Source organism: Pistacia vera, unplaced genomic scaffold (assembly GCF_008641045.1).
Source record: "Pistacia vera cultivar Batoury unplaced genomic scaffold, PisVer_v2 Contig6, whole genome shotgun sequence".
Classification (NCBI taxonomy): Eukaryota; Viridiplantae; Streptophyta; class Magnoliopsida; order Sapindales; family Anacardiaceae; genus Pistacia; species Pistacia vera.
The window spans coordinates 790,990-863,078 of NW_022196445.1; the positions used below are offsets into that span (position 1 = coordinate 790,990).

The 72,089-nt window shown below is 36.9% G+C and overlaps 3 protein-coding genes, 1 long non-coding RNA gene and 2 pseudogenes across 4 annotated transcripts; 2 read left to right on the forward strand and 4 right to left on the reverse strand.

Moving 5' to 3' along the window:
- Positions 1–8,274: 8,274 nt before the first annotated feature.
- On the forward strand, positions 8,275–14,619 carry LOC116110230 (annotated as a pseudogene).
- Positions 14,620–17,553: 2,934 nt separating this feature from the next.
- LOC116110262 lies at positions 17,554–17,949 on the reverse strand. Its single transcript, XR_004124862.1, has 3 exons — positions 17,875–17,949; positions 17,685–17,774; positions 17,554–17,600 (listed from the first exon to the last, which is right to left on the reverse strand). It is a non-coding gene; the product is annotated as an uncharacterized LOC116110262 (long non-coding RNA).
- Positions 17,950–18,841: 892 nt separating this feature from the next.
- LOC116110232 (dol-P-Man:Man(6)GlcNAc(2)-PP-Dol alpha-1,2-mannosyltransferase-like) lies at positions 18,842–21,540 on the reverse strand. Its single transcript, XM_031396443.1, has 7 exons — positions 21,174–21,540; positions 20,831–20,918; positions 20,579–20,738; positions 20,248–20,465; positions 19,835–20,130; positions 19,032–19,110; positions 18,842–18,916 (listed from the first exon to the last, which is right to left on the reverse strand). Exons 1-7 carry the CDS (start codon positions 21,446–21,448, stop codon positions 18,842–18,844), a joined length of 1,191 nt encoding a protein of 396 aa, XP_031252303.1. The 5' UTR covers positions 21,449–21,540.
- A 468-nt stretch (positions 21,541–22,008) lies between these two features.
- LOC116110233 (protein AGENET DOMAIN (AGD)-CONTAINING P1-like) lies at positions 22,009–22,455 on the forward strand. The gene has a single exon (XM_031396444.1). The coding sequence runs from the start codon at positions 22,009–22,011 to the stop codon at positions 22,453–22,455; it is 447 nt and encodes a 148-aa protein (XP_031252304.1).
- A 1,671-nt stretch (positions 22,456–24,126) lies between these two features.
- Positions 24,127–29,971, reverse strand: LOC116110243 (phosphoenolpyruvate carboxylase-like). Its single transcript, XM_031396450.1, has 11 exons — positions 29,843–29,971; positions 29,325–29,527; positions 28,438–28,832; positions 28,191–28,275; positions 27,556–27,778; positions 27,291–27,394; positions 27,065–27,152; positions 26,823–26,977; positions 25,430–26,428; positions 24,951–25,337; positions 24,127–24,721 (listed from the first exon to the last, which is right to left on the reverse strand). The coding sequence occupies exons 2-11, from the start codon at positions 29,493–29,495 to the stop codon at positions 24,419–24,421; spliced, it is 2,910 nt and encodes a 969-aa protein (XP_031252310.1). The 5' UTR covers positions 29,496–29,527; positions 29,843–29,971; the 3' UTR covers positions 24,127–24,418.
- A 27,541-nt stretch (positions 29,972–57,512) lies between these two features.
- Positions 57,513–58,828, reverse strand: LOC116110234 (annotated as a pseudogene).
- Between the last annotated feature and the right edge of the window lie 13,261 nt (positions 58,829–72,089).

Consider the following 72,089-nt stretch of genomic DNA (forward strand, 5'->3'; position numbering starts at 1 on the left):
ATAGTTCAACTTTCCAACCAGTCTTCTATACCTCTCAGGATCTTCAAATAGTTCACCATCTTTGATAAGTTACGAATTAGGAAACATTGGCGTACTACATGGCTTAGCACTTAATTTTCCTGTCTCAGTTAATAAGTCAAGTACATATTTTCTTTGAGAGAGGAAGATGCCTTTCTTGCTCCTTGTTACCTCAACCCCTAAGAAATACTTCAACACTCCTAAATCTTTTGTATGAAACTGAGTGTGAAAAAATGACTTAAGTAATGAAATCCCTGTAGTGTCACTCCTAGTGATGATAATGTCATCAACATATACAACAAAAAGAATAATGCCAACTGCCGATTGTTTGTAAAAGACTGAGTGATCAAACTTGCTCTTTGTCATTCCGAACTTTGTAACTACCTCACTAAACTTCCCAAACCAAGCACGTGGACTCTGTTTCAAACCATACAATGATTTGCGAAGATGACAAACTTTCCCACACTCCTCATGAGCAACAAATCCATGTGGTTGCTCCATATAGACTTCTTCCTAAAGGTCACCATGTAAAAAGACATTTTTTATGTCCAACTGATGTAATGGCCAAGAATGAGTAGCCGCCATAGAGATAAATAAGCGAACAAAAGTCAATTTAGCCACAGGGGAAAAAGTGTCAGAATAATCCACTCCATAAGTTTGAGCATACCCTTTAGCTACAACACAAGCTTTAAGCCTAGCCACTGACCCATCAGGATTTACTTTAACAGCAAACACCCATTTGTATCCAATAGGCTTCTTTCTATAGGTAAGTCAACCAAGTTCCAAGTACCATTAACATCTAAAGCATTCATCTCTTCTATCATAGCATCACACCAACTAGGAGAGATAAGGCTTCATGGACAGTTGCAGGAAGGGAGACAGAGTCTAGTGATGCCACAAAAGAACAAGAAGAAGATGATAGGTGATCATAAGAAACAAATAAAGAGATAGGATAAGTACATTGACGTTTACCTTTCCGAAGAGCAATGGGAAGATCAAGATCACTCAAGGTTGGATCCAACGATGAAGAGTCTTGGGTAAGACATGAGTCTAAGTGTCTTCTTGACGAGGAACACAGGTATCGGGATCACTGGAGACTGGAGCTAACGACAAAGAGATTGGTACAGGAGGTTCCTATCGACGAGAATAGACAATGCGAAATGGAGGTAGTGGACGGACAAGGGGTGGTGCTAGAGGAGGAACAGTAGGTGGGGAAGACTCAAGTGTGGGAGTAGCCGATAGGGATGTGACAGTATAGATTAGTAAGTCATTGTCCTCCCCTTGACGTGTATAGGTAGACGAAGTGGGAAAAAAATGGGTGTTTTCTAAGAAAGTAACATCAGGTGACACCAGATATCTATTAAGACTAGGACAATAACATCGATATCCCTTCTGAAGACGAGAGTAACCTAGAAAAACACATTTAAGAGATTTGGGATCTAACTTGGCCACCTGGGGTCGAACATCACGAACAAAACAAGTACTACCAAATATCTTTGGGGCAATAGGAAACAAAGCTTAGATGGGAAGAGAACACTGTAAGGAGTGGAACCATTCAGAATAGAGGAAGGCATGCGGTTAATTAGAAAACAGGCCGTGGAAACTGCATCGGCCCAAAACTGTTTAGGAACTTGCATTTGAAATAATAGGGCTCGAGCGGTTTCAAGAAAGTGCCTATTTTCCCTCTCGGCTACTCCATTTTGGGACAGTGTGTCAACACAAGAGGATTGATGAAGAATGCCATGTTGGCTCATATAAGACTGAAAAGAACTCGAAAAATATTCTTTGGGATTATCGCTTCTTAATGTCTGGACAGAAGTATTAGATTGAGTTTTAACTTTAGCACAAAAGGCACAAAAATGAGAAAACAACTCAGAACGATTTTTCATTAAATAAAGCCAAGTTACACGAGAGTTGTCATCAACAAAGGTAACAAAATATTTAAATCCAGGTTTAGACATAATAGAACACGGACCCCAAACATCTGAATGAACTAATTCAAAAGGGACACTAGCCCGTTTATTGACTCTTGGACTTGAAGAAAGACGGTGGTGTTTGGCAAATTGACATGACTCACAATCTAACGAAGATAATTTATTAAACTGAGGACATAGTTTCTTTAACAATGGTAAAGAAGGATGTCCTAACCGACATAATCATGCATATCTGTAAGATTTTGCATGATTACTACAACACTCCCCCTCAGATGGAGCTAGATGTTAATCATGCCCAGCTTGTTACAAATATAATCATCCGAACCCCATTCAACGTTAGTGAAAACATCTCCTAGTTGCTCTCCAGTCTTCACATATCTGTAGAATTAAACCTTGCTGTATTTTCTCACGAATGAAATGACAGTCAATTTCATGTGCTTAGTTCGTTCATGAAATACGGGATTAGAAGCATATGAAGAGCGGCTTGGTTATCACACCACAATTTTGCTGACAAAGAGGTCATAAGACCAACTTCAGTCAAAAACTGAATATCCATATTACTTCACACACAGACTGTGCCTACATATGGATATGTATAGTATATATATATATATATAGTATGTAAAGATTGTGATGTTTTGTGACTTTATTATATTATGTAAAGATTTGTATATAAAGAAAAATTAGTTATGGGCCCATTATTTTATACTCATCTACATGTATATTTTCTTATATATTTTTCGTGAGTTTTACTGTTTATTTTACGAGTATACTAGCTAGAGAGAGAGAAAGTATTACATAGCAGCCACAGGGTTTTAAAGTACAAGGAAAGGAGAGAATGGTGTGCAAACTTCAAAGAGCCTATATGGGCTAAAACAGGCGCCTAGACAGTGGTACAAGAAGTTTGATGGGTTTATGTGTAGTAATGGTTTCCTCATATGCCAAGCAGACCATTGTTGTTATTTCAAGAAACTTGGTAACTCCTATATCATCCTATTATTATATGTAGATGACATGTTGATTGTAGGGGCTTGTAAATAGGAAATAGACAAGCTAAAAAGGCAATTGTCAAAGGAGTTTGCTATGAAGGATTTGGGAGCTACAAAACAAGTCCTTGGTATGAGAACTACCAGAGATAGAGCCAAAGGTTTCTTGAAGCTGTCACAAGAAGAGTATGTGAAGAAAGTACATAATAGGTTCAACATGGGTGGAGCAGAGCCAGTAAGTACACCTTTGGCTATTCATTTTAAGCTATCCAAAGATCAGTCACCTACAACAGAACATGAGCGAGACTACATGGCCAAGGTACCTTATGTATCAGCGATTGGCAGTCTTATATATGCCATGGTGTGTACAAGACCAAACATAACACATGCAGTAGGAGTTGTGAGTAGGTACATGAGCAATCCAAGAAAGCAACATTGGGAAGCAATAAAGTGGATTCTCATATATTTGAAAGGTATTACAGATTCAACACTATGCTTTAGGAAGTTAGACTTAGAGATACAAGGTTATGTGGATGTTGATATGGTTGGTGACATTGATACCCGCAAGAGTACCACAAGTTATGTCTTTACATTAGGTGATACAGCGGTCAATTGGGTTTCAAAGTTTCAAAAGATTGTTGCTCTTTCTACTACAGATGTAAAGTATGTTGTTGTGACAGAAGCTAGTAAGGAGCTAATATAGTTACAATGGTTCCGAGAAGAACTGGGTCAAAATTATGAGAAGAGCGCTTTGTATTGTGATAGTCAAAGTGCAATTCACTTGGCAAAGAACCCAGTCTACCATGCTAGGACAAAACATATAGAAGTTTGTTACCATTTTAGACGCTTAGTTTTGGAAGAAGGAGTTATAGCTCTCAAGAAGATTCAAGGGAATAAAAATCCAACTGATATGTTATGAAGGTGGTTACCATTAAGAAACTGAAGTTGTGTACAACTTCAGTTGGACTTCTCGCTTGAAGAAAGATGTTACAAACAGAGAACTGGTTGTAATTTTCTTATTTTGTATTGACAAATTATACATCAATATATAGGAAAATAAAGAACTAATCTAGGAAATAAATAATCTAATCTAGGAAATAAAAAATCTAACTTCCTATTTTACAGATTTGTTCCTATTATGTATTGATTACAATCCTAATATCCTATTATAGATTTATACACTCCTATTTTACAGATTTGTTCCTATTATGTATTGATTACAATCCTAATATCCTATTATAGATTTATACACTTAATCATGCAATATCTGTAAGATTTTGCATGATTATCTACAACAAAAGAAAAGTTGATGTCACTGCTGATGGAAGTGAAGAATTGAAGACATGTTGAATTAGTCTCCAAGTAGGAGATTGTTGAGATTGTGGAGTCAAATTAAATCCAAATTAGAGTTGGATTAGGATATGGATTTTCCTAATTTGTGTTTAAGTAGAATTGTTTTCTTTTAGGAATACAATTGGGAATAGGATTATAATTGTATTAGGAACTAAAATATAATTCCTATTAGGATATGGGATTTGAGTCCTATTAGGAATTTTGTCCCATGTATTACCTATAAAAAGGGGTTAAGTCCTAGAGTTAGATATCACAAATTGAATAGAAGGCAAAGCTACATTAGAGAGTGAGAGCCACCAAATAGGGTTTAGTGAGTGAGCCAATTTGTGAGGCTTGTGAGAGATTCTTATATTTTCTTTTCTTCTTCTTCATAGTGAAATTTCGCAGTGGCAAAGTGGACATAGCTCTCATACGGAGAGTGAACCACTATAAATCTTGTGTTTGTGTATGTGGTTATTTTGTGTCCTTTGTTCGCACTATTTTTCGCTTTTAGGGATTTAAGATTTGCTAGTATTCAATTAAATCCCCTCCAATAGAATCTTAGGTTTTGGGTTGATGTCTTCGGCTGCCTTCTGGTGACTACTTACAACGACTGGTGAGTGTTAACAGTAAGGTAGACTGGCGATGGAGTGGCGGTTGGCAAGTTCAGGGTTTTGGGTTCGTGTACAGTGTTAACGATAAGGGTTAAGGGTTGTTAACAACGACTTTTTTCAGCGAACAACGAGGTTTTTGGCAACTTCTAGTGACGGGTTGGTCTTCTAAGTTGTGACTTTTGAAGTCCTTAATCGTTGAGGCTATCAACGATAGGGCTTAAGTGTGCGATTGTTTGAACTTCTAGAGGTAGTCATCTTTATTTATACTTTCTTTGTTTTCGTTTACTGTAGGTTGTGTTGAAAAGAATTGTAATTTTGTTTTACTGTTTTAATTTACGATTTGGTTAATGGCAAGAAGATATGTGTGTTGCTTTCGTGTACCTTAGGGTTTATGGCGTAAAAGTATGTTTATCCTTTTAGTTTATAATAGAGTTTAATGCAAAGGAATATGTTTGTTTTGTGGTGATTTCATGATATTGTTTGTTTTAAAAAAAAAAAAAAGACTTTGTTTTGGTTTGTTAGGTCGAGGATAACAGTCACAAGTTTGGAAAGAAGGGTCCAACTCCTATTGAGATTGGTGTTATTCTTCAAGACTCTCATGGTAATGCTCAGTGCAAGAGCGTTATTGGAAGCAAGCTTCTGCGGTTGTTAGAGAAAGGAAGGACAAGTTGTTTGGTTGTTGTTGAGAGTAGGATCCAAAGTATTGCTCACTACTACAATAAAAGAAAGAAGCTTCTTCTGTCTGGAAGTAGTAAGCCTTCACCACTGTTGCGGAGTTGTAATTTCTATGACTTTACATGGTTTGCATGCGTATGATGTTTTTGGCTTTAAATATTGTGTGGTTGTTAGCTAAGTTTCTAGTTTATACAATGACAGTTATACGTTTTAACCTTTGTGTGTTTTTTTTGTTACTGTTTTCTCATAAAACAAGTTTGTTGTTGGGAGTGGAGTTAAAACTGTGCGTATATGTTATAGTGAGCAAGAGAATTATTGGTAATTGACATTCAAATTGCAACTGTTGTTTATAATATCTATGTAATTGTGGTAAGGTTGATGATTTAAAGCGTCATATTTTTCTACAGGTGGGTCAAGAAACTTATCAGAAAGAGACAATTCGTGTGTGACCGGAGAAGCTTGGCATCCTAATAATGTGGGTATCTCCTTCTTTATCTTTTGCAGTACCTTTTTTGAGCATTTGTAATATGTGCATGTATGTATAAATTAATTCTTTACATTCATGGTTTGAATGTGATCTTGTATGTTGTTGTTGCTGTATGTGACGCTTTCACTACTTCATAAAAATCTGACAGTGGAAAAATGTGAAAAAAAATTATGGGTTGTCAGCAATATAATTGTGAGATTTGTCAGATAGCGACTAGTTAGTCATCATTATAATACCCCGTATTTTTCTTTGTGGATTTTATTTAATTTTATATATGTGAATCTAGGGGGTAATGTGTAAGAATTGAAACCTTTTGGGCATGTTTAGTAAGAAATAAGACCTGGTGGGCTTGTTAAATAGTTTCGCTTGAGCACTTGTGCGAAATTGGAAGTATAAAAATCTTTCAGGGACATCATGAAATTGATTAAAGATTAGAGGTCTTACTAACATTATGTCAGGCAAGGGCACATGCAAAACAAACTAATGATGGGCAATGGTTTACTTGATTAAATTAGATGGAACTAAGACAAACTAACAAAAAATAAATAAATGATGAACAAAAACCAAGGTCAACCAAAGAAACATAATGGAGCAAAACAAACTAATACAACAAAAACCAAGCCTAAACCCAAACACAGACTACTTAGTTAATGACTAAATAGCAATATTACTAGATTAGTCTTCATTACTCATAAACATTTACAACTATATGCATATGCTACATGCAATGTTAGTAAAGTCGAATACAAGAAATTAACAACTATTAATTACTTTTGTTGATACCACAAATTTGCATAATCTATTACGTATGACAATCATCCATGATTCTGACCAGTTCAAAATACTATAAATATATATATGAAATTAAGAAAATTTGCCATTATTCTTTGTCTATGCATTTATCTTTTTTTGTAACCTATAAAGTTATCTTCATTTTTTTGTATACAACATGAAGTTGTTATCAATGCTTATTTTCATTTTATCAGGCTTTAAAAATTAAACTTTGCTCTCTTGTATTTTGCAAGATGAAACCACGAAAGTTCAATTTCAAATTTAATTTGTTTAGAATTGACTATGAGATACGGAATGTCAACCTCGACGAATTCAATAAAAAGTGCTGTTAAGGACATGAAGAAATGTGTGGCCAAGGAGAATGAGGAAGTGAACCTTTACCTTGCTGAGAAGTTTAGGGTAAAAGCCATGTTACCTATGTCAAGGGAGAAATACTTATTAAACAGTGATGATGATGTAACATTTATTTTGGAGCAATATGGGTTGAAAAAGGTGTTGGACATTCAGTTGTTTGTTGAAGCTTTGCCTGTAGAAACAATAAAACCATTACTAACTTTGCCAGAACCTAGCACAGGCTTTGGACCTTCTGATGAGCAACCAGAAGTTCCCCAAGAAAAGGGATTTTAGGATGAGTTCCATTCGAATGATGTTTCCAATGATGATGATGAGAATGTAGATGGTGGGGGTATGTATGTAGATGGTGATAGGGATGTATGTACATGTAGATGTAGAAATTGATAGGGAGGTACAAGGAGATGTAGATGGTGACAGTAATTTGTTTCATGAAGGTAATGTGGTTGGTGATAATGAGGGTCAAGATGGGGCTAAAAGTGGGGGCATTTTGTCTAATTTTGAGCGTAACAATGAAGAAATGGGTGAAAGTGGGATGAATATGTTGTCAATACACTGAGTAGGAATATGAAATGAAATGAGTTTAAGTATGGGGCCGATGGGAAGATTTATTTTAAGGTGGGGCAGGTTTTTGCAAGTGTGAACCATTTTAGAAAGGTTTTAAGGATTACATAATTCAAAGAGGCTTTGTTGTGAAGAAGGTGTACAATGAGAGGAAGAGGATAAAAGCAATTTGTAAACAGGAAGGGTGTCCATTCCACATTTACGCAGCATTAATGGTCAATAGGCAATATATCAAATTAGAATATACAAGCACACTCACTTGCCTCAAAGTCTACAACAATCCTAATGCCACTCCTTCATGGATTGCCAAAAAGATGGGTGACTTTATTAGGTCTCACAGAGGGAGTTATGTGCGGCCCATACATGATGAACTTGGAAAGGTTCATTATTTGGAGGCATCACAGCATAAGCGATATAGGGCTAGGAAAATTGCCATCAGTATGACCGTGAAAGAACATGCCGAGTCATTTGCATGGTTGTTCAAGTGCTACCACATTTTATGAGTCACCAATCCTGGGTCAATGACAAAGCTAAGGGTGATTAGAGAAACTATGCCACCAACTCCTAAGTTCAAAAGGTTTTTTCTTAGTTTTTTAGCGCAAAAAAAGGGATTTTTGGAGGGATGTCGACATTTCATTGGGATTGGTGGGTGCCATCTCAAAGGGTACTATGGTGGGGTTCTTCTATCTGTTGTCTCAATGGATGCTAACAGTGGGGTTTTCCCTTTGGCCATCTGCATTTGTGAGGTAAAGTATAATGACTTTGGGGGTTTTTCTAGAGCGTACTACATAATTTTCTTGGAGATGTTAATGATGTCACATTCATGAGTGACAAGTAGAAAGGTATATTAAATTCCTTAGAAATTCATTGGCCGCAAGCAAGCACTAGATATTGTGCTAAGCATGTGTATGCCAATTACAGAAAAATATTTTAGTGGTCTACTTAGGAAATTTTTTTGGGTTATGAGTAGAGGTGGAACATTTGGGCTAGGTTAGGTGAGTCAACCCTAACCCTCGCCTAACCCAGCCCGTAAAGATGCGGGTTACACCCAGCAGCAACCCCCGGGCGGGCCGGGTTACACAATGGCAACCCGCAACCTGACAGGTTGCTGTTTTGTCTCTTTTGCAAGAGACCCGCCAACCCGCCGGGTTGGCCGAAAAAAATAAAAATAAAAAATTTTATCTTATTTTATTTTTCAAATTACCCCTTTACCCTTGAAATATAGCCGTTGGAGGGGTCTTTTTCGTCACATCTTATGATTTTTGTGTGGATGAATGTGTAAAGCTAGTTAACTATTTTTTTGGAATGGAATTGCTTGTCCAAATTTGTACAGTGAAAATGGCATAAATCCTATTAAGCATATTTGTTCTCAAATACAAATGTTTCAATGCTCTCTTGGGTTTGTCCTATTTTAAACTCTCCTACTCTGCTGGGTTTGTCCTATCAATGTCATGCTCTTCTTATATCTACATTATAAAAAATAAAATAAAAAAGGCCTGGAAAGATTCTACAACTATAAATATTCTATAGTGTCTGTATTATAAGTTTGTAGAAATTCTAAGAGAAAGTTATTGTTTTAATCTATTTCAGGTCATAACCCTTGGAGATCATCAATGGCTAGCAGTACAAGAAGCATCAAAATTAAAGCCTAATGTTTATTTACCATCTTCGTCACCTAGGACAGATCAAATACAGGTCATATTTTTGCTCTATGTATATATTACTGATCATAGATTTATGATGGTGGCATGTAGGGAGATGGAGACTGAATTGCATTAGATATTTTTAAATGAGAATTATGACAATGATAATGAATTGACTTTGATATTTTTGAATGAGAGTTGTGACAATGACAGTGAAGTGATTTTAATTCCAATATTGTGTTCTCTCCATTTAAAACCTGTTTGTTTTTTTATCCAGATTGAAGATCTTTGAATTGTCTTCCCCCTTTTTTTGGGTTTTAATTCAACGGATTGAATTGTGATTCTTAAATTTGCACTCTTGCCAGGTTTAAATTGACAAAATTCATTATACAAATGTCAGTTTATTTTGCATCAAACAAAGGGACAAAATGGTAATTTCAGTTGCTTCAAAATTTTAAAATCCCAACGGTTACTGATTAATTTTTAGCATTAGAGACAAATTGGTAATTTAATCTTTACACATAGTTGGAGGTATATTAGGAATTACAAGGAATTACACAATTAAAAAGAGGTATATTGGTAATTCACTTTGTTGACATGACATATATTAATAAAAAAAAAGACTTATTTTCAGTCAAACAGTTAAGGGTGTTTCAGTCTTTACACTGAAAACCATTGTATTTAACGGAATTTACAAACGGAACATGACAATTGGGTAATAAATTGGTATTTAGAAACTTTTTGGGTGGGAAGTTATGAAGGCAAACCTTGGGTGGGAAAAAGTCGCTTTACTCTAATGTAATAACAAAACTTTTTCTGAAAGAAACAAAAATGTTCCCACGGTTAGTAGGTAAAGTACTAGTGAGGTGTTAGAATTTATATTGTTATGGGTTAATAATATTTATGAAATTATCTTTTTATTGTTTATTTTAACACCTAAAACTTAATTGTAGGCAGATTTTTGTTATTTTAGAAACTTCAAAAAGATTTTTGTTATTTTATCAACTTAGGGGAATTAATGTTGTTAACTAAAAAATAATAATAATCATAAGGGGATTAATTTTTTATTACTAAACTCCACATGGAAAAAAAAAAACTTATTGGACTTTAAAAAATATATATATATATTTTCATGGACTAAATGTTAGTACTCTCTAGGTTAGAAAAACTCATGTAAACATAACATGGAGTCTAGGAAAATCTTAGTCATCATAGAATAATGTTTATTCTATTTGTAGTATTGTATTGTAATATTCGTTTTCACATTGTGGTCAGGTTCTTATTCTTTTTTGAAAAAAGCCTGGTATTATCACATATTTAAATGTTTTTTTATTTGATTCCAGACATTTATTATGTATCTTTTGAGATGAATGATGCATGTGGCCTTGTGACCCAACCCACAAACAAAGTGATTTGCTTGCGTTACTATAACGCAAACTCATTGCTCAACTCAATATCACCCAAATTAACAATTTTAAATCATAATAATGTATTTAATACTTATTTTCTATGATTTTGTTGATGGATTTAGACAGCTTTATGACTGTACCATATTATGTAATTGAAAATTTTCTTTCTTATTTATTAGTCCTAATTAATAAGAGTTGAAAAGTGGTTCAACATTTAATTTGTTTTAAATGAGGAATTAAGGTTCAACCCTCTTCACCAATCAACTCTTTCCAATTAATATTTGTTTTATAAATGTAATTTAATAGAAATTTCAACATATATATAATATTAAAATTATCATAATAATCTTCATTAATTAGGAAGACAATAGTAACAAATTCTAAATTATTTGTAGTATTCATTCATACATCCATAACCATAACCATAGTGTGTGGTTAGGGTTAGCACACCACTACTAAACTAGTTGTTGATTTAACACCTCCAACCTTCTTTTTTTTTTTTTTTTTTACCGGGATTCCGGGTTATCTATGTATACCTCAACTAATCTCCTGAAACCTTATAATTATCGGTTGGAGTGTTCGAGCCAGTTTATACATACACCTCAACTAACCCTTGGACCTTAAACTACCGACCGGAGTGTTCGAGTCGCTTATACGCACCTCACTAATCCTCTGGATCTTAGATCTACCAGCCGGGTAAGAGCTCTAATGGTTATCCTCATTAGCACCGAGAGGGACTCGACCTCAAGACCTCTTGAGTAATACACCCAAGAGTTCTTATTGAACCACTTTGTCACCCCAAGTTAGTTTGCTCCACCTCTCTCACTCTCTCCATCATCAATTATTGAGAAACTCTCAAATTACACAAATAATTATGCAATTAATTTATCTTCGATAGGATATTTTTGTCTTTTGTTAAAATCATTAGCCTGCTAAAACCTCCGGTGTAGATGTTTTAAATCCATACCTTTGGGGTTCCATGTAATTACCCTAAAGAAATAATATTTACATATATAAAAGGAAAGCACGTCACCCAAACCCACTTGGAAAAAAGATTTATTTGTTGCATACTTGCATTTGCATTCTCTCTTCACCTTACTAAATTCTCTGACTCTCTCTGTTTATTAGAAAACAAAGAGAGTCGTCAGAGAAAACAAAAAAAATAAAAACCCTATTACCTTTTTTTCTCTGCAACAACCGAAACGATTCGATCTCCACTGGCTAACAGTAATCTCCCCCGACGAATCATCAAGGTTACGCTCGCTTTGTCACTATTTCGATCGCTTTCTCTATTTCTCAGATCCCTTTCCTTCAAAATAACCCATTCAATTTCGTCAATTGAAGCTTCTATATGAATGATTACTTGTTCTTTCAGTTTTATGCTCTAATTCCGGCCGATTCTCGCTCTTTTTTATTGGTTTGATTGTGTAATATAGGGAGTTTAATTGATTGAGATCTTTGCTGTCGATTGGACGGTGAAATTAGGTTTTTGTTGACATTTTTGTGTTGTGTTTTGAACTTGTTTTTTGTTGATCCAAACAGGAAACTCACGTCTCCTTAGTGAGCCAGGTGAATACTTGATTACCTCTTATTTTGAGTTCTGTGCGTTTAGGTTGGTTTGTTTGGGTTTCGGTGAGTTGATTTGTGGTTTTTGGATACAGCTCCCGGGATAAGTGCTTCACCGTCGGAGGATAATATGCGGTACTTCAATGTCATGATTCGTGCCCAACACAATCGCCATATGAAGGTAAATTGCCGAGTTTGTACATTGTTTTTAATGTCTTAGAATTCTTATGGTTGCTTCGGTTATGTAAGCTGGAATCCCCATTTGCGTTCCAGAGCTTTGTTCATGAAGACTGTCTATCATAGACTTGGATGATGACAATTGTTTGAGGAGTTGTGCTTTTAAGTTTCCTCTACTTTCAACATATCTTTCATGGCTTCATATAGATTTTACATACTCTGTGCAGTGCTTTTTGGCTGAGATGTGTGATGAAAGTGGTAGTAAATTTCACTTATTGCTTCTAGTCATTTATTTGGCTTGTGCTTGCACTTTTCATGTTTTTTTATAAAGTAAAGAGATCCAATACTTTTATTTTTATCTAGTAAGATAAATCAATTGAAAAAGTTCTGTTATTGAGGTATAGCATCTCCAGGTTGCATGTTTTTTTTTTGACCTTTAACTATTACTTTTGCTCTCTGTCCAATATGATGCATTGTTTTCATTTGTTTAGGAGGTGTTTTCAAGTTGGAACTGTTTTTGCCTGAAGAATATCCATGGCTGCTGCCCAGGTACTTAATTTCATGGGCTTCAATCTATACTTTCACTATCTTACTTTTTTGAAAGTTTCTATTTCTTATTGTATATGATTTTCTGATTCTCTTATTTTTATGTTATTCAATTTTTTGGTGTTGTGACAAAATGAGAAACTTGAGAATCGTCTGTGGGATGCCTTTTTGATGATTTTTAAACAACCGGAATCCTGTTTGACCAACACATCTTTGGCTGTAAACTTTTGATACAGCCAAAGAAGTTAATCTTGTGCTTGTCTTCGCATTTACATGGATGCCCAAGGTTGTGATCTAGGTTTTAGATGGACTCTGTCCAGTCTTAAGTTGTTGGTTTCAATATGTTTTGAAATTAATCCAATTTCATAATCGAGGACGCTGGTAGGTATATTGAAATTGGATCTTTTTCTAGTCTCTTCTTTGTTGTGGTGGTCTAAATTGGCTTGTTTTCTTAGGGCACTTGTTCTTTCTTTTTAAGGATTATTACCCTTATAGATTCCTCTATTATTACCATGTCATAGCCCTTGATTTTGTGTAGTTTGTAAGGTTTAATTTAGGGTTCATAATTTCAATTTTGTGTTTGCCCTAGACTGTCCACTTTTTTTTTTTTTCATAATATTTTCTTTGTAACAGTTTCGATTCCTCACCAGATATATCCTCCTAACATTGACAAGGTTGGTTGTAGCCTTTTGTGCTCTGACTCCTTGATTTAGCTAAAGACTGATGTTAATATGTCCTTACCAAATGAAATTTGTAATGTAGCTTGGAAGGATATGCCTTGATATTCTGAAAGACAGTGGAGTCCAGCTCTCCAGATTCGAACTGTACTTTTGGTATTTGTTCTGACTTTGTATTGAAATTTGCTATGTAGGAACCTTTTGTTCTGAATCTACACTGGTTGTTCAGTTTATATGGTGTTTTGAATGGGGAAAAACTCACCTTGGCATATTGCTAAAGCCTTCACAATATTTTATATTTTTATGTGTTTAACAACTTTTTGTTATATTTATATTTGCTCTTCTATTTATGTATATAGTTGACTGCCTTCACGATGTGTTGTAATTGTAATTTGAAGTTTATATGTCTTAAGATTAGAATAAACTTAGATTGTTATTTTTTGGCATTGTTATTCTGTTAGCATTCAAGCACTTCTGAGTGCCCCAAATCCCGACGATCCACTCTCTGAGAACATTGCAAAGCACTGGAAAACAAATGAGGCTGAAGCTGTTGAAACAGGTAATGTTGATACGTTTTTGTTGGTAGTTGAAGAAAGGTTTTGATTTGGAATTGGAACTTATATGATATTTTTGTTTGGATATTGCAGCAAAGGAATGGACACGTTTATATGCGAGTGGTGCATGACGAATGACATGGTGGAAAGATTTACTTATCTGAAATAACAATTGTGCAATGTATGCTATTCACTGTCTATTTAAAATGGCAAACTTGGAAGAATTGATGATGATGTTTGAACATTGAGAGTTTGATATTTTAAAAAGCTTCCAGTTACTCTGCCTGTTTCGTCTTTGAATTTGTATGAATAGATTATATATTTCTCCTCTTTAATTCTGAATTTAAGAATTATTTTCTACTATGTAGTTTTATTAAACACAAAAGGAATTGAATTTTGAAATTAAATTTCAGGTCACTCAAATTGGGATCGATGTGATTGTACTATAAGATTTCTTTTTTTATTTTGGTTGTGAATGTTAATCATTAATTTTATATCAATGTGACTCATAATGAAGCATTTTATTGTTTGTATTTTAAAGTAGGAAGACAATTATTGAAGTTCACTTTTAAGAAACAGTCAAAATGTCGAATCGCCAAAAGCAAATGAAACCAATAATTCTCACGTGAATTATTGACTAAATATCGGGCATGTTTGGTTTATTATTTTTATCTATATTCTTAATCCTATTTTCCAAATAATGTTTGGCACATTATTCTAGAAATATTATCTTATTTTTTTAATTACTTTTAGACCTCATAAAGTTATTAATTTCATCAAATACACCTTGAAAAAAAGTTTAAAAATTATTAAAAACACCCCTGTGACCCATACTTGCCAGATTTCGGCAACCACCGTTGGTGGTAGTCGGAATCTGTACAATAGCCCATCTGCCGACCAGAAATGATCGGAAGTTCATCGATCTGGCCTTTTTCGGCCAGATCCACCACGGATCTGGCCATGAGAAATGGCCATTATTGAGGTCAACGACGGCCAAATCTTGGCCATCGTTGACCGAAAACGACGGTCATGTCTTTGGCCAAAGATGGCAGTCATTTTGGCCTTTTCCGGTCGTCGCGGCCACAACAGACCGTATATCTAACCTTTTCCGGCCAAATCTGTGGTGGATCTGGCCGGAAAAGGCCATAACGATGCGTTACGACACAGATCCGACCGGTCTGTGTAGTAACACGATTTTCCGGCCAGAGTCCGGCGGTGGTGGCCGGAATTGGGCGCTATAGGTGGTGGGGGTGTTTTTGTCATTTTATATATTAGGGTATTTAATTAAATTAGCAAACCTAAGGGCTTTTTCATAAATTTTTAAATTTTACCTCGTAATACTCCCCTATCCAACTACCCAATATTATTCCCAAAATCCTATCCAAAATAATAAACCAAACGCACCCATCATTGTTTTAAACCCGACCCGGTAAGGCCACCGGGTCCTGGGTTAAACCGGCGGTGATCCAAAAATTTAAAATCTTACTCACTTGAAAATTTTAGTCAGTCCCTATAGGTTTGAAATCTAGAAAATACACCCCTGCAATCTGTTTGGGTTTTGACTTTTCCAGTCAAATTTTTGTTGATTCTAGTAGCCAAAATTCAATCCGACACCACCACCTAAACCACCACCTTCCACTCTTCAAAACCCCTCTTAACTTCGGAACTTGGTAGCACTCTGTCGTCGACTGTGACTTGTGTATACCATAGCGATTGAGTTGATTTTTTCGGCCAAATTCTGTCTTATTACGGCGGTGTCCAAAATTCAAACAAACACCACAGCATCCACTTTACAAAACCCCTCTAACCCCGAAACTTGATAGCCCCTCGTTCGTCATCCGTGGCTCACATATTTGGTTGAATTTTCTGACCAAATTTCAGCTTTTTCCGACGTCCAAAGTTAATCGGACACCACCCCTTAAACCACTAGCCTCCACTCTACAAAAGCCTCTAACTTCGACACCTGATGCCTCTCATTGTCGGCAATCAATTAGGATTTTGTGAATAGTGAAATGGTAACCAAACTAAAGAGGCTGTCGAGTCCTAGTTGGGTTAATTAAGAAAATATCAAGGTTCTAAAACCTGACCCAAGGGGTCGGGTCCTGGTTTGCTTGGTCCAACCGTTACAATTGGGATTCAGCAAGTTTGAAATCTTGCAAACACACTCCTAAAAAATACATAACAGTCCAGCGGTTTGAAATCTTGTAAATAACCTCTACGATCTGACCCTAATTGATTTTTCTGGCCAAATTCCAATTGATTATAAAGACCAAAATTCAATTTGACACCACCACCTGAACCACCGTCCTCTGCTACCACAAAACCTGTCTAACTCGGAAACTTGGTACCCCTCATTCGTCGGTCGTGACTCGCAAACACTGTCGCGATTAGGTTGATTTTTTTTCGGTCAATTCTAACCAATTCTAGCGTCCCAATTCAATCCGACACCACCACTTGAACCACTGGCCTCTACTCTACAAAACTCATCTAACCTCGACTTGGTAGCCCTCCGTTCGTCGACCATGACTTGCGTATTGGGTTGATTTTTCAGCTAAAGCCTAATTGATTCCACACGTCCAATAACACCGACCCACCCCTTAAACCACCAACCTCTGTTTACAAAACCCCTCTAACCCCGATACTTGTGACCCTCATTCGCCCACACGATCAGTTTAGGATTTAGTGAACATTAAAAATTGTAACTCAGATCAAGAGGACACCAGTCACGTGTCCAACCGGCCAGTCTAGTCTAGTTTCCAAAACACTGAAAATACTAACCTTAATTTTATAAAGACTATTTATTGATGAAATATAAATGATCTCATTAGGATTTATTTAGAAAGAATTTACCAAAATAGCGCGTAAAGTTTATTAAATAAACCTTAAGAGTCCTGGAGTGGTTTTACAATAAGAGGTTAAAAGCAGCGTTTGAAGTAGCTGATTAGAAAAAGAGTAGGAGAGCATCTGGTAAACGTCAATGAACTGTTCAATCAGTACACAATCACAAAAAAAAATACTTCTAATCTCATCACTAAGATTGATCAATATCCTCCAAGTTTTGCTTCCATTTTCCCGCTATAGTGGAATAACAAAAATGAGTACAAAAGATGATCATACCATCGAACGAGGGACATTGCGATTACATTTTATCACTGGGTATTCGTTTTAGCAGCTTATATTACCAAAAGTATTCCTCCGCTGCCACCTATGGGAATGAAAAATGATCGTATAAGGCAGGTGAGAGCTCCCTGTAGGTAAGGCAGTACTGCAATTGGCTGAAAGTGCATTATGTTAGTATAATCACAAGGAAAGAGACATGGGAATCTAAGGGACATACAGATGAAGATGGCTGATTTTACCTCCCATTTTGACAAGTCTGTACCACGATATGGGTAAGGACGACTAAGCTCCAGCTCAACAAGGAAAGTACACGCTTCAAGATCATGGAGCTGCAATTTAGATGGTGGGTTACTTCAGAAGAAAAAGGCCAGGTACTAACAGAAAAAAAAAAAAATCTTTTGAGTTATTCTAGAGATGAGTGGTAATTACATATTGCTCAGGCGATGCCTTGTTCTTATTGTTAAAATAGCTGTGCTAGCAGACGTCCCACCCAAGGTAGAATTGAATGGGAATGGAAGAAGCCCTCGGAATCCAATCAATCATCGAACTTCACCCACATAATCAGGAATGAAAAAGAAGAGGGTAGCGGTGCCACTCACCTCCAACACAAAACTACAGAACCTGTTGGTGCATCAGTTCAAAAATTAAGTTAATGTGTTCCTCTCTAAAATACTCAAACCATAATAAGTGGTTATCTCGCCTATCACACTACAAAAATTTATTGCCAGTTGATAAAATGAAGCTTTCACTTGTTCAATAACTTATGTATAGGGCTTAAAGCTGGCAAAATTTAGTGAAGCACCAGTGATTGGATAAATAACACTAGACTTCAAAGGAGAAATCTTGAAATAAAAAATCTAAGACACTCAGACAATGAAGCTCTTCAATGTTATTCACAATCAATAAAGTATCTATGCTGTCAAAAAGCTATTTATCATTCGGACTGAATATACTATTTGGTTATAGGCTATAAGGTTTTTGAAAAGTGTAAGCATTATACTTTAACATATAGGCTGGTTTCTAATAAGTTGGCATCTCAAGGCCACTCTCCCGCATTTTGAAGAAAATTTAAAATTTTTATTAACGAAATAATAGCATTTTTGTCAGTAATAAGTTTTTTTTCCCAAGTCATTATAAATGCAACTTTAGCAAACATGTCTACATCATAAAAACAAAGGCACAACAATCTGAACCAAAATAGTAGAAAGCATTTGTATCAGTAGTCTCAACTATCTTGAAGATTTTATGTACTTTTATATGGATAATTTTTCAAGGGTATACTATTGGGAAAGGGTGAATATCAGCACAATAATATAACCCCAGAACAGCCGTTACCTGTGCCTGCATCATCATGGTGCTCAAAATCTTGTACACCTCTATCGGAGCAGCATAACCATTAATCAGCGAAATGTACGAGAGTGGGAGGCACATAATATGAGACAAGAACCAAAGGCCTAAGAATTTTTGCCGACTGCACACCCAACCAACAAAAAACCATCAATCAAGTCCAGCGACATAGACGGACAGGTTATAGGAATATTAAAGGAGCCTACCGTGAACAGGAGAGAATATCAGCTGGATTATACTTGCTCGGAAGAGATCAGGAAAGCTATCAAGACAGCTGAAGCAGCAACACAAACAAGTGGGTATATTGGATAAAGGAACCTGCAATATGCTGCAGGTTAGAGAAAAAAAGGTTTGATAGAAATTAAGTTTTGAGGCAAACTTCTATAATCATGATTCGACCAATATTGAGAAAGGAAGGGTTTATGTCTTTATGATACCAAATGAGAACTCTCTGTCTGGAAACCATGCAATTATTATCACAACCTATGTGATCCAAGACTATCCAAATACTGCTATTCAATTTTAAAATATATTAAGATCATAAAACTATTTCTCACAATTTTTAAAAGTCATTTGATCCCAACCTTTAAAGTGATAAATTATTCAGTAATTAAAGGTCAGCATGGAAGCATATACCAAAAGGCATAACCTACGTGCTGCATGTTCTTGAATGTTTAAAGAGTACAATTAGTCAATATTTCTATAAGCATGATTAATGTCTCATAAACTAACTACTATCTCTTTTAAATTCAAATATTCTACATTGAACTACATATTTAAGTTAAATGGATAAATATGATAATAATTTCATATGTTAATATTTAAAGTTTTAAGATAGAAATTCAAAAATATTATGAAAAGGACACAAAGTTCATCTGATAATTCAAAGTAAAAGGAAACACAATATAGAATTGGAAAATCCATCAGCAACTATCCAGATTCATTTCATTCTCCAAAACGGTTTATAAGATAGTTATAAAATGAAAACAGCAATAAGAAAATAAGCAAGGACATTCTTGGACTACAATCAGATTGATCATACCTTTCTTCCTTGTGTGGTTGCAATGACATAAATGCCAACCAAATATAAAAAGGTGAGACCACAATCAACAGATCTGGGGCATACTTTTTCCTTGCAATCGGCAAAATTGCCAAGAAAAGCAAAGCAAGAATAAAACAAAAGTTAAAATTATTGAACCCATTCCTCAAATAATACAAAGGCCCTTCAGTTCCGTATAAATGGCTCTCACCACCTCCTACGACATTATATACCAACAAATTCAAAATAGATGATGTCCATTTTCCATAGTAGTGATAGTCAACATATACCGAAAGTGCCTGCAAAATTCAATTCTTTAGTGATACTCAATTAACGTGAATTGCAAGAAATAAGACTATGAATTCCAAATCAAGAAAAGCTATACATGTTAAAGCCTAGTGATCAAATTAACTTACAACAACGGCAACAGAGGTGACAGCACCAGCAAGAAATGCTTGCTTGAATCTTCTAATTAAAGAGTATAATACAACTGGCAGAAACGCCAAAATCGAGAACGGCCAGCCAAGCATTACTCCAACAGCTGACACTGCAACAGCCATAGCAGGTTTGTCTAGAAGAAATAATCCAGATGAAAGACTGATGGCATACATTGACAATGAGCTAGGTAGGAAACCTGGAATATTACGCAACATAGTGGAAAGTAGAGAAGTCAGATAAATGGAATATACAGTGTACAGGAACGCTTATTAATAGAATAATTAAGACCTAAACGACAGGCTCACTCACTAGTGCTAGCAAAGAAACAACCACTGGTTAAGCATAGCATCGCCAGAGCATAAGAAGCCAGACGCTTTCCATACTTCCTCGAAAGGGCTACCACCAGAACGGTATCTGCAGCAACAGAAAGGAGACCAAGAAAGAGCCTCACTGCATAGAATACTCTCACCTATAAGGATGAAAAATATGCAGCTATTAAAGAACAGTCTACAATCAAGAAATTGCAGAAGAAAGCTTCAGAATGCAAGAAAAAAATCTTACTTTCTCATCAGCAAACAACCAAGAAGCCGGTCGGCCCACTAATTCATGAAAAAGAAGGTATAAATATGACCGAAGTGCAAACTGAGAACTGCAGTGAACATATAAAAATGAAAAAATTCTCAATAAACTCTTCCAAAAGTTCAATCTTTAGCAACTATTAGAATGCAGTTGAGATTCCATTTCACAATCAACAATTGTTTTTCTTTATATCCATTCTAGGCGTTAAGCTCCTCGAATTTTTTAAAGTTAAAACTAAAATTTAGAGAAGAACCTAAAAAACATATATATAGAAAAAGAAAATCCTCCTATTCTGAAGAAATTAATATAATTGATTTTACATTACCTGTACTCCCACGTTTGGAAACCGGATTTGTAGAGCAAGTAGTGAAGCGGCTCCCAGTAATTGAAAACCTCGTCACAGTCGTGTATGATGTTTGATGTAGCGCTCATGTAGCGTAGCATACCTAGAGCCACCACCGGCAAGAACCACCTGAGTCCCTTGTCCTCGTCTCCGCCGCCGTCCGGTCCCTTCGTCGGCTTATCGTACTTCGTGTACGTGGACGATGATGGCGGAAGATCGGAAGGCTCTGACCGCCTCTGCCGCGTCGTTAGAGACATCAAGCTTTTAAAATGAATTCTAACTGTTTGTGAAAATGATCGTGAGAGTGAGAAACAAAGAGCAAATGGAACTCACTAAAGAAAGGACGCTCCGGCGTGGAATGATCCGTTGCTTCGACCCGAAGTAATATATGGTTTTTTTCACTTTTCTTTTCTAAACAATCACACCCCTATGTTTTAGGAAATAATAATTGATACCAAAATTTGTATTTATGACATAAACAACCCTTTTTACCACTGTGTCTCCTATAGTAATAAGAAGTTTCTAAGTAATTAACAAATTCATATGTTTCAAGGATTCCTAATCATGTTTTAATTAATTAACTCAACAAATTATTGCGTTTCAAGGATTATTATAAATTTATTTATTTCCTAATTCATATCAACTTCAAATCACCTCTCCAAAAGCTCTATAAATACTTTCACTCTCCGAAAATTAATGTGTATGAACTTTTCATGATGAGGATAATGAGGATAAATAGGATGAACTTTTCATGATGAGGATAATGAGGATAAATAGGATGAAGATGAAAGAAGAAGCTCAAATATAATCATCATCAATGGAGGAGAATATTTCAGTACGGAAGTACGTGGAAGTTTGCAGCAAAGAAGACGGGTTTCTGGGCTCGTACTTCGTGGCCAAAGTGGTGGGGAGAGTAGGGAAAGAGGGGCTAAAAGTCGAGTACACGACGCTGGTGTCAGAGGAAGACGAGAACAAGAGACTGCGGGAGGTGGTGCCGGCGAGGGACGTGAGGCCGTGCCCGCCAACAATTGAGGTTGCGGAGTTCCACAAGCTGCAGAAGGTGGACGCGTACGACAGAGAAGGGTGGTGGGTGGGGAGGGTTATTGGCAGAGTCGGCGGCGGAGATGAAAAGTATTGTGTTCACTTTGATAGTACTGGGGATAAGCTTGTTTATTCTGGTTCAATGTTGAGAGTTCATCAAGAATGGGAAGATGGAATTTGGGTTCCTTCTAGAGAAGAGGTTAATTTGCATGGATTTGCATGAATTAATTAACAGTTATAATATTGAATATTGATTATGGATTATTAATTAGGATTAAAGAAATATAGAAATATTTACAAAAAGAATTCGATTTGTATTCAAATTGCATTAAAAGGTTAAAGAACTTTCGTTTCCATTTTTTTTTTTTTTTTTTTTAATATGAGTTTTTATATCTATCATATTTTATTAAAGATTAAAACCTATTATTACAACACTTGCAAATTAAGTTACTTTTCAGTTTAAAATAATTATTCATATATTACTAAAATATATACTAAGAAGTCAAACATTATAGAATTACGAATGTAATTTACAATCAATTGTAAATAATAGTTTGTAAATATGATCTTTAAAACATTGATGATAAAACACATATTATTATGAGGGGTTGGATCACTCTATCATTTTTTTTCTTTTTTCTTTTTTCGATGATTAGGCGTGTCCGAACCAACTTACGTACACTTTAATTAATCCACCGAGACCGTGAAACTACTGGCCATATAAGAGCTTTAATGGCTACTCCTATTAGCAACCGAAGATAGACTCAAACTCATCACCTCTTGAGGGCATCTCTAACCTAGCGCTATTTTGGTATAAAAACACCAAAATGGCGTGAAAACAACCTCCAATCCAACGCCAATTTTTGCACCAATTTGGTGTCCATATACAATGCCACGCCAAATTTGGTGTAGCATTGTTCGTGCAGACCAATTTGGCGTGGCACTATTCAAACAGTATAAAAAAATATTTTTTTATTTAAATTTTGTTATTTGTATTTAAGTTAATTTGATTATTTTTTATATTAATATTTATAATAATAAATTCATAATAATTATATAATTCAAAAAATGAAGAAAAATTAAAAACAAAACTTTATTCAATGAAAATATTAAATTACAATAACTCAAAATAAAAATTAACACTAATTTAAAAATACTAAAATTAAAAGAAAATACAATATAAACTAAAATAATATTATTTAATAAAAATATCATTTCTAATATTTAATTAATATATATAAAAATAATGAGTGAAATAGATTAATTATTGATTATTACAATAAAAGAAAAAAAATATTTTAAAGAACATTCTTTTTAGTGTAATATTTAGTGCAATGAGTTGGAGATGCAATAGTGTTTCACACAAAAAATCACACCAATTTTGTGTGAAACTTGCACCAATTTGGTGTAACGGGTTGGAGATGGTCTGGGTAATACACCCGAAAATAACTATCAAATCACTCCGCCACCCAAAAGTTGTTATCACTCATCATATTTCATATTGTTAAAATATGTTAAGATCAAAAAAAGTTAATTAGTGGAAAAATGTTTGAAAAAAAATTTCAACCAAACAAATATTCAAATTTTTGCTATTGTAAGATATTATAGAAACATATTTAAAAAAAATATATAGATTTGAAAATGATTCTTTGAAATTATTAAAAGTATTTTTACATTTTAAAAATATTAAGAAGTCTGTAGCACTCCGTGATCCTACTATCATGAAATTTGTCTAGTAAAAACAGTAATTAGCATTGTAAAGCAACAACGAAATATAATATATATCAAGGCACTTTGTCAATTAATTCACTCATCACAAATTTGACAAAGAACACTTCCTGATGGCATTGCTCTTGATTCATCATCATCATCATCATCAACAACAAAAATAGTGGAAAGAAAACCAGAAGAATCTCACATAACATCACAAAGAGCTATTATATATTAAAAAGGCTCCATGGCACTACTTGTATTATAAAAACATAACAACAGTTTTACTAAGTTTTATAAGAGTTTGTTGCAACTATAACAATGCTGGTGACTCTGATAGTATTCGAGCACAGCAGCCTGATCGTATAGCTACACGGACTCGCCTCAATTTTCCGGTGCATATAATTATTGGGTATAGCCTCTGTCGAGAAGTAAACAGAAAGAAGAACACAAGCGAACCTCATTAATGACATCGTTTAACCGGTGTTCTGGAGTCCGGCAGCAATACCCTTCATGGTCAAGATGAGTGTGTCCTCCAAACCAGGGGCGTATTCACTTGATAGATTAAGTTTCACAAGCTCATCACCAGGTTTCCCTGATTCTGATTCCATAATTTCCTTCGAGATATGTGGCCGCACCTTCACATTGTAGTTTGGATCACGAATTCGTTTCAGCGTGTAGGCTTGGCACACGTTGAGAGTTGTGATGTATGAATCACGCAGCCTCAGTCTTTGCTTCAAGTATGGATCTCCTTCCAGAAGATCCTTGTGTCCAGCAATCTATACATACAAAAGAAACAATGAGTTCCAACTATTTGACAATTATCTTCAAAAATTATGGGGAAACAAGGGAGGCTTCAAACTTTGACAACATGGGGATGGTTCTTTTCTTATAAAACAAAAATAACTCATAAAGGAAACGAATGCGCTACCGAAAATAAAAACCAGGTACAGTATCATAAAAGAATAACAAACAAAAAAAAGGGGTCTTCTGTTGGTGTAAATTTACCTGCAGAAGAAGGCTCTTGGTTTCTTCATAGTTGGTCCTCAGCCTCTGTCCGAATGACCATAGGTCTTGAGAAACAAGTAGATGGTCAAAAAGGGCGGCTATCCCAGGGTTTCCCTTGGCGAACACCATTTCAACCAAATCAATCGTGACTCTAAAGAATGGCCATCCCTTGTACATCGCCTGCAGCATATGAAGATTCCTAACATCCTTCTGAATGACATGTCTGAATGCAGCTCCAAAACCAAGCCACACAGGAAGATGAAATCTTGTTTGTGTCCAGGCAAAGATCCAAGGGATTGCACGGAGAGATTCAATACCACCACTTGGCCTTCGCTTCGATGGACGACTTCCAATGTTCATTCGGCCATACTCCAGCTCTGGTGTAGCCTACAATTATATGCAGAACAGGATTGTTTAATTAATCACAAACATATCATTAATTTGAACAGATTAAAAAGAGACCACATGTGTGTACTTACAAGGCGGAAATATTCAACAAATCTAGGTTCATTGAACACAATGGAGCGGTATTCCTCTGTTGCAACAACAGCCATTTCATCCATCAGGGCACGCCATTCTGGTTTCGGTGAAACTGGGGGATGCATACCATGCTCAAGTGTGGCAGCTGTAAAACGCTGAAGTGTTCTGAAGCACAAGTGTTCTTCCCCAAATGATTGCTCAATAACCTCACCTTGGACAGTAACACGGAGTGAGCCATGAATTGTATCTGGTGGTTGAGACAATATAGCAAGATGGGTGGGACCACCTCCTCTTCCAACAGTCCCACCACGGCCATGGAACATAGTTAGTTTGACACCAAAATCCTTAGCAACTTTTATGAGCTCTTCTTGAGCCTTATATAGCTGCCAGGCGGCAGAGAACCGTCCAGCATCTTTACCTGAATCCGAGTAACCAATCATGACTTCTTGCTTACCATTAATCCGGTTTCTGTACCAATCAATTGAGAAGAGCCGAGACAGAGCAGCAGGAGCCGCCTCCAGATCTGCAAGCTTCTCAAAGAGTGGAACGACTCTAAGTGGCTGTTTCACATGACACTCACGCTGTAGGAGTTCAACAGCAAGCACATCAGATGGTGCAGTTGCCATTGATATTATATATGCTCCAAAACTGTCTGCTGGGAGTTCTGCTATGACATGAAATGTGTCCAAAACATCTGCAATTTCTTCAGTTTTAGGAAGATCAGGACCAAACAATGGTCGTTTGCCACTGAGTTCAGCTAAAAGCCATTCCTGTCGGTGTTCTTCAGACCATTCACGGTAGGAACCAATTTCCAAGTGCTTGGTAATGGCATCTAAGACATCAGTGTGGCGATCTGACTCTTGCCTGATATCGAGCCTAACAAGTGACAGTCCAAAGGTGGAAACTTGCCTCAAGAAATCCAGAAGGCTTCCATCAGCAATTGGTCGATCACCACAAGAGCAGAGTGACCTATAACAGAGTTCAAGAGGTTCCAAGAACTACAAAACAAAAAAACTAATTAGTAAAAAGAGACTACCGGAAAGTAGAAAAGAAAAATTCAATTTATGGGTTCATGCTATGATGTCCAAATCAACACTTGAGTATGATCTAAAAACAAAATCATTAATTACATAATCCAACTCAAATAACATTTTTCCCTTTTCTCTTGAAAATTACATTCTTAATGGTTCTTGTTACTCCAGAAAGGAGTTAATCAATCCCTTATGCAACGTAACCATGATTACAGATCTACACTGCAAATGGAGGTGGAAATGAATACCTAGTGCCCTATAGGTTGACCCACAGGTAGGGCAGAATAACATCAGAAAAAGAGCAAAAACTGTTTACTATATGATAATAAAACACTTATATGAAGAAAAATGAAGAAGATACCTCGTCAACATTGGTGAATACTCCCTCCTCTGGAATATCAGAGATTCCATGGGCCAACAGCTGACGAGCACGTTCACGTGTCTGATACAGCTTATCCCTCACATCACCAAGAATTACACGATAGGGTTCACTTGGAGGAATTTGTTTCCAGAACTCTGGTAGTGAAATGAACATTAGAAACATTTTGAATACATTTATATCCTAAGAAATAAATTTCTAGAATGAGTCTCTGCTGCACTTACCAATATAGTGCTTTGCATCTCTCCTTGAGGATCTGTGAAGTTCATCAGAACGAACACGAAGCTCATCACTGCAACGCCACATGGACAACTGCAAAGAAAAAACTAATTAAGAAATTTAAAATAATGATGACAACATTATGCAACAAGGATATATGAGTGAAAATCTCACAATTGCAGAAACAAAGCTCCTTAAAAAAGGAAAAAAATCAGAGAAGCGATTAAATACCTCAAACATAAGATCCTCAATTTGGGAGTAGTACAAGTTAGCAGCCATCATTCTTGCCAATAAGCAAACATCCCTTGTGACCTCAGGAGTCACCCTTGGATTACCTGAAATTCATAACATTCAAAAATTAAGCTTTGGAGACAGAGGAAGACAAGAGCTCCTGAACTAGACACCACCCTTCTGATATTATGCATGCCGTCTTTAATTCGATTACTTTGCTATGAAGTTTGCATCATAAATATTTCCCAATGGAGAAAGATCATACCATCACGATCACCACCCATCCAGGAAGAAAACTGAATAAGTGGGGCGTTGTAAGGAACACGCTCATTGATCCCTATGTTTTTCAAAGCTGTATCAACACGGCGCAAGAATTTAGGGACACCCTGCCAGATCGTTTCATGGAAGTAGCTCATCCCTGCCCTCATTTCATCTTGTGGAGTTGGAGGGGTCCTTCGGATTTCATCTGTACGGAATGCAGCTTGAATCTGGAAGAGAAAGAAACATCGAAAAAGATTAATTTTGCAAGGATACTTTGCAATTAGTTAACAAATGCTAGATGCCCGTCTCATACAATTTATTTATTCAAAAGATGTTACCACACAACCAGGTTAACATAACTAAGAAAAAATTAACATCTCAATGCTAGTGAAACATAAAAAAACAAAGAGCTCTTAGCCCACCATGAGGATTATTTTAATTATATTTCTGTTAATAGCCAGCCATTTTATAATTGAAAAGTATACTAAATACGTGATACACAAAATTTACCAGAAGTGATAGTTAATCTAGTATTAAACAAATCGTTCAGCAACTTTTTAACAATTAGACTACTTTAGTAAAATGTTCTGTAATGGCATCAGAAGCCAAAGTAGTTAATTTAACAAACTGGGAGTTTACCTCTCGCTGTAGAGCCTCATCAAGCTCTTGCTTATCATCCGGAGTGATATCTTTGGCATATAACTGGGCTAAACAATTCCGAATCCTGAACACATCAGAAAACATACAAAAGTAACAAAGTTAAGCTAAAGAACATTCATGAAATCAGATCTTCATGGAGAGTGGAACTTAAACTTACCTGATAATGTTAGCTAAGTACATTAATATCTAAATGAAACCGTACAACGGTAAGAATCACAGAACAAACCTTCCATGCTTCTGAAGCAAAGATCTACGGACGGATTGAGTTGGATGAGCTGTTAAGACCAGATCCACAGTTTGATTCTTCAAAGCATCAAAAATCTCCTCCGGAGACTTCTTTAGTTCTCCCACAAGTCTCTTGAAAGTTTCTTCAATGTCAGATTCAGTTGTTGCGGAGTTCTCATCCACGAAATTACCTGTTTTCACCTTCTTGATCCTTCGACGGTAAGCAATCTGAACCTCCTCAGCCAAGTTGGCCAAGTTAAGCATGTGGGAGAAAGCTTTAGCAATAACAATGGAGTCCCCAGGATCCAAACTTGTCAATACATTTCCAAGCTCCTCAAGTTTTTGGGGCTCATGCTTCCCTTCATACTCAGCAGAAAGCTCATAACACTCTTGAACCTAAACAAATTTAACATCATCAGTTAAGTTGTGCAATTACAAAAACCATCCAAATTCTTCTTAAACATTTTTATTTTACCGTAGTCTCATATAGCCTTTGATCACTGCAATTGTGGTTTTAAATAAATCAAAAACCCCGAAGCTATGCAAATAACTCGATTTAAAATAGCTTAATTTCAAACTGAGTCACTTAACACTCAAGTCAAAGCCTTTAAGATACTTTGACTTAAAAATAATAACTATAACGAGTCTTCCTGTATACAAAGAAGAGTTATCTGGGTATCAATTGAAACCAGCTAATCCATGAGATTCTGGGTTCAGTGAAAAACACAAAGTTCCAAACTTTTCACACCATAAATTGAGAATTCCACTCAATTAAAGGTATCAGTTAAAGAGTGTTTGGCTACATGAGGATCAGCCAAATTCAAGTTCGAAAAAAAAAAACGATGCTTGAAATGATCGGAAACGGAATCAAAAGAGAAAATGACAAACCGTTTCTCTGAGATCCTCTCCATGCAAATCTTGAAGAATATCAAGGAATCGATCCAAAAGCAGAGCATCATATTCAATCAACTTATCATCTTCACTAACTTTTCGAGGCACCAGAAGCCTCAGCTGTGCATCAATCGATGCCATCTTCTCTATATTCCTAGGCGCCGCCATTGTTCTCCACTCTTTTCAGCTAATCCTTCTCACTGACAAGAATAAGAATCTCAAACCTTATAATCAAAACTAAAAAACTAACAAATAATTAAAAAAACAAAAAACAAAATCTGATCACAACCCAGAAAAGTAGATCCTCTGATAAGAAACTTTGATTGTTAAAATAACACGTGTATGTAGCAAAAAATGTAGCTTTATGAAAAAAAAATCTAACTTTTGGGCTCATATAGAAACAGAGCCAAAAAAAAGAAAAAACAGAGTATGCTTACAAATGGAGTTGAAAATTAATAGATTTTGAGAGGGACCCAGATGAGAATAAATGAAAAGAGTTATGGATAATGAAGCACCTGAATCCGCGCAAGTGAGATTGAAGAAGAAAAGACAGAAATTGGATCAGAAAAGAGAGAGAAGAAGAGAGATACAGAGAAGAGATGAGGAGACAGTGATATATATAGAAGAGAGTGAAGAACAGAAAACAAAAACAAATTTGGAATTTCAATTACTTTATGGTAATTCCATTTCTCTCAGTAAAGGGCGAAATTTGTGCTAAAAAAATATTAAAAGATTTATTTAATTATTTATGAAAGTAAATTGAAACTCCCCTGCTTTGTTTTGTTTTTGTTTCAACTAAGTGAAGGCTTTTGAACACCTCTGAGGTTTAGTGAGATAACAGAAGACCCACAGATTTCAGAATAAAACAATTACATCCTAGTATAAGTGTTCAGTTCTCTGGAACTACAAGGGTATAAGTGTTCTATTCTGAAACTTATGAGCCTTTTATAACCTCACTAAACCTTAGGGGTGTACGGAAAACCGTAAGTGTGTTAGTTGGTTTGGTTTTCCTTTCTCTCTCTTCTTCTTCAATCTGTTTTTGTTTTATTTATTGAGTTTTATTACGGTAGTCTGCCCCCATAAAGTTACCGGAGTTGGTAAGTTAACAAATATCAATTTATTTAATTTAATTTAATATTTTTGTTTCTCTACTTGGTAAAGGAATATTCTTGAATGATGCTTTTATAAAATTCTGAATTCTATAGTGAACTTCTTTCCAATTGGGCAAACGATTCTTCTAACTTTCCATATTTTCTTATCGGGACTTGAAGTAACTGTGTTTATAACTAGTTACATATTTTTTTTATCTTCTAATAAATAAAATATATGAAAATAAATAAATAATATTTTTGGCAATCTTAATTTTTTATATGCATTCTCTAATATTTTTTTGTTTGCATTTCTAATATATTTTTATTGCAATCTATGTTATTAAAATGACAAATTACAGTAGAACCTCTCTATAGTTATAATGTTAGGACCAATTAAATTTATTATTATGAGGAGGTTATAACTTAATAGAGGTTTAGTTACAAGAATTATTTTTTTATTCAATAATTATTGTTTTGATTTCTTATTTTATAATTCATGTTTTAGTAGTATTATGATTTCAATTCATGATTTAATAGTATTAGGATTTTAATTCATTATTTTAATCGCATTAGGATAGTGTGGAAATTGATATCAAATAATCATTGTAGAATTAAGTTATCGAATTCGACAACTTCATTACACTAATTAAATGATATTAGTGTTTTCCTTAATAATCCAAATGAGCAACAAGTAATGTATATTTTAACTAAAGAAGAAATCATTACGAGAATTAAACAAGAAGAAGAATGAGATAATCCTAATGATGATAGTACGAAAATACCAAAGGTTTCGTGCCAAGAAACTCTAAACATACTTGAAAAGATAGAAATATTTTGGCTTCAACCAGAATGTATCCATGCTAACGACTTATTATGTACCCATAAAATAAAAGATGTGATAACAACTCTACAACATAAATCACTGTCCTAAACAACTTTAGATAAATATTTTATTTCATCTTAAACTTTTAATGTAACATAACATATATTTTTGCAATATACATATAATTATTACTATGTAGAGACAAATTCCTTAAGACGGAATCTAGAAAAATTATAACTTATTACAATGTGAAATTTATTATTATTTATAACTGGCTCAAGTTGAGAACAGAATTTTTTATGACTACATGAAGGTTATTCCTATATAGAGTATCACTATAAAGAGATTCTACTGTAATTAGTTATAATCCTTTTTTTTTTTTTTTTTTTTATAATCGGATGTCCATTTTATGGGGCTCGAATACAAGATCTTTTGGTAATCTACTCGAATGGTAAAAGCCTTATTATTTGGCCGCAAGGCTAATGGTTGTCATAATCCTTTTTTTCTTGCCATACAAAGGAAAAAAGATAGTTGTAATTAAGATAACAAATACATTATGGTTTAGTTAATAGTAAGATTTTATTAAATTATGTATGTTCAATTTACATTTTCTATGTTCGTCAAACATAGAGTAAAAGTTTAAACTCATTAACTAAAAATGAATTCCGTTATTATTTTTAAAATTTATTTCTAAACTATACCAAACTCTTTTTACCCTTATAATATACATTAAAAAAATCTATTATCTATTAAAAATTCCCTGGGAAAAGAAGCTCGTCTTATCTTGGAAATGGTTCATCTGGTGTAGATTCAGGCTTCAGCCTTCACATATGCCTAAAAATAAATAGAGTGTTTGTAGGTCATTAAGGAGGCAAATTTGTCACTCAATATTCATTGGTGGGTTAACACCTAAATTCATAAAATTAAAAAAATAATAAAAAAATCAAATCCCTTCTTTAGAATATGCTTTTGGTGAATTATTTATTCTTATGGGCCATATAATCAGGAAGATTTAATCATAAATTAAGAAGAATTTCTTAAAATTATTCTATATTAATCCAAAATACGACACGTCTATTAAAGCATAACACAATTTTTTATTTTTTAAGTTATAGCATAAAGTACAAATGTATTGTATATAATACATAAAGATGAAAATGCTAAAGTTTATTAAAGATAAAAGTTGTGGTTGATTAGGCATGGTTGGTATCACATGCAAAGCAAAAGATAAAAGATGCGTTTGGATGAAAGGAAAAAGTAAGAGAAAAAAATAATATCGATCATTATCACTAATTAAGCTCATAGTTTAGGATTAATCAAAAGGCTGCAAGGATTAAATTAATTAATTAAAATTAGAGAGGTTCACATGAGTGGGATCAGTAAAATAATGAAAGTTGGTACTGTGTCCGCATCAACTATGACATATAATGCGCATAATCGTGCATGCTTCCATGTGGTTTATGTAACTCTCTATTGGATTTTGTCTCTCGAAAACAAAACCACTTTTCTTTTTTATATTTAAACATATTTCATCTTATCAAAACCATCTCCGGAACATTAATGAGTAGCCTGATAACAAAGAAAAATATAAGTTTAAATGGTCTCTCGAGTTTAATTAAGGCATCACGACTTCTAATAGGGTTGACAATTGGAGTTTGTAACCGATTGATAGTTTTAAAATCCTAAAAGATTAGTTGAGATGATATGCCCAAATTAGCTCAGATATCTCCGATTATTAAAAAAAAAAAAAAAAAAAAAAAACACAATTGGTAGAACTACCAAGTATAATATTTAACCAAAAAGAGAGATTATAGCTCAACATATATTTAAAAGAGATAATGTGTAAAGTTTAAGATGATGAAAACAACATAAACCTGCTTGTCATCGTTTTTTTAAGGATAACTATAAAATATTTTGATAAATATAGATTAAAAACATAAAATAATTTTGTTTTATTTTACAGATTACAAAAAGGATAAGTAAATAAATATTACACATTTTGTCAGATAAAATAACGAATGAATTTTTAATCATTTCCTACCAAAATGGTGTTTAAGAAAAGTTTAAAGTCTTTATACCATCAAATTTTAGTTATTTATGTAACAATTATGGTATTGTTCTAAGTGAGACACATTATTTTTTTTATAAAACCGTTATTTCTTCTTTTTTTGAAACAAAAAAGAAAAAAAAAAATTCAAACTAGTAAGATTATCGATCTAGTATGATAATATGACATAATTCTACTTTATATTAAGTGATTATATATACAAATTTAAGAGGGTAGTATTTTTTTTTTTTTCTATTTTGTCTTGAAAAAATGTATAATATTTGTTCATTTATTATTATCCTTTAAATTAAAAAAAAAAAAAAAAGTTTCATATGTTACAATATTTTATGTTTGTCATAAGAAAATTACAATAGATACATTTCACTGTTTTATTTTTAGATATTGTTTTCCAAAAGTGATGATGTACATATTGCCATATTTTGAAAATACAGAAATCAACGTTTTTGTTTTTATTTTTGAATTCAATTTAAAAAAAAAAAAAAACAATTGAAAACTTTAAATATGATAATGTGATATATTTATTTGTGTTAAGAAATGTTCAAATGTGTGGGGAGAGAAAAGGATTGATAAAATATATATCATAAAACCCAAATTATATCAAAGTCAACTATGAATTATGTGACTCCCACAGGCCACAGCATGACTCTCGCATGTGATTCAACGTGTGACAATTACATCATGGATCGAATTGGGATTTATTTATATTTATCAAAGGTTTATAATTAACCAGTTATTTCATGAATCAAATAACATATATATATTCGATATTTTTTAAAAAATTATTATAATGAGAGGGGTAAGAAATATTGCAATGGTGCATGCACATTGAATTATTTAATTACTTATATTTTTAGTTCATTCATATTAGGTCATGATCCCACCACTATTATTAAGGGAGTAAACAATTTTCCCACTCAAGATTTGCTTTAATGACATTTTTTCACTCAAAATGTTTTAAAATATTACTTTTCCACCAAAAGTTTATATTCTGTTTCTACTCAAAATATACTTCACTTTTTTAATAAGTGTTTGACGAGTTATCAGGAGTTAGGGTAAGAGAGGTTTTGTAGAGTGCATACCAATGTATTGAATGGTGGTGATGGATTAAATATTAGCCGCCAGAATCAACTGGAAATCAGATAAGAACATGAAACTTTAGCTTTGCGGTGATTGACAATTGATGAGAAATCAGGTATCAGAGTAAGTGAGATTTTGTAGAGAAGAGATCAAAGGTTTAAATAGTAGTGACAAAGAGAATTTTTGTTGTCAGGATCGGCTCTAAGTAGTAACAGAATATTTACTTTATGTGGAAAAGTGATATTTTGAAACTTTTTGAACGAGAAAGTTATTAAAACGGCAAACCTTGGATGGGAAAAAGAAAGTTATTAAAACGGCAAACCTTGGATGAGAAAAAGTCGTGAACTCTATTATTAACTCTTCCCAACAATGACAACTCTTATTTTCTTATCATTTTCGATTCTATTTCCAATAATTCATCCAATTACATAATTTTTACACAAATTTATGATAATACTAATTAACGAAAATTAACCAAGCAATTTGAAATTCTGAATCCGCTTTTCCCGGCTAGAAGCCTAGGGCCTTAGAACAAGAACATAATAAATCAAATTACGTGAAGTCTAGGATACGGTGTTGAAATTTCGAATCCCAAGACTTTGGATTTTGACATAAAACATTTTTGAAAAAAAAATGTATAAAATACTTTTTTCCTACTCTAAAGGAGGAATTCAGTATTGAATGCCAATTATCTGTTATAAATTAATGTGATTTTCGACGTGTTTATATGATGAGGAGGAAGTGAAGAGAAAAATGTGTGATTGACTTATTGAGTTAGATGATAGTGATGTTAATGGTTGAATAAATATAAATAACTTGATAATCATACAGGGTCGGTGTATATTGCATCACGCATGCTCGCGTGACACCAAATCATACTTTAAAATGTGATTAAGAATAAAAACGAGTTTAATTTTGACTGCTGGAAAAGAAGCATCGTTTTTTTATTTAATTAAAAAATAGTTTTCCTCAGGCTTATTTATTTTTCAATTTGTATTATTATTTTTGTATAAAATTCAGACCAGTCATTGTACAAAAAAATAGTCATTGCTTGAAAAGGCCTTCGGGCAGCCTATGAGCATCATCAACTTTTGACTATGAAAAGGCGTGATCATGCTGATAATAAGTTATAAGAAATGAATAATAGGGGCGGTGACTTATTAATTAATATTTTATTCACAGCTTATCAACTTTTGATAACCCCTCAGATAACTCCTTATTTTATTAGCAGCTTCGATTATTCCCAAGGTTAAGACGATGCCTTGGAATATCCCTTTTTTTTTTTTTTTTTACCTTAATAAACATTTTCCCTTTTTATTTATTATTATTGTTGACGCTTGATTTTGGACGCCAACGACTCGCACGTGGGAAACTCTGAGCTGACCCAGGAGACACACGTGATGGATCCATGAGATTTGAATATGGAGCTGAGATTATATATTTTGCAGAAAAGATAAATAAAAGATTGACAAGAGGGGTTTTTATAGTGGTTCGGATGCAACAAGCGACTCCTACATCCACTGTTATTTTATTTGATCTCTCACTATTTCTATGAATTTGCCCGTAAGGCATACAAAGATGAAGAAATACAGTGTTTTTACAGAGAGAAAGAATTGAAGCTAAATCTCAGCCCAGCCACCAGCCTCCTTTTCTTCGGGAAGAGAAATGCCCATTTATTCACATTTGCACTCAATGCAATGAGTGTTTTGCAAGCTGCCTTGACACATGGAAGGCTCTTGTCCATTCATCTCTTTGAAATGAGATAAAGTTAGTGAGAATATCTTTGGAGATATGGGCTTGACAGCTGGTATAAAGAGACATTAATTGTGCTGACATAGGCTTGACTTTTGAGGCATAACAGAAGCCCCCCAGTTTTTGAAGTGCGTAATCGCGCTTCAGAAACTAAGTCTTTGATCTGAATTGCTGCAGTCTCGAACTGAAGAGCTCGAACTGAAATCTGTTAGGAAGATGATCAGAAATCTGTTAGGAAAACGACCTGAAATCTGTTAGGAGCGACCAGAAATCTGTTAGGAAAACGACCAGTAATCTGTTAAGAAAACGACCAGAAATCTGTTAGGAGCGACCAGAAATCTGTTAGGAAAACGAGCAGAAATCTGTTAGGAGCGACCAGAAATCTGTTAAGAAAACGACCAGAAATCTGGTAGGAAGACGACCAGAAATCTGTTAGGAAAACGAGCAGAAATCTAGTAGGAGCTCGACCTGAAAGGTCATAACGAGCTCAATCTGAGCAAAACAAGCTCAACTTGAGAGCAAAACGACCTCGACCTGAGAGGTCAAAACGAGCTCAAAAAGCAAAACGACCTCAATTTTAGAGGTCAAAACGAGCTCAATCTGAGCAAAACGAGCTCAACTTGAGAGCAAAACGACCTCGGCCTGAGAGGTCAAAACGACCTGAATGAGCGAAACGACCTCAACTTGAGAGGTCAAAACGACCTGAATGAGCAAAATGACCTCAACTTGAGAGGTCAGAACGAGCTCAATGAGCAAAACGACCTCAATTTGAGAGGTNAAAAAAAAAAAAAGACAAATTATTGAATTATGATTGGAATGCACATAAATTTGAGAAAGGAGGCTCTAAAGTGGTGATATTTTCGTGCCTAATTCGTTCAAAAGAGTAGACGGTATGCCATAAATTAATTAAACAACATTAATATAAGTAATTATGACAATAATGTAGTACTTAATTATAATTTGTCACAGGCTCTGTCTGAAGTGGTGATATTTGTCACAGGCTCTAAAGTGGTGATATTTTCGTGCTAATTCGTTCAAGAGAGTAGACGGTATGACATAAATTAATTAAACAACATTAATACTAATTAATTATGACAATAATGTAGTACTTAATTATAATTTGTTACAGGCTCTGTCTGAACATAACCAATTACAAGTTCAATTAATCTGTCTTCTATAATTGTTTTAGACGAAAACTGAATAGGAGAATCGACAAATATAAAAACAATTCTGCAGTCTTCTACTTTTTTTATTTATTTATTAAATATTTAATTAATCAATTTCTTTGACATTATTGTTTTAATTAAACAAGTAATCTATATTTAATAATCGAAAACAAAGTTATCGATTTTGAGATTATTAAATTATTTGTTCAAATAATTTTTATTTAGACGCGAAACGATTGATAATTGTATATACTATAAGTTATATTTTGTGATAAATAAGCATTCCATAATCTATATTATAGAGATAATAATTATTTTATAATATGATATTGTTGATAATGGCACAACCAAATCTCAACAAACAGATAAAGTCCAACAAACCAATAAAGATCAAGATCAATTCAAACATGAAGATATAGATAAACATTTACGAGAGTAAATCTAAGAACTAACAAACTATCTATACATTTAAATATTTTCAAATGTTGTAACAGATTGAGCTTATCCAAAATCATCTATAAATAAAACAACATGTGATCCTCCTGGATGGGAGAGGAAACATTTTCTACCATCTGTCTTGTTTGATTCTTTATGGTATCAGAGCCAAAAAGACTTATGTCTCTCATCCATGGCCTCCAATGAATCCTCTACCAGCAATTCCTCTTCCTCTGTCGCTACCAGTTCCATTCTCCCCACCAAACTTCATCATTTCATCACAATCAAACTCACCAAAGATAATTATCTTCTTTGGTGAGCTCAATTAATCCCATACCTCCGTGGTCAAAACCTATTTGGTTACCTAGATGGCTCCATTCCCTGCCCACCCATCACAATTCCTTCCTTTACCAACACTTCCATACATATCCCCAATCTCGAATACATGCACTGGTCACAACAAGATCAAATCATTCAAAGTGCCATACTCTCTTCCCTCACCAAATCACTTCTCACCCAAATTATTGGTCTTACAACTTCTAGAGACTTCTGGCTTGCATTAGAGAAAACATTCTCATCCACTTCCTCCGCCCGAATCCTCAGCATTCGTTTCCAACTTTCAACCCTTAAAAAGGCCTCCCTCATAATCACCGATTACTTCACCAAAGTCAAACACCTTTCAGATACTCTCTCTGCCATAAGTCATCCCCTTAGCTCCTCAAAAATCACCTCATATCTCCTTGCTGGTCTCCCCTCCTCATATGACTCACTTGTTACTGTGATTACCACCAGATTAGATCCCATCTCCCTTGATGACCTATATGGCTGCCTACTTACTCATGAAAACCGTCTTGAGCAACAAACAACCTCCAGTGAATTCAACTTACCCTTAGCCAATATTGCTACCTCCTACTCTGGTCGAGGTCATCATGGTTCACCTTCAAATAGAGGTGCTCCCCACTATGGCAATCGATCTAGAGGTAGGGGGCGTGGATTCCAGAATTATTTCCCTCACCAAATGTCACAATCAAACAGATCTCCATGTCAAATCTGCTCCATAATTGGCCATACAACTTCAAAATCTTTCTTTCTCAACAAAATCATGCTTTTGAAATAAAAAAGAATTAATTGTCAGTTTCTCAATTCATAAAAGATAACAACGTTTATTTTGAATTTCACCCCTCTTTTTTCTGTGTCAAGGATCCATCCTCGGGAGCTATCCTCCTCAAAGGACCGAGAAAAAATGGCCTTTATCCTCCGCATACTCTCACATCTCCCTCTACCAGTCCAGCTTCTTACATTGGCGAAAGAGTTTCGGTTCCACAATGGCATGCACGCCTCGGACACCCTGCCTTACGCACAATGAAAGAAATCCTCTCAAAGCACCATCTAGCAGTCACCAAAAATAAAAGTTTTCCAGTTTGTCATGCTTGTCAATTAGGGAAAAGTCATAAATTACCGCTTCAATTATCAAATTCTATTTCTTCTAGTCCTTTTGAGTTAATGTTTATGGATGTATAGGGTCTCTCACCCACCGAGTCTATTCATGGCAATAAATATTACTTAAGCATCATTGATGACTTTTCTAAATTCATATGGCTATTTCCTATTGATGCAAAATCAAAAGTTGCACATACCTTCATCAATTTCCAACTTCAAATTGAACGCTACTTTGATTGCAAAATCAAAAGCATCCAAACTGACTTTGGAGGCGAATTTCAGGCTCTAAAATCACATCTCCTCAAATCCGGCATCATTCATCGTTTGTCTTGCCCACACACTCACGAACAAAATGGGTCTGTCGAGCGCCGTCATCGCCACATCGTTGAAACTGGCCTCACCCTAATGGCCATTGCATCTATTCCCCACCAATACTAAGATGATGCCTTCATCACTGCCACCTATCTCATAAATCACCTTCCTTCTCTAGTCATTCACCACAAAAGTCCACTTGAGCTTCTTCAACCAAACTAGACTATACCCTCCTCCGTACCTTCAGGTGCGCTTGCTGGCCCTATCTAAGACCATATAACTCCCAAAAAATGGATTACCACTCTGATCTCTATGTCTTCCTTGGATATAGCCCCAACCATCGAGGCTATAGTTGCCTACAACCATCATTAGGCCGAATCTTCATTTCCAAACACGTCATCTTCGATGAAACTGGGTTTCCTTTCCAACAAATGAGTCCCCCTTCTACTAATTCACAAACCTCTCTCACATCACTACCCTCATCCTTCTGTATTTCGCAGCGTCACCCTTTGCAAAATGACCTCTGTATTTTGCGCCTCACCCTTCGACAAATGACTTACCGACTCTCTCATCAACTGCATCTTGCCCTAACTTAAGCCCAAACTCCCAACCTCGAGCCTAATCCTGAGAATCAAAACTTGCATCCTATGACCACAAGATCCAAAAGAAATATACACAAACCCAAAAGTCTCCCCCCTGATACTACTCCCACTCCGCGGGCCTTAATCACCAAGATCCAAGAAATTGAGCCCACTTCCTTCTCTGTTGCCTCAAAAAGCCCACATTGGAGACAAGCCATGAATGAGGAATTTCAAACTTTACTTGACAATGGCACATGGGTCCTAGTCCCTCCAAAGCCCAACATAAATCTTGTGGGCTGTAAGTGGGTCTACCGCATCAAGAAGCAGGCTGATGGGTCCATAGAACGATAAAAAGCCTGTCTCGTTGCGAAAGGCTTTCATCAATTACTAGGTATTGATTATGATGATACCTTCAGTCTAGTGGTAAAACCCACAACCATTCGAACTGTTCTCTCTTTTGTAGTGTCAAAATTGGCCCATTCGACAACTAGATGTAAAAAATGCCTTTTTACACGGAAACCTATAAGAAACTGTTTACATGACCTAACCTCCCGGCTTCTTTGATCCGTCATGTCCTGAGTATGTTTGTCACCTTCAAAAATCTCTTTATGGGCTCAAACAAGCACCTCGGGCCTGGTTCTCCAGACTCAGCACTAAATTGGTAGAAATGGGCTTTACTGTTTCCAAGACTAATACTTCTTTATTTATTTTCAGGTCTAACCAGGCTGTTTTTACTCATATATGTTGATGACATCATCATAACTGGGCCTCACCAATCTTTTTTACACTCGATCATTACAAATCTTCAGCACGATTTTGCCCTAGAAAATCTTGGGCCCCTTCACTATTTTTTTGGGTATTGAGGCCCTACAGGATAACCGTGGGCTTTTTCTCTCACAGCAAAAGTATATTTTTGACCTACTCAAGAAGACCAAAAATGCTACATGCCAAGCCGGTGAGCTCCTCCATGTCCACAACAGCCAACTTATCACTTTTCAAAGGTGATCATTTCAGTGATCCAACTCTTTATTGTAGTACAGTTGGCTCTCTCTAGTATCTCTCATTTACAAGACCCGATCTTGCGTTTGCCGTTAGCAAAGTGTGCCAATTCATGTAGCGTCCACAATAGATCATTGGACCACAGTCAAATGGATTCTCCACTATCTCCAACATACCATCTACCACGACATTCTTGTTCGTTGCACCTCATCCATAGACATACATGCCTTCTCTGATGCCAATTGGGCCGGTTGTCCTAACGACAGAAGATCTATAAGTGGCTACTGTGTATACCATGGTTCAAGTCTAATCTCCTGGAGCTCACGCAAACAACTAACGGTATCACATTCAAGCACCGAAGCAGAGTATCGAGTAGTTGCCAATACCACCGCTGAAGTTATGTGGCACCGTTCTCTCCTAACGGAACTCGGCATCTCAAGTCCAAATTCACCTACACTTTGGTGCGACAAGATAGGGGCCACGTACCTAACGACCAACCCTCTTTATCACTCACGCACGAAGCACATCGAACTGGACATTCACTTTGTGCATGACCAAGTTGCCCAACGTCAACTGTAGGTTCGATTCATCTCAAACACATATCAGATCGCAGATTCATTCACCAAAGCTCTCCCTACTGCACTGTTCTGCAATCTCCGAGACAATCTCAATGTTTACGAGCTCCCATTGCGATTGAGGGGGCATAATGGCACAACCGAATCTCAACAAACAGATAAAGCCCAACAAATTGATAAAGATCAAGATCGATTCAAACATGAAGATACAGATAAACATTTATAGGAGTAAATCTAGGAACTAACAAACTATTTGTAAATTTAAATATTTTCAAATGCTGTAACATATTGAGCTTATCCAAAATCATCTAGAAATAAAACAACATGTGATCCTCCTGGGTGGGAGAGGAAACATTTTCTACCGTCTGTCTTGTTTGATTATTTAGTTGATGCTTGATTTTGACACCAACGATTCACACGTGAGAAATGCTAAGCAGACTTAGAAGTCAGACATGATTATGGAAGTATTTAGTTGAATATCGGGTGAAGGACAATGTTTAAAGTGATTCGGATGCTCACAAGGCAAATCCTATGTCCACTGATATTGTATTAACGAGTGAAGTCAGGTCGCATTCAGCGAACTGAGTTACAATGTAGAAAATACAAGAGATTGAGAGAGAGAGAGAGAGAGAGAGAGAGAGAGAGAGAGAGAGAGAAACAATAAGCTTTTCTAGAGTGAAATTAGCCAATCTCACAAACGGGAGAGAAGTCCTCTGTTTATAGTGGAATGAATTAGGGTAATGATTACTAAGTCTGCGAGTGGGGTAGATGCCATGCAAATCCTTCTCTGCGTTCCATTGCTCACCTGCCCAAGTGATTTCCTTGACTTGTGTAGGACTTGGGCACGTGGACCTTTTCCAACCATTCGCCAACCTGGCATACACCCACTACACTGGCAGGAGCATGCTGCTTACGTCATCATGCGATTTTGCTGCATCTGAGCAGTTGTAGAACCTTCTTAAGTTTTGACAACCCATGCTGACAAGACTTCGCATCAGCCCTACTTTTCCAGGCATAACAGAAGTCCCCTAGTTTTTAAGGTTTGAGAATCAAATCTTGAGAACTTCATAATTATGCCTTGATATGATATGTTCCAGATGATGCCCGATCGATCTGACCTGGCTGCAAGGAGGTCGCAAGACATTTCCATATAGGCGACCTGAAATGGTCTTCTTTCATAAGGTCTATGTAACGCCCCGCTTGAGGTACGTTGTTATTGTTTCCTCTTTCGCCCTTAATCGAGTTGGTTTTTGTTATATTTGTTTGTTTGAATGTTATGTTGATTGTTGCCCTGAAATTGGTTGAAAATAGAAGGATTTGAGTGTACCAAGCTTCGCCGGGGCGAAGAAGAATCTTCGCCGCGGCGAAGATGGGTTGAACCAAGGATGAAACTCTCTGGACAGTTTCGCCGCGGCGACAAAGGTTTCTTCGCCGCGGCGACGGGCCGAATTTCATGTTGGTTGAGTTTTAGACATTTTCTTCCCTAAGGACAATTTGACCTTTCTACCCCTAATTAGCAGGAAAAGTGGGGAGTTAATTGTAAGGATTTTTCATGGAGAATGTGTTGATATGGGGGTGAGTTTGTAATGGATCAAAGGATATAGATGGAATTCCCAAAGAAGAGTAAGGGCAAAATGGGAATGATTGTGTTTATATTTCATTAAAAGGAATTAGAATCAAAGAAACCCTCATTCTTCTTCTCCAAAAACGCAACCCTTCATTCTTCTCCTCTCAACTTCTCTTTTCTTTTGATCAAGGATTTCCAAGGGATTTTGAAGTGATTTGGGGTATAGAAAGCAACCTAAGGCTTCCTAAGGTAAGGATTTCTCCTTAAGTTGTGTGATTTGTAGATTTTAGCTCATTTTGGTTTTTGAGGGTTTTCATTCTTTTGGTTAAGAGTAGAGAGAATAGCCAAGAAAGCCAAGTGGAAAGAAGATTTGGTGAAGTCTCTTCATAGCAAGTAAGTAAAACCCAACCCAAGTTGAGATTTATGAAATTTCTTGATTAGGGTTTTAATAGTAATGATGTATGTATGTGAAATACATGTGATATGCCATGTATGGATGTATGAATAGAGATTTCTATGCTTTGTGAATGTTAATACCTTGTAAATATGAGAAATGGGTTGTTGGATTGGCAAGGTAGTTGAGATGGATTTGAAGGGGTGTTATGAAACCCTTTTTGGAAGTGTTTTATTTGACAGGTTATTATGGCTTTGTGAAGGGGTTTTTCCCCATTTTGGATGGTTAGGAAAAGTTTTAGATTCATGGCTATGATAGAGTTTTATAGTGCACATGAGTTGTTTGATGAAATGCCTAATAGAGAATTGAGTGTGAGTAATGAACCTTAATTCTTGCAACATTGCATGTTGGCATTTCACAAGTGCATTAGTAGAGATGAATCATCCATGTGCATTGTTATATGCATTGACAAGTGACCTAAGAAAGAGTAGGAAACTTTGTGTATAGAAATACCCTATGAGTAGAGAGCTTAGTGGGTAAAATTACTCTAAGGGTAGAGAGCATTGAAAAATGCTACAATAGAATGAGTTAGAAGAGTAGTATAGTTGGGATGATGCTTTGTGATCATCACCCGACCGTTATGGGAATCGGATTGATGCTTTGTGATCATCATCCGAATAGCCTTAGAGAGATGGGTCGATGCTTTGTGATCGTCACCCAATGAGTAATAGAAATGGGGTAGATGCTTTGTGACCACTATCCGATTAGTTATTAGATAAGTGGGTTGATGCTTTGTGATCATCATCCAACAGTTAGTAGAAGCGGGTTGATGCTTTGTGATCATCACCCGATAGTGACTAGAGACGGGTAAATGCTTGGTGATCGTTACCCAAAATTCATGAGGAACGGGTAGGTGCTAGGTGATCTCCACCCGATAGTTAGGAGGAACCGAGTTGGTGCTTTGTGATCCTCACTCGGTAGTCACTAAGAACGGGTTGGTACTGTGTGAATTCCACCCGATAGCCATAGAGAGTGAGATGGTGCTGTGTGAACGCCATCCGGCCGTACCTCCGGTAAGATGAGGCCATGATGTTATTAGAAACAGAAATAGAAACAGAATTAGAAAAGGAAAGAATTAAGAGTCACACACGGGGACAGACAGTTAGAGAGTTTTACTTACTGAGCATTATTTGTGCTCACCCCGTTATTTTCCTTTGTGGATGCAGGTTCTAGGTGTTGATGCGGTTGGAGGGGCGTCGGCGCGCGAGGAGCAATAGCTACACTGTTCCCCTATTTTGTCTTTTAAAATGCACTTTTGTAAACAGTAACCTTTGTGTATAAAAGACATGTGAATTGTAATGAAAAGAAACATTTTGGGCCCAATTTTCCATTGTTAATTGCATGCATTGTACTAGTTTTCAGTAGGTGTTACAGTCTATGACTTGGACTAGACCTTATTTAGTGCTGTATTGATGAGCCTCTTATCTTGACCGAGGTTCGCGACCTGATTATACTTACTGTATTTTTTGCTGAAGGCAAGGAGTGACATCACTTTGCAACAGACATGCGACGAAGAGTGTTTTACCTAACAACCTCTTCAGATATTATTCGTTGCACTTTGGCAGCTAATACATTAATAAAATACTTTTGCTCTAACAGACGTATCCTATGCGCAATAAGTACCAGCCATGTGCATTAAATGTAAGCCATGCTGAAATGACATTCCTTATCAGAACATTAAATGCTAATGAGAGCGCATTTGATGTGGAAGAGAGAAATAAGCCGTCGCTCGATTATTTCAACAAAGGGAAGCGACGATTTGATTTCTCGAAGCGTGACAGTTACTTTTTCTCGTTGATTGATGACACGTGGTTGCAATCAACGGCGAGAGATGATTTCCATCTAAACGTCGCTTGACTTCGGAAAACCAAGTGCCACTTCCTTCACTATAAAATCCCAGGCTTGTCTCAAACAATGTCACAATACTCACTTTTTCAAAAAGAGCAAGAAGCTTTCGTGAGACCAGATTTTCGACCTTCCAGATTGGTGCGCACTTTGACGTTCACAGCAGCAAGTTCCATCCTCATATTCAAGAGGTAAGGATGATTCTTTCATTACTTTCATTTTTCTGTTTTGACGATAACCATGTGATAACGGTGGGTGTTTGTGGGTGGTTGATCGGAGAATAAGCTTTTCCCTAGGGTTTGAATCTTTGGGGGTGGTCCCCAAGGATTCTTAAGGTTTTTCTAGGGTTTAAGGAAGACAATGTTTATCTTTTCTTTCATGTCATCGTACAAAACTTTGTACGACGACTGAGTGATTCCTGCATGTCGCTCTTTTTCAAATCATAGAAGAAATGGACCCTTTAGTGACCCGAACAGACGAGGGAACAAGCTCGCCGGTGTAGGACCCCCCAACAGGCCGCTCGTAGGAAATCCTGTCAATAGCCACAAGAGAGGAAATTAAAAAAGCGGTAGACCAATATGCAATTAGCGCAGATGTCTACCAGCACAGGATGTATAAAGCTCGGAATTCGCCAGAGGGAATGGTTGCGATCTCTGAGAACATTTTCAAATACGGAGTGCTGATTCCCTTCCATCCTTTCATAAGGTCGGTCCTCGATCACTTCAGGGACGCACTGTTACAACTAACGCCAAATGCATATGTGACAGCCATGGCTATGTATATCGCATGTGGCGAGAACGGTCTAGGCGAGCTGACCGCGCTAGAGCTCGGTTGCTCGTATTAGTTGAAGAAGAGTAAAGACAATGACTCTTTTTACCTCTCGAAGCGATCTACGATCGAGGGAGGGGTACACAGTTACCTAGCAACGTTGGGGCGTATGAGATGAGATTTTTCTTTTTTCATTATGATGACATTTGCCATTTTAGGGAGCCGAGTAGGTCTTCCTTTCTTTTACTTGGTGAATTTTCCTTCTTTTAATCTTTACTAATGAACTTTTCGTTTCTTCGCAGTAAACAAGATGACTAGGTTATCGACCCTCGTTGATTTCAACATAATAACCGCCTTCGGTCTTCTGCCCGAATAAAGTCGCGACGCGAGGCTGCTCGTGACAATTGCGAACTTGTGGAAATACGACTTTTTCAGCCCTGAAACGACCTTAGAATCCTTACCGAGTAAGTATCCGTAACATTAGCCAACTTTGTTATTTGCATACAACAAACTATTTTGCTAACGATGTTCGCATGCAGCGACCATGCCACCGAAGGTACCCAAGTCGCTGAGAGCTAAGCAGTTTACCTTTCCTCGGGTCAGTGCCACAGGACTAGCCGAGGCGGCCCCCATTGGTCCCTCTGTTAGAAGAACATCGGCACGGGTGCCGGCTCGAGCAGCTTATGCTCCTCAGCCCACGGCTGCTCGACCTAAGCCAAAAACGGTGGCCCAAAAATCCAAGAAGAGGAACCAGCTTCGGGTTGAAGAGTCAGAATCCAAGCTAGAGGGCTTGGGCATTCAGCCTGGGGGGTCGCAGCCTTATCAGTCCTTCTACTCAGGAGGGCCCCCCAGGGGTGTGACCGACATTACCATTGCCCCTGAGGGTCTGCATAGGGGGCAAGGGGAGGTCGCGGCTCCCGAGAGGACAGCGGGCAAGGAACTAGTGGGCGAGATGCCACCTGCAGCGGGAATGGGCACGCCCGTGCTAGATTCTATGGGGCAACTCCCAGAACATTTGCAGCCGGTGATGTTTACCTTGCTGGAGTGCCAGTTCGTAGAGGCATTTGAGTAGTTTGTGGCCTCTAACCCTGTGGACCAGATGACCATGGCGTTTCAACATCAAAGCCAGGTAAAAGGGTTTGTCCTCGTCGAGGACTTTCTTACATTTCCTTACTTTTTTAATAAAAAGGAATTTAACCCCTTGCTCTCTTCGTTGTGTAGTCCCTGCTCGCCATGCACCTAACCCAGCAGAAGACTCAGTTGGGGGCCGCTGAGGGGCTTGTCGAGCTGAGAGAGGAGAATGTGCGGCTGAAACGGGACTTGGAAGTCACAGGGATAGAGAAGAATATATCCACTATTTAGATGAACCAATATATGTCTAAGAGGAACGCTGCGCTTCACATAGTGGATTTCTAGAAGGCCGAGCTGGAGAAGAGGGGAGAAGAGGTTAAAGAGCTCCAAAGGATAGTGGCCAGACTCACCAAATAGGCTGGCGAGAAAGAGCTGGAGCTATGAACGAACTCTGAGCGGGCCTTGCAACCAGAGCAGGATAAAGCGTAGCTGTGGAAAGCCACCGAGAAGCAAAGGTGGGCACTTGAGGCTGAACTCCAATTCTCCTAGGGTCGTGTCGCTTCGCTAACTGAAGAGATGAAGCGACAAGAGCTGAAGATTGAGAGGAGGGCTGCCGATTGGTCGATCCAGTCCATCTATGCCCTTCGACCAAAGAATCCCAAAATAGACCTCACTGACCTCCCAAACGACTACCAGAGGATCCTCACTTCCATGGCGTGGGCTAATGATGATGATGAAGGTCAGGGGCTTGATCTGGAGGATGAGAATCCAGAGGAGTATGACCCGCAAGAACCAGTGGCCGACCAGGTGATTGGCAACCAACCTGGGGATACTGAGTTTGCACCTCCGGGGCCTGGTGACGAAGGCCAATGATGGCTTCTGCTTTTTATTGTTGTTTCTGTGTTCACAAATATGTACTTTCTTTTTATTTTACAATAAATAAAGAACTTATTTTCTTAATCATTCGTGAGTACTTATAATTTTTTGTACCTCACAAACGTTACACATGTGGACATGAGGTCGCTTTCTAACTATTCACAACAGTACTTGTACAAATAATATTTATGCGAACAGAATGGCACACATGTGGGAAACGATATTACACAACTGCTTATCTTATTTAAAAGGCTTTAAAAAAGTAAGTCTTTACAAGAAAATTAGAAAGTGAGTTCGGAATTACTGATAATAGGGGAGAAGATGTTCAGCGTTCCAAGCTCATGGTACTTCAGAACCGTTTAGCCTTTTAAGGTGATAAGTCCCTGGTCTTATCACTAGCGATGCGGTATGGGCCTTCCTAATTCGGCCCCAATACTCCTGCACTTGGTTCTCTTGTATCGAGAAAGACTTCTTTCAGAACAAGGTCGCCGACCTGGAAGTCTCTTCTTCTAACTTTGAAGTCGAAGAACCTTTTCGTGCACTGTTGGTAGGCTACCATCCTTAGCTGATCCTTACTGCGATGTTCTTTAACTAAATCCAGACTTGCGCGCATAAGCGCTTCATTGTCTGTTTTATTGAACATGTCTCTCTGAAGGACCAGTTCCTACCTCTACAGGGATCATCACCTTGCAGCCATATGCTAGCGAGAAAGGTGTTTCTGAAGTAGAGGTTCTCAAAGTTGTCCTGTATGCCCATAGGACTTCAGGGAGGTCATCAGCCCAATTACCCTTAGTAGCGCCAAGTTTGGCTTTCAGAGTATGCTTGATGGTCTTGTTGACAATTCAACTTGGCTGTTTGCTTGGGGTCTTACGATTGAGGTGAACTTTTTGTGGATTCCCAGCTCATCGCAAAACTGCTTGAATTCCTTGTTATCGAACTGCTTCCCATTATTAGAGATGAGGGTATGAGGAATTTCATAGCGACATACTATGCTTTTGAAGACAAAGTCCTTGAGCTTTTTGGTAGTGATCATGGCCAAAGGTTCAGCCTTGACCCATTTGCTGAAGTAATCCACCGCGACCAACGCATACTTGACCCCTCCCTTACCAACTGATATAGGTCCAATAAGATTGATTCCCCACATGGAGAATGGCCAGGGGCTGGTCATAGTTATCAGCTAGTGGGAAGGAGCTCGTGGTATGTTCGTGAACCGTTGGCACTTGTCACATTTTTTCACAAAGTTGAAGGTATCTTCTTGGAGTAAGAGCCATAATACCCTTGGCGAACAACTTTGTTGGCGAGGGATCGTGCGGCAGTGTGATTACCACAGATCCCTTCATGTATCTCCCTCATGATATAGTCCGCTTCCTCATCAATTACACATCGAAGGAGGGGGCGCTAAACCCTCGCTTGTACAATTGATCTCCTATAAGCATGTAACAAGCAGCTCTAGTTCGCATGGTTCTTGCCTCGATCTTGTCATTGGGCAAGGTCCCATCTCGGAGATACTGAATAATTGGGGTCATCCAAGAATTAGGCTCGGTCACATTCATGGCCTGTTCGAGCGAGCTGATACTAGGGATCTTTATGAACCGAACATGAATACTTTCTGACGCATTTGAGTCCAGGGATGAGGCTATCTTTGCCAAGGCATCTGCGACAGAATTACTATCTCTGGGGATCTGTGTGATCGTGAAGTGCTTGAGGAAGCTGGTCAGGTTACTGGCGAGCTGGGGGTTGAGATTACCTCTAATTCTCAACACTTGGCTCGGCTCGGCTCGCTGTGATCGACCGATACTTCAGATAGGTCCTCAACCATCCTGCTGTAAGGGCATTCCTAGATACGAGAATCCACGTTATCCTCGACTGGGCCAAGCTGTGGTTCGATCTTATTGATCGCCATTGCCTGTGGACGACCTGCCAAGTGGGGTGCCTTTTCCCTTGCACGCCATCTACACGACCCTTACATAGCAGTTGCGAGATGCACGTTGAGATCCGCTTACTTCTCCTATCCCCATCGGGGTGGAAACTTTATCTTTAGATGGTAGATCGAGGTCACCGCTTTGAAGTTTCTTAGTAGAGGTCGTCCCAGGATGTCATTGAAAGCGGACGGACAATCCACTACTGGGAACTCAGTAATTTTGGTCACCTCATTGGTGTCACCCAACGTGACCGAGAGTGAGATCGTCCCTTTGGGGATTAGGTGATCCCCGATGAAACCATATAGAGGGATGGAGGTAAGCTTCAGATCGACCTCATCCAGTTTCATCATTTCGAAAGCCCGTTAGAACAAGATGTTCACGACGCTTCCATTGTCCACCAGCATTTTGTGAACCTCGCACTGCCCTATTTCGGGCGTGATGACCAGAGCATTGTCGTGGGGATGATGCAGTTGTATTGCATCTTTCTCAGAGAAGGTGATTTCCTCATCTCTATGAGCCTTTGTTGGTTATGGTATCGTGCTCATCACATTTATGGGGTCATGAGGGCTGTGCGAGCATACCTTTCATGGGCACCTCGCGAATTCCCTGCGAGATGTGGTCCCCCAAATATGATCCCTACACTGTAGAGACCTTTGTGACCATGACGCTTCTTGCCTGGTTCCTCTTGATTTTTTTCCCGAACTGGAGCAGAGTCATCGACATACTCTTTGAAGTGCCCCTGCTTAATGAGGTCCTCAATTGCTTGCTTGAGGGCTCGACACTCATCGGTGTGGTGCACATTTCCTCGATGATAGTGACAATATTTTTTATTGCTTCTAGCTGAAGAGAGATTTTTCATGGGCTTGGCCTCTTCAAGCAGACCAGCATCTTTTGACTTATCAAGAATAGCTGAGACTGAGGCATTCAGAGGGGTTTACTGACTCTTGTCACAATCGCAACGAGGAACTGGGGCGTAGAATTTCTTGGGCTCATATTGTTGCTTCTTTCATTTTCGCTGATCGTCATTAGCTCATCTGCGATCAGCCGACCTATTCTCCCCCCGTTCGGGAGCACTGCCCAAATGACTAGGGTCGTGGCGGTTGAGTGCCGTCATAGAGTTTTCAATGCGGAGGTACTTTTCCGTAAGTTTGTAGAAGCGGGTGAGGGAAACATCATCCTCAGATTGTAGCTTCTTCCACAAATCCATCTGTGAGTGAACTCCAGTGATAATGAGAGTCTGAACGGACTCTTCAAGAGTGTGAGCTACTTTCAGAAATCTGTCAATATAAGATTGGAGGGGCTCATCCCTCTTTTGCCTTATGTTACTCAAGTAGCTTTAGGGCATCGAGAACTTCTTGTTCGCTTGGAAGTGTCTCAGAAATGTTGAGCTCATCTAAGGCCACGAGCCGATTGATCCTGCTGGGAGCAACCTGAACCATCGCTTGACATGAGAGGTAAGAGTTACTACTAAGCAACGACATTTTGCCAAGTCAGAGACTTGGTGGATTTTCATGAGGTCGTTGAACTCGTACAGATGATCCTGCGGATCAGAATTCCCATCGAATGCTCGCATGGAGGGCAACTGGAATCTTGATAGGAGGGGAGTAGCTAATACTGCCAGAGAAAAGGGAGATGCCTCTGCGACCTGCCCTTGCTCATTTCACTGAGCCTTTAGCTGATCCAAATCTCGCTGTAGCTCCACAATCTGAGGTAGTGGAGCTATCTGGGGATCACTTTCCATAACGTGGGTTTGACCCTCACAGTTGCGGTTGAAGAAAGACCGTAGGTCGGATTCCTCCTTGCCTCGGCTGGCAGTTCCGCCCAATCTCGACACAAGTTGGCTAGAGCCGTGTGATGGCATTGAATTGTTATGGGAACCTTCTTGACCTCTGTGGCGGTACGAACTGACCCACGGATGGTGGGAATCTCCCGCACGACAACGATCAAAGTCGTTATTTTGGCGATAATGGGAATCTCCCCGCCATGCACTTTTGTGGGAGTGTTCGTGTGACATGACATGGGACAGCTCGGGCCGCGACATGTCACCGAGTCGCAATGCCACGGGTATTCTACCTGGGTTATGATCGGTGTTTGCTGGCCCCTCGGAGCCTTTGGGTTCGCTGTGCGCCACTTGCTTTCCCTTTCTTTGACGAGCTGCAGTGCATGCGGTATGGGCTTTTACCCTTTTTCGCGCTTTCACGTGACCTGTAGGCGTTTTTGGCGGTGGCACCGCCTCATTTGATTCGGGTGGCACGACTAGATCCAATCGGTCCAACCTTTGGCTGGCCGTTTGAAGAGTATTGTTGAACTTCGTCAAGTAACTCATGACGGCTGGATCAAGCCGTGAGCTTGAAGGGATATCCCCGATGACATTTTGCTAGGTCGGGGGCACTTCGGGAGAAGTGTCCTCCTGTACCTGGGGGATTTCTTCATTGCCATAATTAGTTCGCTCAGATTCAAAACCGCGAGCCATTTGCTGTAGTAGGACCGATTAGTCATAGATTCTCCTGATGAAGAACATGTACTAAATCAAGGTCCTCCTTCTAACGCCACACTGTTGATGCTTGATTTTGAAACCAACGATTCACACGTGAGAAATGCTAAGCAAGCTTAGAAGTCACACGTGGTTATGAAAGTATTTAGTTGAATATTGGGTGAAGGACAATGTTTAAAGTGGTTCGGATGCTCACAAGGTGAATCCTACGTCCACTGATATTGTATTAACGAGTGAAGTCAAATCGCGTTTAGCGAGCTGAGTTACAATGTAGAGAATACAAGAGATTGAGAGAGAGAGACACAGAGAGAGAGAGAGAGAGTAAGCTTTTCTAGAGTGAAATTAGCCAATCCCACAAACGGAAGAGAAGTCCTCTATTTATAGTGGGATGAAGTAAGGTAAAGATTACTAAGTCTGCGAGTGAGGTAGATGTCATGCAAATCCTTCTATGCGTCCCATTGCTCACTTGTCCGAGTGATTTCCTCGATTTGTGCAGAGATTGGACACGTGGACCTTTTCCAACCATTCGCCAACCTGGCGTACACCCACTACATTGGCAAGAGCATACCGCTCATAACATCACGCGACGTGGTTGCATCTGAGCGGTTGTAGAACCTTCTTAAGCTCTAACCACCTATGCTGACAAGACTCCGCGTCAGTCATACTTTTCCAGGCATAACAGATATAATGTAAAAATCAGTGTCATTGTTACCTTTTTTTTTCAATTATTTTTGAAATGGACGGTGATGGTGGTATGATTCAGTTATTAAATATATATTATTAGTGATGATAGAGGGTTGAAAGGGAAGATAAGGTGAGTCAACTATCGGGAGGGCGGCTTACTTAGCCACCAATAACGACTTATCAATTTTGTCTTTTCAAATTTATACAATAAAATAATTAATTAACAATAAAAAAAGAAAAATTATCATGGAACATTCGGATTTTTCTTGATAGAAAACTTATATAATCAACTACTCATAAGTGATCGAGTGATTCGATAGGGGCCCATGTATTATTTAAGTGGTTTTAAGTTCGAGTCACTTCTCGATCGTTAATTGGGATAATCATAGGAGTTCTTACTCGGTTCGTAGTTTTAGGGTTTTCGATGATTAGTTAAGATACGCGTAAATTAGTTAAGACACTCCGATCATAAAATAAAAAAGAAAAAAAAAAAACCTCATAGAATAAATTTACAGAAGTGAATGTAATAGAAATAATGTGCATTTGTTAAATTTACAGAAGTGAATGTAATAGAAATAATGTGAATTTGTTGAGAGTTTTTGCAGATTCGATATGCTAAAAGAAAAATAGATATATTAATTTTAAAAAATAAGATCAAATACTTGATCTGCTCGAGTTTTTATTTAATTTAAAAAAATAATTATGATGGAAGGAAAATTAATATTTATAATTACTGGTAAAAGCGGTTTAAGTTAGAGATGACAGAAAAACTTAACGGAGTTGAATATTGGGAAAAACCAGTTCGTTGGGCAGGGTTTCAGAAAAGTACGGGGCTGGGGCGGGGGTCTCAAGGTGGAGAAGATGAAAGCTCGCAAAACCTGACCCCGTCCTCATCGTTCATTAAAAATATTTAATATATATTTAAAATATAGGGATTTCCAGGATGAGACAAGGGATGAGTATTGCATTCTCCTCTTGGGTTGGGAATACCAGCCTCATCGTCGTTACCAAAAATCCAAGGTTAGGGACGGGGACAGAGAAGAAGACGATATGTTGAGTAGGTTAGTCAAAAGTGTTGACATTTAATTTAGAAATATTATTATTTATTTTGAAGAAAAGTTTAAAAAGAAGTGATTTGCAGATCCACTTATATCGGCGGGGACAAATAACATGTGGGTGTGGGGAGTGTTTGGAAAATGCCAAAATAGAGTCTTCTTCATGCTATGTTAAATTCAACAAAAGCAAAAGTTATTTTGAAAAGCACTTATTTCCTGCTTTTGACCCGTCCATTCAAAACATACATATAGCAATATTTAGTATTGTGTTAAGACGAAATTTTCAGTCATTCAGTTACAGTACAATCAACTAATGAGCAGTTTGCTTTTATTAATAGATTGTATTGTAACATGACGTATAAAAGAATTTCTTATATAGGTATAAATTTGTTTGTTACTTTTTAAATATATGATATTTAAATTCAACGTTTATAGGCAGTATATCACTTAGATATAATTTGATCATAGATACATGATTCTTATAAATTTTCTCCCGGTTGTTTATACAATAAGTTTTATTTATTTATTTTTAATTTAAGTGAAAAAAAAAATGAATGCCTGTTAGAAATTTTTTCTGATTGCTGCTTGACATTAATTATAGTTTGGTTTTATTCAAAATCGGGTAAACCTATAATCCAAATGAAATATCCTAATGGGCTTTATGTGATCGTTGTTTTACGATTGCTCAATACACTTTATTATAATAATCTAGAGTGATGACTAGTGCGAGTTTGAGTTTGTAATGGGCTTTAGGGTTTATTAGACCTTTAATGGGAGGGCTCAAAAAACCAATATTAAATTGGTTAGGTTTCTTTTTTCATGCTAACAGAATAACTTAACACATTGTAAGTCGTGATTCAGTGTATGTTATAAGAAATGAAGACCTATCGCTCTCTGTCGCTCTTATCAAGGGTTGAAGAATCGGCAAATATAGCACAAACAGGTTTGTCTAAAATCCTTGATATTTAAATATTCAGTATTTTATAATATGTGTTATTAATTTAGGATATTGAGAATTATGACTGAATTTTATTCACATTGATTGATTTAGTGAAGTTAGAATTCCTGTATAATTTGCTTTCATGCCATTGAGTGACAACTAAAAGTTTGATTTTAATTATTCTGTATTCATTAATGATCAGTTCATCACAAAAATATATGAATTATATGTTAATATGATAAATAAAAATTAGTATAATTTGGACCCAAAAGTGATTAAAAAATGAATTATAAATGAATATTTGAAAAGTAATGGTATTGACCCTTATTTTTCCACCTTAGTGAGCCCATTTATAAATTTAACATTATATTTGACTATTTGTAGCTTAATGAATCAAACTCTTTATTTTACTTCATGTAACAACTTTCAAGCTCTACTTTATGAATCATTTTTGTTTGTTTAACTAATTAAAACATAGGGCTATTATCTTTCAACTCCATTGGGGTTTCAAAAATATCAACAGCCTCCGCTAACCAATTATTAATCATCAATAGCTTCAACAAAATTAGCACTTGCTACCTTGGACGGAATGTAGTTTAAACTTTCCAATATATTCCGACTGATTGCACCAGTTACTGTCCTAGACTCTTTTTCTTGGTTCAAGGAGCCCCTGAAAATTAAATTACACATTTTTACTTGTCCTTTTGAGAAGGTCTCATATCCCTAAACAAAAGTATAATTATCATGTGTAAGATTAAACATCTTGGCCTAAGATTGAATTATAACATGTTGATGATTCAGGTCAGAGGCTTTTGCTTCTGTCTTTGATTTCTTTATACTCTCCTTTATGCTCCCAACGGCGAGAATGGAATCATTTCACTTTTTGAATAAATTCTTCTTGTTTTTATGCTTTTCTTTCTTTTCTGAGATACGCTATACTTTTATGTTTCCTTAGCATAATTTCTTCTTGTCTCCTTTATTTTTCTTCAATCACTTCAAAAGACACTTTCAATACAAACACCGAAACAAGAAATCGCCATGGAAAAGGTTTCATCGGTTGCGGGGAGGGTTGGGAACTGGGTGTTCGATGCAATATCTCTCCGCCAGCTTTGTTACTTGCTTAGCTACAATTACAACATTCAAACATTAAGAAAGAAATCTGAAGACCTGGAGCATCTGAAAAATGCGATACAAGGGAAAATTGGTGCTGCTAAAGGAATGAAGAAGTTATCGAAGCTGATGTTGAAAAGTGGGTAGCACGAGTGGGAAAAATCAATGAAGAAGCTAAAAAGCTTCTTGATGATGAAGTTAAAACCAACAAGAGATGCCTCAATGGCTGGTGTTTCAATCTTGGCCTGCGTTACAAGTTCAGTCAGGAGGCGAAGGAGAAGGCTGAGGCCATTTCTCGGCTCCATGAAGAAGGAAATTTTCAGAGGGTGTCTCACACTCCAACTCGACCACCTCCACCTCCACCTCCACCTCTACCAAGAAAATGTTCTCATTGCAATAAACTTACGTGAAAGCCATTCAAACTGCTGCATCAATTTATTCTTTTAATACACATAAATTCCAATATTTATTTCTTCAATATACATAACTTATACACTAGTCTAATATAATAGGTAACTTTATTTGAACCATAAAACTTATATACACGTAACCACCATTGGGTAGCCTGATGTTCAAAGAGCAAAGAGTTCCAACATAAGTTCCTGAGTTTGAGTCCCCCTAAGCATTAATAGGGATCGTCATTGAGAAGATTTACCCGATCGTTTACTTAAAGGCCCAAGGGATTAATTGAGATATACGTATATGATATATAACTTCATTTGAACCATAAATAAGTAAAAATGTGCACAATGTCACGAGATTTTTGAAAGCTCAGAAAAAATCCTATCAAGAAAAAACGGTCCTAATTCTTTTATTTTATTTTTTTCCCGGTAAACAGTCCAAAATCTTTAATAATTTTACCAAACATGCTTTTTGTCTGGATGAACATTTTTCTTCAATATTGAAACAAAAGCCAAGCGAAGAAATAAAGTAAAATAACAGAGCATTTTAAAGAAAAGCTTTGATAAATGAACTCTTAATTTTCATTAGCTTTTAATACTCCAAACGATGAAACCTTTTTGTGGAGATTTTTGAATTGAACCCACAGTTTTCTTATTATAAGCAGTCTCCAATGGTTTCCGGCAGAAACGCAACTACAGAAGCAACAGGAAACAGGAAAATCAAATGGATAAATCTTGTTTACTTGTGTTGGGAGCCTTTATAAAACCCAGATGTGTAGAGTTTGCGACTTTAGTCAAGGTTTTCAACTCATAAGCAAGCCAACAGCTTGATGTTTCCTGATGGTAAAAGTACCCCAAACACTTGCAATCTCTTGTAAATTTAATGCCACAATCTTCCACCTTGATGGGTCCATTATATTTACTCATGTAATGATCAACTCATTCGATCTTTTAATAATGAAAATCATTCACCCCACAAGAAACTAACTTCTTAGCCTCACACTCCTTACTCCAACCCAACAGCCCATTTTCTGATGGGCAAGCAACACATTGATTGTCATCACGCACCCCAAATTTCCCACACCTCTCTGGCAATTGACACTCACTTTCCCAAGATGAATCTTTGGAGAAGAAAGTGAAAGTCTCTTCCCATGCACCCCAAAAAACCTTGTCGTAGTAAGTGTAGACCCTGAGATTTCCATCAATACCTAACTGAAGAAATGATAATGTGCTGTTATATTTTGGCCTAGCCAAAATGAAAGTGCCACCACTCGAGACCTCCAGAGTTAGTTCATAAGCAAAATTCTTATCACTTTCCGGAGCAGAATTGAATTTCACATACTCTGAAGAGGTATCCTGAATATTAAGCGTTTCGGATGTTCAGTAGTACGGAATAGGCCGTCAGGATTTGATCTGATAATACATTCCCATCGTTTAGGCTCCATCACTAAGCTGTAAGGACCATCTACGTTTTCTTTAGCGGATGCTAGACTCACGAGCTTGGTTGCATTTCCAGCCCGAAGAGATTGACCCACCAAAAGAGTGTCAGTTGGGTAGTCAAAACTTTGCCAAATGAAATTGCCCTTTGAATCATGAAGCACCATGTTCCCATTTGACAGTAATTTGAATCCTACAACACCCTTGTTGGCAGTGTTTGTTTGCCAAGCAATGGTGCCATCAACATCGGCCAAGACAAGATTTCCATCGGTTCCGAGTGTGAGGGTGGCGTTTTAACCAACCGGTTTGCCCCGGTTGGCTTCCCAAACCCAAGGGAAGAGTGATTCCGACCGAGTTAAAAGCCATGCGTAGAGCAAGAGTGTAAGCATTTGGGGTGGTGCTATAGAAGCAAAGTTGAAAAGGTGCGTTGAACGCATCTAGAACTCTGTAATTCCCATCATACTCAACAACGTAGTATCCAAATTCGCCTTCGTTGACAGACTGAAATGTGTCTGAGGGAGGAACAGAAGCTTTAACAGTGGCGAAAAAGAGTGATAATTAGAAGAAGCAGAACTTAAAGCAGATGAAGATGACGTTCTGCTTAATTGTTCTAGTTTTGGTTTGGCTTGATGTTGTAGTTCAAGCTGAGGATCAAGGCTCTATTTATAATAGCTAAAGAGGAATATACATAATCTTAACATTGAATTTCATAATTGTTCTTGTACATAAATTAAGCAGCCCATAAACTTGACAGCGATGTTTTGGATTTTGTGTTGTTCTTCATTTGCAAGTATTCATGTGGAAGGCGGCCACTTGAAATTAAGTTATGTGATTCAAACCTTATCTGTTTATACCAACTAGAGTGTAAAAAATTCTTTCATTTTCATTGGTGCATGTATTTTGTTTCTGGCTCAAATGTTTTTGACGTTATTGACATAAAGAGTAGCTTTCATCGCCTTTGCACCAATCAATTTGTTCTACTGCAGAAGTTTCTATAGAAGTTGATAATGAGCCAATTTACATAAGTTTGATCGTTGATTCTTAATCAGTTCAATTAATTAAGGCGTCTAATTAATGAAGGTACCTCTCAGCTGCTTTACAGGCTCCCTTTTTAGGAACTCAAGTATCTTAAATTGGCATATACTAAGACTGGATAAACCATTTCACTAAAAACAGGCCAAAATTTTGATATATTTCTTACCAGTTTGCCCCAAAAGGATAAGTGGATTCGCCTACTTTTTATATTTTTATAATGCTTTTCATGTTTTCTTTATCCCACATTTGCTCATATTCTTCTTCGGAGGTTGTCTGTACGCATAAATTTTCATTTTCTTAGAAGTATTTGATACTCATTACTGACCAGTACTATAAAATGACAGAAGAAAACAAATAAATGTTTGGTAGATCTGTGATATACATAAAAAAAAAAAAGAAAAAATTCTATACAGATCAATATGATATAAAGAAGTATAAATATGTCTATAAATTTAAAATAGAACAAATCGGAAGGAAATTGATCATATAACAATTACAGATAATATAATTTGTATGAAAGTATTTATTAAAAATACTATTAGATGGGCATATTCTAATATTCTGGCAATAAAAATGTAGCAACTTCTGATCAAACAACTTGGCTCAAAGCCACTATGGAAGGACACTAATTTATTAGTGGATGCTATGATCAACCTGATACTATATATAATGTTTCTCAAATTCTTTTCATTAAAGTTTAATCCTTACTTTACTTAGAGTATATATTCGACAAGGGTATCAAAAGCAGACAACCAACTCTAATGGGGTCTTATGCTTGAGTCGCAAGAGAGGTATCTCTATCTATCACATTTGTGCAATTATCTTGGTCCATTTGTGTAAAAGCAGACAGCCAACTCTTAAGTTGAAGTGTGCATTGCAAATCTTGAGACGTTTTCTATCTCGCAATCAAGGGAAATCTAGTCAATATTTGATGGGAATGAAAAACCCATGAAGAGGTGGTGGAAAAATGATGGAAAGCATGTAAAGAAGACACGCAAGCTAAGATATGGATTAAAGGATTCAAAAACTTTAAATAAAACATAAATTAACATTATATCTTCTCCTAAAGCTTAGGTTTGATGAAGCCAAGATTCAAAGTTATGAACCCTCCACATTTTAACACCACCTTGAGAGAAAGAGAGGGTGGCTGAAACTAAGAGAGAGCTTGTGTTTTTCTTTTAAGTGAACAATGAACAACTTAACCTAAAATGCAACCATTTGCATTTATATATAATGGGTCATTTTGTAATTACTTTTTTTTTCACTTGCATGCCCTAATCAAATCTTTTTCTAAAAAGAGCCTAAACATTTATTAATTTGGCCTTTGAATAATCAATATTATTCAAGGGCCCATGTAAACCGCACTAGTTTACATTAACAATCTGTAAGTTTACCTTTTTGCCCTTTAACTATAAAAATGTCATTTTGGTTCATCTCATTTATCTTAACGCTTTAACATATAATAATTAAATACAATTAAGTATTGCTTGACCATTTTAACCTTTAACATGTCACGAATAATATTCTATGTAACAATTATCATAGAAATCTTGTCATTACTCTCAGAAGGTGCTAGCCCTCTTCGGATAATCATTTCTCTCTCTTATCCTTCTTTAACTTTTCAAGGCTACTGGTGTTGCCATGTAGGTCCACCGTGGATTAGCTGTAAGCCAGTTCCGAATGAATCCGAAAACCAATTCGGAGGCCTAACGACTATGATAAACATCTAGCAATGTGCCATAGTCCCTAAACCATGATGAAAAAAAAATATACTTCATCGAACCCTTTTTAGATCATATGTACCATGCAAGAAGTCCCTCCATTGATATATCTTGATTGAGTACAGATTCATGGAACGTCAAAATCCTAAACTTGATCTTCTACCGGATCGTCGATCAATATGTCCAGAACTTGTCATTAGGAACTTAATTTCGTGTGACTAATAATATACTATGGCTAGAGGTTTTGGTTTTTGACATTTATCGACGTTCGTCTAGGAACCTGGATCTGGATGGAGTCAATGGTACTTCTGATCCTATATTTTCGAGTCAATGGATCCCGTCTTGACCATCGTTTGTTTCCACATATGATCAACGCATGACCAAATAGGTTTTATTATACGAAACATGACTAGTCTTGTACTTATACACTATATGAACCATATGCATCCGTATCGGATTCGACCACGATGTCTTAGGTCAAAGAACTACATCGTGCATTGATATAACCAAACGATAAATCATTAACTACACGCTTTTCCAAGTGATTTGTCGTTATTCGGTCACTTTAAAAAAACAGTTCATCAATCGCTAATCCATAATAATGCCTTAGTGACATGACTATCATCATCATAAGTACTTATATCAACTCATGATATCTTTCGGAAACATCTTGTATGCTTACTATGCAATATAGTTGCCCAAATAATATTACTTCGTGGGGAACCTTTTGATAAATTCATTTGCCGATTAAATGAATCATCTGGACAATTCATATACATACTTTATTTTAAATGCATGACTATATAAAGGAAGCAATTTATATATATGAATTGAAGAACTCTTTCTTCTATTATTTATGATATATTGATACAAGACAAAATACTCTGAAATTGACAACACGAATGATTTTTAGGGCATACACTAACAGAGAACTAGGAACTAAGAAAGATATNTTGTATGAAAGTATTTATTAAAAATACTATTACATGGGCATATTCTAATATTCTGGCAATAAAAATGTAGCAACTTCTGATCAAACAACTTGGCTCAAAGCCACTATGGAAGGACACTAATTTATTAGTGGATGCTATGATCAACCTGATACTATATATAATGTTTCTCAAATTCTTTTCATTAAAGTTTAATCCTTACTTTACTTAGAGTATATATTCGACAAGGGTATCAAAAGCAGACAACCAACTCTAATGGGGTCTTATGCTTGAGTCGCAAGAGAGGTATCTCTATCTATCACATTTGTGCAATTATCTTGGTCCATTTGTGTAAAAGCAGACAACCAACTCTTAAGTTGAAGTGTGCATTGCAAATCTTGAGACGTTTTCTATCTCGCAATCAAGGGAAATCTAGTCAATATTTGATGGGAATGAAAAACCCATGAAGAGGTGGTGGAAAAATGATGGAAAGCATGTAAAGAAGACACGCAAGCTAAGATATGGATTAAAGGATTCAAAAACTTTAAATAAAACATAAATTAACATTATATCTTCTCCTAAAGCTTAGGTTTGATGAAGCCAAGATTCAAAGTTATGAACCCTCCACATTTTAACACCACCTTGAGAGAAAGAGAGGGTGGCTGAAACTAAGAGAGAGCTTGTGTTTTTCTTTTAAGTGAACAATGAACAACTTAACCTAAAATGCAACCATTTGCATTTATATATAATGGGTCATTTTGTAATTACTTTTTTTTTCACTTGCATGCCCTAATCAAATCTTTTTCTAAAAAGAGCCTAAACATTTATTAATTTGGCCTTTGAATAATCAATATTATTCAAGGGCCCATGTAAACCGCACTAGTTTACATTAACAATCTGTAAGTTTACCTTTTTGCCCTTTAACTATAAAAATGTCATTTTGGTTCATCTCATTTATCTTAACGCTTTAACATATAATAATTAAATACAATTAAGTATTGCTTGACCATTTTAACCTTTAACATGTCACGAATAATATTCTATGTAACAATTATCATAGAAATCTTGTCATTACTCTCAGAAGGTGCTAGCCCTCTTCGGATAATCATTTCTCTCTCTTATCCTTCTTTAACTTTTCAAGGCTACTGGTGTTGCCATGTAGGTCCACCGTGGATTAGCTGTAAGCCAGTTCCGAATGAATCCGAAAACCAATTCGGAGGCCTAACGACTATGATAAACATCTAGCAATGTGCCATAGTCCCTAAACCATGATGAAAAAAAAATATACTTCATCGAACCCTTTTTAGATCATATGTACCATGCAAGAAGTCCCTCCATTGATATATCTTGATTGAGTACAGATTCATGGAACGTCAAAATCCTAAACTTGATCTTCTACCGGATCGTCGATCAATATGTCCAGAACTTGTCATTAGGAACTTAATTTCGTGTGACTAATAATATACTATGGCTAGAGGTTTTGGTTTTTGACATTTATCGACGTTCGTCTAGGAACCTGGATCTGGATGGAGTCAATGGTACTTCTGATCCTATATTTTCGAGTCAATGGATCCCGTCTTGACCATCGTTTGTTTCCACATATGATCAACGCATGACCAAATAGGTTTTATTATACGAAACATGACTAGTCTTGTACTTATACACTATATGAACCATATGCATCCGTATCGGATTCGACCACGATGTCTTAGGTCAAAGAACTACATCGTGCATTGATATAACCAAACGATAAATCATTAACTACACGCTTTTCCAAGTGATTTGTCGTTATTCGGTCACTTTAAAAAAACAGTTCATCAATCGCTAATCCATAATAATGCCTTAGTGACATGACTATCATCATCATAAGTACTTATATCAACTCATGATATCTTTCGGAAACATCTTGTATGCTTACTATGCAATATAGTTGCCCAAATAATATTACTTCGTGGGGAACCTTTTGATAAATTCATTTGCCGATTAAATGAATCATCTGGACAATTCATATACATACTTTATTTTAAATGCATGACTATATAAAGGAAGCAATTTATATATATGAATTGAAGAACTCTTTCTTCTATTATTTATGATATATTGATACAAGACAAAATACTCTGAAATTGACAACACGAATGATTTTTAGGGCATACACTAACAGAGAACTAGGAATTAAGAAAGATATACTGAAAGAGGTAAATTTTTGTTTTCTATATCTAATGAGACAAGACGGAATAAAATAATAAACGAATATTTGGAGGCGTAGTTATAGAAAACGTAAAAAATTTATATGAGATTGTTTCAGTTTTTCATTATACTTATGTGATGAGACTATCCAATGAAATAAAACCACATGTAACTATCATAAGTCATCGGATAGTAACAGATAGTAACAACCCCTTAGTTTCTCTATTTTTGAATTCATTCAAATAGTTGTACAGATTGTAACAACTCTTAGTTTATCTATTTTGAATTCATTCAAAATAGCTATTCCTTAGAGTTAGGAAGCAGTTTCAAACTGCTTTATATTTTAGGATTTCAAACAAGTGTTTGTTATCTCATATGTGTATTTAACTACTGCAAAACATATATGAAAAATAGAATTGATTTTCTCAATCTGATATGGTATCAGAGCTATAAGCCAATCCATTTTCATCTTTTTCCCCCCTTGTTCTTCAGCACTCATAGCTAACGACTTTGACCCTGCAACCATCCTTAACACCAATGAAACACACCAAACTCTCATCAACATCAACGTTGCTGCTCAAGCCCCTCTCAAACTCACCTCTGCCAATTACCTCTCCTGGAAACTGCAGTTCCAAACCCGCTTCATTGGTTATGACCTTCTTAGCTATATTGATGGCTCCAAACCATGTCTGCCAACCACCTTGACCCAAGCCAATACAACCAGACCCAATCCCAGTTACACTCTATGGATCTGATAGGACCAACTGATCCTCAACGCTGTTATTGGATCCATTTCACCCGCCATTATTCCTTTCATAGCTCAAGCCACCACCTCTAAACAAGCCTGGACAATTCTAGCCAACGCCTATGCTAAACCTTCTCGTGGCTGCATCAAACAAATCAAAAACCATCTCAAAAACACCACCAAAGGCTCCCTTGGCGTCATTGAGTTTATGCAAACCATTAAAACTCGAGTAGATGATCTTGCTCTTCTTGGCGCCTCAATTGATGAAGAAGAAATCACGGACAAAATCCTCGATGGTCTCGGTAATGATTACAAAGAATTAGTCCGTGCTGTCCAAGCAAGAGATACCTCCATCACCTTTGAAGAACTTCACAAAAAACTCCTCAACTTTGAAGCCTCCCTTCAAAGCATCCCATCTGAGCCACACCATTTTCCAGCTACTGCAAATCCCACATATAGAACCAACAACAAAAACTGGCGTCCTTCTCAACCACAAGGCACTACCACCACCAACTAGCGCCCATCCTTCAACTCTACCAACCGCCCACCTACTGCAACCACTGTAGGACCTCATTCATCACAAGGCTCTCATCCTCCTCCCAGGCCATATCTTGGTCACTACCAAATTTGCAGGATTCAGGGTCACACTGCCAAACAGTGTCCTTCCTTTCGCCTCGTTCCAGTTCACACTTCCCCCATATCAAGCTCTTCCCAACAAGGCACACCATGGCAACCACATGCTCACCTTGCCACCTATCCTTCTACAACGCCATCCTGGCTTTTGGACAGTGGTGCATCACACCATGTCACCTCTGATCTAAGCAACCTCTCCTTGCATGCTCCCTGCATTGGCACTGATGACATCATGATCGGAGATGGCTCTAATCTTTCCATCACCCACACTGGTTCCACCTCTCTCAAAACTCCTCATCACACCTTTACATTAAACAATGTTCTTTGTGTTCCATCTATGAAAAAGAACATAATCTCTATTTCACAATTTTGCACTTCTAACAATGTTTCCATAGAATTCTTACCATCTACTTTTCTTGTGAAGGAACTTCAGATTGAGGCGACACTGCTGAAGGGACGAACTAAAGATGGGATATATACATGTGGCCCACCTCCTCCCATTTGATTGCCTTCTCCACAATAAAGACCACGTTTTTCAATTGGCACCATCGCTTAGGACATCCTGCTTTTCCAATTCTCAAACATATTGTTTCTAGTAATCATTTAGGCTTATCTTCCTCTTTATCTTCTGATTTCTCATGCAATGCTTGTCTTTGCAAGAAAAGCCACAAATTATCATTCTCCAACTCTACAATTGTCTCTACTAACCCTCTTGAAATCATATTTTCCGATGTCTAGACCTCTCCAATTTTCTCACATAATGGCTTTAAATATTATGTAATCTTCATTGATCATTTCACTAAATATATCTGGTTTTACCCACTAAAAAATAAATCCGATGTCAAAGAAGTCTTCATAAGATTCAAAGCCATTATAGAAAAACACTTCAATTCAACCATCAAAACCCTCTACTCTGACAATGGTGGTGAGTACATCTCCCTAGCTAATTTTCTTTCCACCAATGGTATCTCTCATCTCACCACTCCCCCTCACACACCTGAACACAATGGTTACTCCGAAAGAAGGCACCTTCACGTCGTCGAAATCGGTCTTGCCCTCCTCACTTATGCTTCTTTACCCCTCTCCTACTGGACTTATGCCTTTGCCACAGCCGTCTACATCATCAATAGAATGCCCACTCCTACTTTAAATCTATCCTCACCCTACCACAAAATATTTCTCACAGCCCCAAACTACTCCAAATTAAGGGTCTTTGGCTACTTATGCTACCCTTGGATCAGACCTTACACATCACACAAACTTGAATCAAGGTCCAAGCTGTGTGTTTTCCTTGGGTACTCTCTCACTCAAAGTGCATACTATTCCACCTCAAGAATCTATGTCTCAAGACATGTCAAATTTGTTGAATCCCAGTTTCCCTACTCTTCACTATCTGGTCCATCCTCTAGTCCTCATCCTGACTCCATCAACACTTGGAGTCCTGCACCAATTAGAGTTATCTTACCCTCTTCCCAGCCACCACTCACTATGCCATCTAAAGTCATCGGTCCTCAGAAACCTCTAAGCACAGCTCCGACACACACTCCCATACAAGTTCCATCCACCAACACAACCCAGCCCACCCAACCAAACTCACCTTCCTTGACATCCTCAACCAATCCAGCCCCACCACTACATATCCCACCTTCACCTCCTCCTAACCCATCTGAAACTCATCCCCTTCCCACTTACTCAATGAAAACCAGAGCCAAGAACAACATTCATAAACCCATCACTAAGATGAACCTTCATACCCAACTCTTAAAATCCAACGACCTTGAACCAACCACTGTGACTAAAGCCCTCCTAGATCCAAAGTGGTGTCAAGCCATGTCGATGAGTGTGATGCTTTAATTAGGAAAGGAACATGGGAACTTGTTCCACCTGAGTCTACACATAATATAGTTGGGTGTAAATGGATTTTTAGAGTTAAATGTAACTCTGATGGCCCTATTGACAGGTTCAAAGCACGTTTGGTCGCTAAAGGATTTCATCAAAGACTAGGTGTCGATTTTCTAGACACTTTCAGCCCTGTTGTAAAACCAACAACAGTTCGTGTTGTCCTCAACCTTGTTGTATCTCGGGGTTGGTCCTTACGCCAACTTGATGTCAACAACGCCTTTCTCCAAGGCCACCTGTCCGAGATTTTCTACATGCAACAACCACCAGGTTTTGTAGATCAAGATCATCCATCCTATGTCTGCAAACTTCGAAAGGCAATCCATGGCCTCAAACAAGCACCTAGAGCGTGGTATCATGAACTTCGCACTTTCCTTCTGCACTCTAGCTTCAAGAATTCTCATGCAGATACCTCGCTATTTGTTCTCACTACTGTTAGAGAGAGTATGTATATCCTTGTATATGTGATGACTTAATAATCACTAGTGACAACACTAAGATGATCGACTCCTTTGTTGATGTTCTTGCTCATCGGTTTTCAATTAAGGATCTTGGACAGCTATCATATTTTTTGGGCGTGGAGGTAGTCCCAAATCAGCAAGGTATTTTACTATCTCAAAGGCGTTACATTTTGGATATTCTAGCTCGAACTCATATGACTGATGCCAAACCCATGCTCACTCCCATTCCAACTAGCCCACATTTGTTAAAATCGAGCCCTGCTTTATCTGATCCTACTAAGTACATAACAGTCGTTGGCAGCCTTCAATATCTCTTGATTACAAGACCAGACCTTGCATTTGCGGTTAACAAGCTCTCTTAGTACATGCACACTCCAACAACCGACCATTGGAGCTTTGTTAAACGTCTCTTATGCTATCTATGTGGAACTATTAATGAAGGCCTCCAAATACATCGCCGGTCCCCATTGAATCTACACGCTTATTCAGACGTAAATTGGGTAGGTGACAAAGATGATTTTTCATCTACCAGTGCTTATATTATCTATCTTGGTCGCAATCCAGTTCCTAGAGTTCCAAGAAGCAGAAAACTATTGCAAGATCTTCCACTGAAGTTGAATATAGGTCAGTAGCTAATGCAGCAGCTGAGCTCAACTGGCTTTGCTATCTCCTAACTGATCTTGGTGTTCAAACCTTACTGTCCAGTCTTATACTGTGACAATGTTGGTGCTACTCAACTCTGCTCCAATCCCGTGTTTCATTCCAGAATGAAACATGTTGCCATTGATTATCACTTCATTAGGGACCAAGTACAAAATGGCATCCTTCGTGTCACTCATGTACCCTTAGCGGATCAACTTGCTGATGCACTCACCAAGCCTCTTCACCGTGTTCGTTTTCTTGATCTCAAATCCAAGATTGAACTTCTAGCTCAAGCTCCATCTTGAGGGGGCATATCATAAGTCATCAGATAGTAACAGATTGTAACAGCCCATTAGTTTCTCTATTTTTGAATTCATTCAAATAGTTGTACAGATTGTAATAGCCCTTGAATTCATTCAAAATAACTGTTCTTTAGAGTTAGGAAGCAGTTTCAAATTGCTCTATATTTTAGGATTTCAAACGAGTGTTTGTTATCTTATATGTGTATTTAATTGCTGCAAAACATATATGAAAAATAGAATTGATTTTCTCAATCTGATAGTACCCACTTGGTAAATAAACTAATACTTGTAATTTGATTCAATATTAATTCTATGTATCTATTTTAATAAATTATCACTTAATTCATATACAGTATTCACTCAATCTCCACCCCTAGTTTACCGTTCTCTGTGATAAATATGTTGATCAATCCGCATTCCATCTCTAGTTTACCCTCCTTGTCGTAGCTTTTCGTCAAGTCGTCCGTTAGTTAGTTCCTCCAAGCATTTATTTTAATTCTTGAACAAAGATGTCTGACATTTGAAAATTAGATTACATAGCAGTAATCTTCAATAAAAAAAAAAAAAAAAAAAAAAACTAGAGAAGATAAGCGAAAGATTTCATGACCACTAGCCAATTGATGCAGAATAATAAGATAAATAAATTAAAAGAAAGAAACTGAAGGCGATGACTAGAACTGGTCCATGAGAAATTTCAGGACCCGGACTGGTCCCTAGGATCGGTCCTATGGGCCTGCAAAATTTCATTTTCCCCCAATCTTTTTTTATATTTTAGGGGCGAAATGAAATTCTGTAGGGGAGTTTAGAAATTTTCAGGGGTAGATTAGTACGTTTTTAAAAATTTAATTAATTTTAAAAAATAATAAATTAATAAATTAATTTTAAAAAATAATAAATTAATAAATTAATTATGGTTAATTTTAACATAAATGTAATATTCACACAATCACACATTCACGCTTCACAAATAAACAATTAAATAATTTTTTTATTAAATTATCATCTTCATCATCAACAATATTTAAATAATTAAAATCTGTGTTCCTAAAGAGTTCGAGTAGTTCGGGATCTTCAGGGTGTTGTTGTAGTCTTCTCTCCGCATGAGTCTAATCCCGTAAACACGTTTCACTTCAATCATCTCATCGGTTAAAAAACATCTCCTGTCTTCAACAATCCGACCACTCATTGAAAATGTTGACTCGGATGCAATTGTAGAAACTGACATAGATAAAATGTCAAGTGCCATTTGGGCTACAATGGAGAATCAATTTTGATGTTGAAGCATATCCATCTCACGTTTCTCCTTCATTGTCATGTAGGACAGGTCCATTTGTAGGTAGTGATTCAGCTCATTTGGTCCATGTATGTACAAGCTGGAGCTGCTACTTCCGTCATGTTCTATATACGTCCACATGCTCGATCCTTGATGGAGGTCTCCATTAGGGTCTTGATCGTCTCTCCTGGATGTTCCAATTTCCACTTCCATTGTACTTTTTCTGATATAAAGAAAAAAGACTTTCCAATTTTTGCTTAAAGTCAGTCAAATAAGACGTATAATCATGTCCTAAATGCTGGCCCATCTCAGTAATTATATAGTTAACTACGTGTAATTTAAACCTAGGATCTACAACAAGGCCTAATCCATATAAGAATGGAATATCTAACCAATATTTCTAATAATTTTATTCCATCTTCAAAACAATTTCCATTAAAACGTCATTATATCTATATTTAGCAAAAGTTTTAGAAATTTGAAGTAAAATATCTAACACTAAATTAGTAGTCAGATAATAAATACCACTTAATGTATTAGTGGAATCATAAAAAAATTTAAAAAATGAATAAAAAAGTTCACAAACCGCCCAATCATCATAGCTGACAACTTCCTCTGGATGGTTCTTCTGGGTGACGAAATTTGTAATTTGTCTTGCGGTTGGCAAAGCTTTTTCCAACATCAAGTAGGTAGAGTTCCAATGGATAGGCATGTCCGTACATAACTTCAAAGGTCGAACCAGTGGGTCCTCTTGCCTACAGTATTGGACGTACTCCTGCCATCTTTTATTGCTACTGCCGACGATAAATCTGATAGCCACGCACACCGTCTCCATCTTCGAATGTATAGCATCTAAACCTGCTCTAACAATCAAATTGATGATATGATAAGCACATCTCTGGTGAAAAAAATTGCCTTCACCACGCGGATCCAATCTCTTTTCAAATAAAGAGATTGTCATGGTGTTAGCAGCTGCATTATTAAGCGTTAGCGCTACAACTCTATCAGTTAATACATATTCTTGCAAAACTTCAAGAATTGTAAAATAAATAGTGTTAGCACTATGTTTTTTATATAATGGTTTAAAACCCATCAATTTTGGTTGTAAACCCCAACTATGATATAAAAAATGTATTGTGATAGTTAAAAAATCCGTTTTTGATCTACAAGCCCATATGTCTGATGTAAGTGCAATAGATATATTCCTAAAATTTTGAAATTTGCTTTTAAGTTTATTATTTATTTTGTTATAAATTTTTAGTATATCTCTTCTACTAATACTTCTACTAACAGGGGTATATGCTGGACAAAATGCAGTTTTAATCATGTGAATAAAATAAGGATTTTCAGATAAACAAATGGGAGAGTCCGTAGCAACTATGAATCTTTCTATTTCCTCTCGTGCAACATGTGCATTGTATTGCCATGTTGAGAGAGTTGAGGATTGTTGATTAAAATTAAGTTGAGTTTGAATTTGCCTACTTGATCCGGTCAAAGATGTACTAGACAACTACATTATTTGGGGGTGCTTCTTCTCTAAGTGTCATCGCATCGTCGAAGTCCCATTCTTAGCGCCACTAATGGTTCCACAGAAATTACATATCCTACATGATTCTTCCCCCTCCACATTTGTCTTTGGCTGTTTTGATTTGGTGAAGTGTCGCCATACATCGGACACGACCCTCTTTGACGGTTGGGGGGTTGGGCCATGCCCGTGCCCGTTGAGTCGCAACTTGCTTGTGTTTGGCTACATCTCATCCTGGCTGAATGTGGTTGTTGAATTGCAGTTGTTGCCTCTGGAGGAAATGGCGAAAATGGATTGAACCCTTCCATTTCTTCGGTGGATGGAACGTAAAACTCATTTGGGAATGATCCTCCGAATGCATCATTTCAGGAATCCATTATGAATTTATGATAAAATAATAAATAATTAAAATGAAAAATAAATAAGTAATAATATGAATAAGAGATGATATTGAAAAATAGAAA

What these genes read in the sequence shown, in the direction of transcription:
- LOC116110233 (XM_031396444.1), top strand. Translation starts at nt 22,009, where the DNA reads ATGGAGGAGAATATTTCAGTACGGAAGTACGTGGAAGTTTGCAGCAAA.
- LOC116110232 (XM_031396443.1), bottom strand. Translation starts at nt 21,448, where the DNA reads ATGTCTCTAACGACGCGGCAGAGGCGGTCAGAGCCTTCCGATCTTCCG. An exon ending in TTCCAAACGTGGGAGTACAG is followed by an intron (nt 20,919 to 21,173) that starts GTAATGTAAAAT and finishes TGTTCACTGCAG; the next exon opens with TTCTCAGTTTGCACTTCGGT. An exon ending in CAACCACACAAGGAAGAAAG is followed by an intron (nt 19,111 to 19,834) that starts GTATGATCAATC and finishes AGCATATTGCAG; the next exon opens with GTTCCTTTATCCAATATACC.
- LOC116110243 (XM_031396450.1), bottom strand. Translation starts at nt 29,495, where the DNA reads ATGGCGGCGCCTAGGAATATAGAGAAGATGGCATCGATTGATGCACAG. An exon ending in GATGGGTGGTGATCGTGATG is followed by an intron (nt 27,395 to 27,555) that starts GTATGATCTTTC and finishes TATGAATTTCAG; the next exon opens with GTAATCCAAGGGTGACTCCT. An exon ending in AGATGCAAAGCACTATATTG is followed by an intron (nt 26,978 to 27,064) that starts GTAAGTGCAGCA and finishes TTTCACTACCAG; the next exon opens with AGTTCTGGAAACAAATTCCT.